This window comes from Scyliorhinus torazame, chromosome 15 (genome assembly GCF_047496885.1).
Source record: "Scyliorhinus torazame isolate Kashiwa2021f chromosome 15, sScyTor2.1, whole genome shotgun sequence".
Classification (NCBI taxonomy): domain Eukaryota; kingdom Metazoa; phylum Chordata; class Chondrichthyes; order Carcharhiniformes; family Scyliorhinidae; genus Scyliorhinus; species Scyliorhinus torazame.
In genome coordinates, this window is record NC_092721.1 from 188,160,697 (window position 1) to 188,232,605 (window position 71,909).

A 71,909-nucleotide genomic window follows, 5' to 3' on the forward strand; every position below is an offset into this window, starting at 1 on the left:
ACTGGTGGAGCGCTCATGAAGCTGCCTGCAAGTCCATACACTTTTTTGTTAACTGAGTGACCTGGTGTTTAGTCTCCTCTCTTACCAAGACTGCGTGCTGTGTGTCTTGATGGGCCTTGTCGTACTGGGTTTGGAAGCTGCTAAGGTGTACTATGCAAGGCTAGTGGGCGCGTTTAACTTCGGCGATTTCCCTGTCTTTAGCGGCTAACTTCTCCCGAAGTTCCTCAATAATTTTCTCGCTTTCCTTTCTGTTTCCCTCATTCTCCTCTTCCTTCTCGCCTAACTGTCTGCGGAGCGTCTCGACGACCTCCTCGGTGCCTCGCAGCTGTGCCAAGCAGCACACTATTGGCATTGGCCTTCTGAACTTTACTGTGTTTTTCTTATAGACTTCACATAAATTCTCCCACCAAGTTTGTCCTATCTTTCCTGGACCTGACTCAATATTTGCACAAAAATTCGACCAAAGGAGCCATCCTTTCCCCTTGAAATACTTCCTCAATACTTCCTCCCACATGGGGCACTGCTCTGATTTGTCGACTACTGCGACCTTGGGCTGCTGCTGTGGATTCATCATTTTCTCTCACATTTGCACTGCCATCTCTTCTCTACTTATAATTTGGAACAGGGGGAATAAGGAGTTGATCTAACAACGGGTACGGATTGTTGCTATATTCCGGTTAACAATCCGTCTAGATTTGCATGCAAGTCTGACGAGTTTACCTTACCCTTCCCTGTTGGTTACGCAAGCAGTTAGTGCACACTTCCGAAATTCGGTCAATATGAAACTTACTCTTGTGGTTCTTTTTTCTTTTCCCAATTCAATTCAAAGCTGTGGGTTCTCTCTCGGAGTAACAAAGTCACTTCTAATCGAGGTCCCGCCAGAGTCGCCAATAAATGTTGACATCTTTATTTCTATGTGAACCACAAGCTGTTTCTTATATTTACCGAATGACCACACAACCAGTATATTAGTTCAAAAGACAGTTTATTAACAAACAACTTGTTTTATATGCAATGATTCCCATGGCTACGCACTAAACTAAACCTAATAACTAAGATGACCTTTACCTAATTTCGGGGTGACTGACTCTGTGCGGGAGATAAAGCCTTTATCTGTGTCCACGTGGGTCGGTTGGAAGTCTCCATGGTCTCCCCCCCTGTTGCCCTCAGCTCCCCCCTGCCCACGCGTCCCGATCATACCCTTTCCCTATTGGCCACCATAGTGGGGGAGCTGAGGGCAACGGGGGTGGGGGTACAGCCTGGCCCACTATCCGGAATAACGTGACAGAGTCTTCACATGTATCAGGTGCAACACGTTTTAATTGTGAACATCCAAAACTCTAACTGTCTCTCGTCATCAATGGTGTCCCCCTCAACCCCCGCAGTGCCCACTCAGTGGGCCCTCAATCTTCTTAAGCTTCCGTGCTGTGACATCCAGTCTAGGTTCATTTCCAGAGGTGGAGACAACCTGCTGCTTTTCACCCCCTGTGGTTTTTGATGCTTGTGGCGGGTGTCCTCTGGAGGGCCTGGGGCTAGTGGGCCTCGGCCGCCTTACTCGTGACACTGGTGTCGTTTTTCCACCTTGTTCTGCCCAGTGACTCTGTGCGGGAGATAAAGCCTTTATCTGTGTCCAAGTGGGTCAGTTGGAAGTCTCCAGGTTCGTCTCGGCTGGGCTCGTCCTTCAGGTAGCGATCGCGGGTCCTTGAACCTGGCTGGTTGATATGCTGCAATTGGTCGCACACAGGCCGGTCCAATAGAAGCCAATCCCTAGTGCGCAGGCCTTCTTATCTTTCTTCTCTTTCGTGCCCTTTAGGGCGGTTCTAACTCCAGATCCAATGGATCGATAGGGTTTCGACCACCCTCATTGATCCTGGCCAATTAGGGGGCGGATACCTCAGTGGCTGGGTGGGTGCCAGCTGTCATTGTCCCAGGCACGTAGGCCTTTCCAAATAAAGGGAAGTGGAGCCGGTTAGTCTGCTACTGTTGCCGTTCCTTGATTCAAGTTCTATTGTCCTGGGGGAAATTGTGATTGGCTATTAATGGGTGCAAGTTTCGGTCAGGTCTGGCTTCTTTGCACAATACACAGAGGCTGTGTACTTGTCTGTGTCCAAGTTGACCACAATTCCCATGGTCCTTTGCAGGTGACCATTTTAGATGGCTACAAGTGTTAATGAGGTCAGTCCATAAGAGGGTTGTTTAGGAGCCTGGTTACACCGGGGAAGAAGCTGCTTTTCAGTCTGTTCGTGCGTGTTCTCAGACTTTTGTATCTCCTGCCCAACGGGAGAAGTTGGAACAGTGAGTAAGCCGGGTGGGAGGGGTCTTTGATAATGCTGCCTGCTTTCCCCAGCAGCGGGAGGTGTAGATGGATTCAATGGATGGGAGGCAGGTTTGTGTGATGGACTGGGCTGTGTTCACGACTCTGTCGTTTCTTGCGGTCTTGGGCCGAGTAGTTGCCATACCAGGCTGTGATGCAGCCAGATAGGATGGTTTCGATGGTGCATCTGTAAAAGTTGGACGTTCAACTGCACCTTGAGCACCAATGGGGTAAGGTGGATGCCAGGATTTGGTCCCGGTCAGATTGGGCCGTGTGGGATGGCCTGCACAGCTGTGGCTCCTGGATGTAGAATGGCAATGATACATTGAATAAGTAATACATTGATGGACAGATCATTTCTACGACAAAGTTCTGGTCATGATAACACATTCTCAGGCTTCTCTTCCGATTCTGTTGAGGAACATGTGAGGGGTGATACCGTGTGGTTTTGCTTTGTGAAAATGAGCTGGTATATTGGTACCAGCATGGAGCGGTGATGTTTCCTTGTTGTTTACTGGTGAGTGTGATATGTGGGAAGTTAAGTAGTTTATTTTCAAATCTTTGTCATTGTTGACCTTTTAATGAACAGAATATTCTCAAGTGCATCCCCATGGGTACAACAGCCACAAATAGTCTCAAATAGTTTGTGGGAGAATGCCGAGTATCCCAGTCAAACTGCAAGGCCTGAATCCTGGAGGCATCAGCGCTACAGAGGCAGCAGCCAACAACCAAACACTCGAGAGCTGGGCGCAGCACTGGGGATAGTCCCACGACCAGAGGGTGAGTGTGTGTGGACCAGGGGAGGATACCTGGACTTGGTCCCCCTAATATTCCCGGTAGGAATGTAACAGATAGAACAATATGGATAGAACATAGAACATAGAACATTGCAGCGCAGTACAGGCCCTTCGGCCCTCGATGTTGCGCCGACCTGTGAAACCACTCTAAAGCCCATCTACACTATTCCCTTATAGTCCATATGTCTATCCAATGACCATTTGAATGCCCTTAGTGTTGGCTAGTCCACTACTGATGCAGGCAGGGCATTCCACGCCCTTACTACTCTCTGAGTAAAGAACCTACCTCTGACATCTGTCTTATATCTATCTCCCCTCAATTTAAAGCTATGTCCCCTCATGCTAGACATCACCATCCAATGGTGTTTACCCCGCAGCGGCAGCCCTGGCGGCCAGACACCTGGTAAGGCGGCAGCAGCGTCGACGCAGGCTCGGGGTGGCACTCCATGTGCAGGGGACCGCCGCACACTCTGCGGACTGCGTCACCCATAGGTTGGGGAGAGATGCAGAGCAGGAGGCCGGCGATGGCCCAAGGTGTACAGGTGGCATTAGACATTTGAGAATATGCCGGGCAGCATGTGCCACAAAGCGACCATGTGGCACCTGTGCCATGTCCTTGAGGACTTGGCACCCCTTGGAGGAGGAGGATACCCACTTCCGGTGACCATGGAGGTCACCGCAGCCGTGAACCTTTATGCCACCGGCTCATTCCAGGGGAGACTTGTGCGGCATATCACAATCTGCAGCCCACAAGTGCATCCATAAGGTCACAGGTGCCCTGTATGCCCGGGCAGCTGACTGTATAAACATCAAGCTGGACCAGCCCATTAAGGTGCCCAGACAGCAGGATTTTCCGCCATCACCGGGTTGCCCCAGGTCCAGGTGGTAATAGATGGCACACATGCCACCTTGCTCACACTGAGGCATCAGGGTGCGCCCTTCATTAATAGGAAGGAGTTTCACTTCTTGAATTTTCAACTTGCGTGTAACCACCACCTTCGGATCATGCACGTGTGTGCATGCTTCCCAGGCAGCTTGCATGACAGCTAGATCCTGGGACACTCAGAGATCCCAGGATGATATGTTGGCTTTTAGGGGATAAAGAATACCACTGAGTTCCTGGCCGATGATGCCAGTGCAGAGGTCAGAGACCGAGGCGGAGGTCCGCTACAACGAGGCCCATTTTGCCACTCGTGCTGTCATTGAGCGGTGCATCGGACTGCTCAAAATGCGGCCCTGATGCCCAGAATGCTCTGGTGGTGCCCTGCAGTACACTTGCCAGAGGGTCTCCCGCTTTGTGGTGGTCTGCTGTGCCCTCCACAACCTGACACAGCAGCGGAGCAACATGTTGAATGAGGAGGAGGGACATGCGGCCTCATCTGATGACTAGGAGGGGCCTGACAGGAGGGGCTGGAGGACAAGCCCGGAGTGGAGCTGTGGTAGCAGCCAGGGAAGGAGGACAGGGGGTGGCAGGTGTCCAGCATGTCCAGAGGGCCAGGGAGGCTCTCATCCTTGCCAGCTTCTCACAGGTTGAGGCTTTGTCCGTCACCTCAAACCCCCCAACCCACCACACAGCCCCCCCCCCAGTACCCCATTCATCCCCCCTCTCCCCCCTATCCACGTGTCCCGATCATGCCCTTTCCCTATTGGCCACTATAGTGGGGAGAGCTGAGGGCAAGTGGGGTGGGGGTACAGGCTGGCCCATTATCCGGAATAACTTGCCAGAGGCTTCACATGTATCAGGTGCAACACGTTTTAATTGTGAACATCCAAAACTCTAACTGTCTCCCGTCATCGATGGTGTCCCCTCAACCCCCGCAGTGCCCACTCAGTGGGCCCTCAATCTTCTTAAGCTTCCGTGCTGTGCCGTCCAGTCTGGGTTCATTTCCAGAGGTGGAGACAACCTGCTGTTTTTCACCCCCTGTGGTTTTTGATGCCTGTGGCGGGTGTCCTCTGGATTATCATAGATTATCGTAGAATTTACAGTGCAGAAGGAGGCCATTCGGCCCATCGAGTCTGCACCGGCTCTTGGAAAGAGCATCCTACCCAAGGTCAACACCTCCACCCTATCCCCATAACCCAGTAACCCCACCCAACACTAAGGGCAATTTTGGACACTAAGGACAATTTATCATGGCCAATCCACCTAACCTGCACATCTTTGGACTGTGGGAGGAAACCGGAGCACCCGGAGGAAACCCACGCACACACGGAGGATGTGCAGACTCCGCACAGACAGTGACCCAAGCCGGGAATCAAACCTGGGACCCTGGAGCTGTGAAGCAATTGTGCTGTCCACAATATTACCGGGCCAGGGGCTAGTGGGCCTCGGCCACCTTACTCGTGACACTGGTGTCGCCATGCCACCTTGTTCTGCCCGCTGACTCCAAGATGTGGGGGTAAGGAGGGGGTACTCGGTAAAACTTGAGACCACCATCGTCTCCCTGGTGGGAGGTTCCAGATCGGTGTCCAGTGCACCTTCCTCCCCGGCGATGCCCATGCGGCCTTGGGGGACTCCGTGGGATGGTGTGGCAATTGGAGTGAGCTCCAGAGGCCTCTGCATCAACCGATCCTGCCGGTCCTGGCGCCTTCCCATTGTCTGCATCATGATGTCGACACCTTTAGCGATGCTCCTCAGTGACTGGGACATGCTCCGGAGAGCCTCGGCAATGTTCACCTGCATCTGGTACACGACCCCCAGCGACTGGGACATGCTGTCGAGGCCCTCAGCCATGGCCGTCACTGACTGAGCCGTGCGTTGGACACCAGCATTCATGGCTGACACTGTGCTCCAGGTTTTCCACTGTGGTTGCCACCCCAGCCGTGTTGGCCTTGCATTCCCTGCACCATCCCCTGAGCCTTTAGTCTTTGGGACTCCTCAAAATGGCTATACACTCACCAGAGTGTCGCTGGCATCCCCTCCTGAACCTCATGGCATTGTCCCAGAATTTGCAGCAGCACCAGGTTAACCGTGTCTAGAACCTCGGCATCTGACTGGGACCCAGCTGGGTCCCGGGATCCACTGCTGAGTCCCTCGATGCTCCTGCCTCCACCCGATGCGCATCAGCAACTGTGCGGCGCTCAGCAAATTATGCCCCAGAAGCCTGCCCACTAATGTCACCCACCGATGTGAATGTCTCTGAGCTGGTGGAAGGTGAGTACGAAAGCTGTGATGCATCGATGGTGGTGTCCTCGGAGTTCTCCTCTGAGGTGTTCTCTTGGAAGGTAAGACGAGGGTGGGGGGGGGGGGGGATCCCAGATGGCCCATCCTCATCCAATGGAGATCGTGTGAGAGAAGGGAGATGTGGTGAGTGAGGGAGAAGGATTATTTTGTCTGACATGAGCAACTCACTTGAAGCGGGTCATAGAACATTGAACATTACAGCGCAGTACAGGCCCTTCGGTCCTCGATGTTGCGCCAACCTGTGAAACCACTCTAAAGCCCATCTACACTATTCCTTTATCGTCCATATGTCTATCCAATGACCATTTGAATGCCCCTAGAGTTGGCGAGTCCACTACTGTTGCAGGCACGGCATTCCACGCCCCAACTACTCTCTGAGTAAAGAACCTACCTCTGACATCTATCTTCCCTCAATTTAAAGCTATGTCCCCTCGTGCTAGACATCACCATCCGAGGAAAAAGGCTCTCACTGTCCACCCTATCCAATCCTCTGATCATCTTGCATGCCTCAATTAAGTCACCTCTCAACCTTCTTCTCTCTAACGAAAATAGCCTCAAGTCCCTCAGCCTTTCCTCATAAGATCTTCCCTCCATACCAGGCTACCTGGGTGAAGGAGCAATGGATCCTCACCTCTGTGGCGCTGGCCACGCTCACTGCTCCATCCTTGCTTAACTCACGATCTCCAGGACCCATTCTTTTATAAAAATAAATTTAGAGTATCAAATTCACTTTTTCCAATTAAGGGGCAATTCAGCGTGGCCAATCCACCTACCCTGCACATCTTTGGGTTGTGGGGCGAAACCCACGCAAACTCCACCCAGACAGTGACCCAAAGCCAGGATCGAACCTGGGACCACGGCGCTGTAAGGTAGCTGTGCTAACCACTGGGCTACTGTGATGCCCTCCAGGACCCATTCTTCAAAGGGGGTGAAGACTCTGATGCCTGGAACCCTTCCCGCCGTCTGAGCCCTTTCCCGCCTATTATATGCCAACTTCTCCTGTGAGGACAAAGAGGGGGCATCGTGTACCGTACGCCTCACGCATCAGTGGTGTGTCTCTGGCAGAAGGAATGCATGGGCACCACTGCTGGTCATGGGTGTATGTACTATGCTGGGGGGGGAGAGGTGCTGTGAGGTGCCAGCTGCCTACCTGCGGTGGGTGGGTGGCATGGGGAGGTCAGGAAGGTGGCAGGCGAGACTGATGCCAGGGGGCCAGTCTGAACTTACCCATGCAACAAGGTGAAGGTCATTTGTCTTTTTCCTACACTGGACTGAGGTCCTCCTGGTCACAATGCCCAAATTGACAGCCACTGCCACTGCCTCCCATTGGCAGCCCTGTGGCTGACCATCCGAACCCCCGGAGGAGCAGAGTTATCCGCCTCGCCTCCACGGCATCCAGCAGCCTGGCCAGGTCAGCATCACCGAAATGTGGAGCAGGTCTCCGTGGTGTCACGGCTGTGTGCTGACTGGTGCGTGCTCGGTGGGAGCATTTATGTGCTGCTCCCTCTTGTTAGCGGACAGCTGCTGGGCGCGCGGTCCAGGAGAATCAGCTGGCGGGATGGTCATTGCCTCCATGAAGCCCGTGGGGGATCATTTCCAACACTAATTGTCCGTTAGGCTGCGGGTCTCGCCGGGTTGGTCGTCGTAACGTACCCGGGAAGTCCTGCCCGTTACTGCACGGTAACACAGGGGGCAGCACGGTAGCATAGTGGTTAGCACAGTTGCTACACAGCTCCAGGGTCCCAGGTTCGATTCCCGGCTGGGTCACTGTCTGTGTGGAGTCTGCACATTCTCCCTGTGCCTGCGTGGGTTTCCTCCGGGTGCTCCGGTTTCCTCCCACAGTCCAAAGATGTTTCAGGTTAGGTGGATTGGCCATGTTAAATTGCCCATAATGTCAAAAAAAAAGGTTCGGCGGGGTTACTGGGTTACGGGGTTAGGGTGGAGGTGTGGGCTTAAGTGAGGTGCTCTTTGCAAGGGCTGGTGCAGACTCGTTGAGCCGAATGGCCTCCTTCTGCACTGTAAATTCTATGATTCTATGATCAGTAGATAGTGCTCCATGTCTCAAATTAACTACTCTCCAGGGATCTTCAGCAATCATGACAAAATTCCATTCAGTCTGTCTTTGTAAACAAATACCTGGTTGAAATGAATGATGATCCCCTTTCTACATCAGATACCATTCCACTCTGATCTGCTCCTGTGTGTGCTCCCTCCCTTCCATTCTCTTCATTAAGATTTCCCCCCACCCAGTCCATAACTGCCCTCACCTTCCCACTCCACCATGAGAATTCAGCCCCTCCCCCCCCTCATCTCCACTGCCACCATTTACCCAGCCTGCTTTGACACTTGGCGGCCCGTGTGTCCACCTCCAATTTGTTTCCAGGTCAGCAGGCCCGTCTCCGTTTCACAACCGGCCACCTCCTCCCCACCGAGAGAAGATTGCACCTTTTGGGGCACTGTCTATTGCTTTCAATCGAGGCAGTGGCGGTGACCCAGGATAGATCCCAACTCGAGCTATACTTGAGCAAAAATCTCGGCCTACTTTTTGTACTGCAAAAGACTGTTACATGGAACAGTACAGCACAGAACAGGCCCTTCGGCCCTCGATGTTGTGCCGAGTTACATATTGCCTTCAGATGACCGCTGCTTGAAATTAATCCGGTAGTTTCATATTTATTTTTGTTTAAGCTTCCTCTTCCTCTCTTATGTGATAAACCACTTATCAGTGTGGTTTAGTGGGTGGCATTCTCACCTCTGAGTCACCGAGATGAGCTGATAATCTAGGCTAAGGCGCCCGTGCAATACTGATCTGCACTGTCGCAAATGCCATCAACATCAGTTTACTGCGCTTAATAATTACATGCTAATAGTGAGTTAAAGTTTTGTCAATCGCAGTAAAAATAGATTTCAAGTGTATTTACAAATGTTCTTGAATTTTTATAACATGATATTGTTTTCATTTCTTTTTTTCCAGAGAGTTTTATTATCTGGCATCTGAGTTTATTTCAGAGTAGGCCGTATTTCTGCTGAAGGTTTCCACGATGTTGCTGCTGGCACCTTGCTTTGCGATCTCCTTTGTGTTACCCATTGTGTTAAGTGATGGAAATCTCGGGTTCCGAGCAAACCTGAGTAAGTAACGAGCTTTCACCAGCTAGAGCCTGTTTTTCCATTTCCTTTTAACAATAATAGCTCCAATTTCTCAATCCCATTGCCACATTCCTTAATGCCCTTCCTTCCCAAGTTAGTTCTCACTTTTAAAAGTTTCTCTTTACACTTTTGGGGCTGGATTCTCTGATTCTGAGACTAAGTGCTGACGTGAGAACCCTGGTATTTTACAACAGGAAAAATGGTGCAACAGCTGCTCCGATTCAGCCACTTTAAATGGGACAAATAAGTGAGATTTAAGGAGATATTCTTTACTTTACAGAAACAGTTTATCCCAGAAACAATTCAAGGTCAAAATAGACATGGGTGGTGTGGGAAGTCATGGAAATATAAAGAAGAAAGTTGATGCCAACAAATTGGATGGACGTTTTCCTGCCTTGCTATGTTACAAAGAGCTGTACATACATTTTCTCTCATTACCTGCGAATGTTGAACAGGAGCCAGAGTGTGAATTAAACTTATTCATTTACAGCTTTTTGTTTTGCTCATTTATGTTTTGTTTCTTATCTTTTAAGCAGCCAAACTTAATCCACCGACCAACATCACGATTGTAGACAGACAGCTCGGAGAATTGACAATTACTTGGAAAGATAACCTCAGTGAAGATATGAAGAAGTGGAGTGACGTTAGATATCTATTTGAGTTTAAGTACTTTGATTCTGATGATTGGCAAGAAGTACGATTTAGCTTTTTTTCCCTCTTGATTCTGTTGAAACCTAATTTCAGTATGTTGTCAATCATTTTAAATCGGTGTCCTCTGATTAGAACATAGAACATACAGTGCAGAAGGAGGCCATTCGGCCCATCGAGTCTGCATCGACCCACTTAAGCCCTCACTTCCACCCTATCCCTGTAGCCCAATAACCCCTCCTAACTTTCTTGGTCACTAATGGCAATTTATCATGGCCAATCCACCTAACCTACACATCTTTGGACTGTGGGAGGAAACCAGAGCACCCGGAGGAAACCCACGCAGACAACGTGCAGACTCCGCACAGACAGTGACCCAGCAGGGAATCGAACCTGGGACCCTGGCGCTGTGAAGCCACAGTGCTATCCACTTGTGCTACCGTGCTGCCCTAATGTAAGCATGGTTCTCCATGCTTACAATATTGGGAACAGTTTCTCTCTCCCTACCCTGTCCTACCCTCTCATAATTTGAACACCTCCATCTGGAGGTCTTGTGGTGGTGGGCAGCGTCCCTGCCTTTAAGCCAGCTATGGGTTTGTGTCCGTCTCTGGGATTTGATGGCCAAGGAAGGTCCATTTATAACGCAGTCAAACAGGTTGAATGTCGACCTGCAAATCCTTCCAACATGCCAATGACTACCCACTGTGACACGTCTGACTCACATAGGGATGGACTTTACACGGCCAGCCAACAGGTTTGAAGGCATGGGGACATGTAAAATCCAGTGGTTGGCTGCTCCTGTCATCTATCCACCTGCCCCCTACCTGTCCACCTGAAATTCAGGGGTGTACAGTGCTGGGTTCAAAACATTGGAAGTTGAAGAGGAATATAGAAAGGGCAAGGAGTGCTTAAAAATGAAATTAGGAGACTTAAGAGGAGGCATGAAAAACACTGGCAAGCAAAATACTGGCAAACAAAATAAAGGAAAATACCAAAGGTGTTTTCTGTTTATTAAGAGGGTAACTAGGGAAAGAACAGGGCCCATTAGAGACCAAAGTGGCAATCTGTGTGTGGAGCCGTAAAATGCAGGTGAGGTTTTAAATTAATTTTTTGCACCTGTGTTCACCATTGAGAAGGATGATGTAGGTATGGAAAGAAGGGAGGGGGACTGTGATATAATTGAACAGATTAGCATTGAGAGGGAGCAGGAATTAGCGGTTTTAGCGGGTTTAAAAGTGGGTAAACTCCCTGGCCCAGACAAGATGTATCCCAGGCGGCTGTTTGAGGCAAGAGAGGAGATTGCTGGGGATAATTTTCAAATCTTCTCTGACCACAGGGGAGGAGCCAGAGATCTGGAGGGGAGCTAATGTGGTACCATTATTCAAGAAGCGAAGTAGAAAAAAACAGATATTATAATAATCTTTAAGAATAATCTTTATTGTCACAAGTAGGCTTACATTAACACTGCACTAAAGTTACTGTGAAAAGCCCCAGTTGCCACATTCCAGCTCCTGTTCGGGTACACTGAGGGAGAATTCAGAATGTCCAAATTACCTAACAGCCTGGAATCGAACCTGGGACACTGGCATTGTGAAGCAACAGTGCTAACCACTTTACAACCGTATGATGGGAAATAATGTGTTATCTTCCAAAGTTAACATGATTCAAATTTTCTCTTCACTTTAGAGTTTGTAAAGTTGCCTTAGTCCCAGATGATCATTGGTGGTGATTTAACCTGAGGATCACCACACCTCAGGTGAGAGGCAAGGTGGAGAAGGCAGGGCCTTTCTGAATAACCTCAGCCGGTACAGAAATTGAGCCCATGCTGTTGGCCTTGTTCTGCATCAGGAACCTGGGGCGAGATTCTCCGACCCCCCACCGGGTCGGAGAATCACCGTAGGCCGTCGTAAATTCCGCCCCCGCCGCCCGCCAAATTCTCCGAAGGGAGAAAAGTCGGCGGGGCGTCAATCGCGCCGCACGCCTCGGAGAATGGCACAGGTGGGCGCGAGGCAATGGATTTCGGGGCTGCCAATATTCTCCCGTCCGGATCACGTCGGCATAAATCAAAACACCTTTAAATCGGCGCCAACCAGTGCTCAAGATTGACGCCGACCAGCGTGGAGGTGGGCGACGGCCTGGGGGGTTGGCCGCTGGAGAGGAGATGGCGTGGCCGCAGTCTGAATGTCTGGGGGAGAGGTGTGTGTAGGGTTGTGTGTGTGCGCGTGTGGCGGGGGGGGGTTTAGAGGGGGATGGGTGCCAGGGACAGGATGATGACTGCCGGGGAGGCGGACGGGGGGACAGGAGTCCGTGCCGGGGAGGGGGACGGGGAGGTGCGTGCCGGGGAGGGGGATGGGGAGGTGCATGCCGGGGAGGGGGGTGGGGGGTGGGGGTCCGTGCCGGGGAGGGGGATGGGGAGGTGCGTGCTGGGGAGGGGGGCGGGGGGGGGTCCATGCTGGGGAGGGGGATGGGGAGGTGCGTGCCGGGGAGGGGGACGGGGAGGTGCGTGCCGGGGAGGGGGATGGGGTGGTGCGTGTCGGGGAGGGGGACGGGGAGGTGCGTGCAGGGGGGGGGGGGGGTCCGTGCCGGGGAGGTCCGTGCTGGGGAGGGGGATGGGGAGGTGCGTGCCGGGGAGGGGGAGGGGGGGTTCGTGCCGGGGAGGGGGGGGGGGTCCGTGCCCGTGAGGGGGGGGAGGATGTGCGTGCCGGGCAGGGGGGTGGGGAGGTGCGTGCCGGGGAGGGGGACGGGGAGGTGCGTGCCGGGGAGGGGGACGGGGAGGTGCGTGCAGGGGAGGGGGGAGGGGGTCTGTGCCGGGGTGGGGGACGGGGAGGTGCGTGCCGGGGAGGGGGACGGGAGGGGTCCGTGCCAGGGAGGGGGACGGGTGGGGTCCGTGCCGGGGAGGGGGACGGGGGGGTCCGTGCCGGGGAGGGGGACGGGGAGGTGCGTGCCGGGGAGGGGGACGGGGAGGTCCGTGCCGGGGAGGGGGATGGGGAGGTGCGTGCCGGGGAGGGGGGATGCGAGGGCAAGTGAGTTGGTCCACCTGGCCAGGTGCCAGCCTCCAACATTCGGACCCATGCGGTCCAAGCCACCTGGCTGGGGGGGAGGACGGGGTATTGGCAATGATGACATGTTGTCCCCCCCCCCCCCCCCCCCACCCCCCGCCCCCCCCCCCCCCCCCCACCCCACTCACTGGCCGTCATGTTTTCCGATCATCCAGCGATGTTGGCCGCCGTGGCGGCAGCCGCTAATGTCTATGTTGCCCTTGATGAGGAGGAGGAGGAGCGTGACAGAGAGGCGGCGCAGGCTGCCGCAGAGGGGCAGGCGGCAGCTGACCAGGCTGGAGGGACACCCGCCCGACAGGACGAGGAGGGGGAGGAGGACGTCGCGGCCCCACGGCAACGGAGGCACCCGAGGACTCCCCGTGTGTACCGGCCCCGGCTGTCGTACCAGGACCTCACGGACCGGGAATGCAGGAGGAGACTGCGGATGAGCCGGGAAACCGTGGCACACATCTGCCACCTGCTGGCACACCTGTCACTGCGTGGCACTGGCGGGGGACACTCTCTCCCCGTGTCCGTCAAGGTTAGGGTGGCCCTGAACCTTTATGCAACGGGGTCATTCCAGGCACCGAGTGGAGACCTGTCCGGCATATCGCAGACATCGGTGCACCAGTGCATCTGGGCAGTGACAGACGCCCTATATGCCATTGCGCACCGCTACATCCGCTTCCCTGTGGACCGGGCCAGCCAAGATGCCTGGGTCGTGGGCTTCTCTGCCGTGGCCGGGTTCCCCATGGTCCAGGGCGTGATTGATGGGATGCACCTCGCCGTGCGGCCACCTGCAGATAACAGGGCCGTGTTCACCAATAGGAAGGGGACCTATTCGATGAACATACAGGTGGTCTGCAACCACCGCATGATGATCCTGCACGTCTGCGCCCGTTACCCGGGCAGTGTACACGACTCATACGTGCTGTCGCGGTCATCCATCACCGGCATGTACGAGGGACGCCATCCCCTGCTGAGGGGCTGGTTGCTGGGCGACAGGGGCTACCCATTGCGATCGTGGCTGATGGCGCCAATACGGAGGCCACGCAATGAGGCGGAGAACCGCTACAATGATGCCCATGTAGCGACAAGGGGAGTGATAGAGAGGTGCTTTGGCGTGCTGAAGATGCGTTTCAGGTGCCTGGACCTCTCTGGGGGCGCCCTCCAGTATCGGTCAGATAGGGTCGGCCGCATCATTGTGGTGTGCTGCGTCCTGCACAACATAGCCCAGCAGAGGGGCGATGTGCCGCAGACAGAGGAGGGCGGAGTGGAGGAGCAGCAGGAAGAGGCGCAGTCCTCCCCAGATGAAGGGGATGGGGGCAATGGTCAGGGCAGACGGGGTAGACACAGGCGGGTGGCTGTCCACCGTTACCGGCTGGCCTAGCGGGCACGGGACAGGCTGATAGCCGCCCGCTTCACTGACTACATGGGCGTGGGAATCGGGTAGAATGGCCACAGACCGCACACCATGGCAACAGCCGACCACCCACACCCCCCACCCATCCACCCACCCAGCACCCTCACCCCCCTCCCCAACCACACCCACCCCACCCGCATGCACACCACCACCCCCCCATTGCCGATCCACCTGCGGCACAACGGGCCGGGCTCACACAGTTGCGGGTGGATGCGTGTCTATTGCAGGCCATGGAGGATGATGACAACCCGCCCTGCGATGAGTTCCTGGCTCCACATCGTTGGACGATGTCTGACCCATGGCCACAGTACCACCATCCACCCGGACCATCCCTGCATGCGGCTGTGACACTGCAACGCACGGTCCCGTCCTCTGCCCGGGGGGATGTTGATGGCTGCCCAGGGGGAAGGGGGCAGACTCACCTGGGGCTGAGGTAAGACCATCCCTCACACACACACTGGCGCTCAACGTACATGACAACCCCGCACGCTTTGCACAGAGCACAAAGGCAGCTTCTGTAGGTGTAACATTGACTTTAATAACCAAAGGAGTTCCTGTACGTGCCCTAGCCCCTAAAACTCATCTGTGCCCTGCACCCGTGCCAACTTATTCAGTGTCTAATTGTTTGGCCTTACGGGCCCTTTGACTACGCCTAGGTGGTTCCCCAGACGGTACAGCAGAACTGGAGGTGGACTCCTGTGATTCCTGCCCTCTGACACGGGATCCCTTTGGCGGCCGTTTCCTGGGGCGTCCTGGCCTAGATGGGCCAGGCTGCGGCCCGGGCGACTGGGATGGCGAGCTGCCAGCCATTCCTGCCCGTTACCCACCCAATGCACCTGGGACGGAAGGGGGGGAGCCCGAGGTGTTGAGGTGTTCCGGGACCACCCACACAATGGGACCCGGAAGGGGCCCCAGCACCTCCTCCTCCCTCGGGGTACCCGATGACCCTCAGGCCTCGCGATGGGTGGGGGTGCGAACAGACTGGCCATCCGACGCCCCCCCGACATCTGGGGCTGCCAGTCCTGGAGGCCCATGCTGGTATCGACAGGGGTCTGCAGGTTTGCAGCCATGGAACTCAGGGGGTTGGCAATCCCTGTCTGTGACTGTGCAACGCCGGCTCGCACATGGGCAATGGCGCCGATGCCCTCAGCGATGGCCTGCAGAGACTGGGCCATGGCCTGCTGAGACTGGGCCATGACCTTCAGAGACTGTGCCACGGAGTTGAGCCCCTCTGCCATCTTCCGCTGGCGCTGGCTCATGGCCTCCTGTGAGAGGGCAGCCATGTCCTGGGCCACAGACGCCGCCTGCACGGAAAGCCCCAGGACTCGCAAACCGCTCCCCATGTCTGACACCGTCACACCCATTGTCTCCACCGCGGACGCCACCCGTGCGGTGTCGGCCTGGGTGGCACGCATGACCGGCACCACTGCAAGCTCCTGGACGCGGGTGGACCCCTCCACCTGCAACTGCAGCCGCCGCAAGCTGGCCGTCACCCTCTTCGCTCGTCCCAGGTTCGGTGGTTGCATCGGACCTATGGGTGGGTGTGGTAACTCCAGGAACCCGGGATCCATCTGGGCGGCAGATGTTCGCATGCGACGGGCTGCCCGCCGACCACCCGGCCCTCTGCTGCTCCTACCTCCACCTGCTGTACCGGGACAGCTGTGTTGTGCGCACCAGTGAGTGTACCCGATGCCTCATCACTAAAGTGCCCAACCGAGGTGAGCGTCTCTGTGATGGTGGAGGGTGTTGGTGACAGCAGTGGCGTTGTGTCGTGCGCATCGTCCGACTCTGAGTCCATGGTACTTCGGTGTGGCGGTTCATCTCCACCCATCCAATCTGTGTCACTGTCCTGTATTTCGGTTTCCTGGGTAGGGGTGTCCTGGGTAAGGGTGTCCTGGGTTGTGGTTTCGTGGCTTAGCTGTGACGGGGACCTGTGGCTGCCCCTCTCGTCGCTGGGTGGCACACGCCTGCGTCGCCGCACCCGCATGAGACGGGGGCGCCGTCTCCCTGTTGCTCCAGGTCTCTCCGTCTCCCGTGGTCTCCAAGGGGCATCGTGCGGGCGTCGCATGCCAGAGGGTCCGGGTCTCTCCGTCTCCCGTGGTCTCCGAGGGGCATTGTGCTGGCGTCGCATGCCAGAGGATCCGGGTCTCACCGTCTCCCGTGGTCTCCGAGGGGCAGCGTGCGGGCGTCACATGCCAGAGGGTCCGGGCCTCTCCGTCCCCTGTGGTCACCGAGGTGCATCGTGCGGGCGTCGCATGCCGGAGGGTCCGGGTCTCTCCGTCTCCCGTGGTCTCCGAGGGACATCATGCGGGCGGTGTGTATCTGCGGGGATGGGTGCCTCGACGTTTGCTCCTGCGATACACAATGAAGCATGCATGGTTAGACACGCAGGCAGTGATCAGGTGATATGGGGGAGGGGGGATATGGTGAGGGGGGATATGGGGGATATTGGGGATATGGGGGAGAGGGGATATCGGGGAGGGGGGATATGGGGGAGTGGGGATATGGGGGAGGGGGGATATGGGGATGGGCTGTCGGTGGCTCACTTGCTGGTGGGCCCTCGACCTCTGCATCAGCAACCTCCCGGTCCTCAGGTCCGCCAGCCAGTTCCAGGGCCCTTTCCTCATGTTCGGTCAGTGACCTCTCATCAGCTGGGCCTCCTGCAGTCCTCACATGCTCCCTGGTGTTGGGTGCGCGCTTCTCCTGTGGGTGGTGGTGGCAGGGGTAAAAGGCAACAGTGTTAGGCAGGTATATGAATGCACGCCATCGGTTGCGCGTGCATTGCAGAGGTTAAGGTTAGGGCTGGATTCACTTGGGGATATGTGGGAGGGGGGATATGGGGGAGGGGGGATATGGGGGATATGGGGGAGGGGGTATATGGATACCGGGCAGGGGGGGGGAGTCTCACCCTGGCTGCACTGACGAGGTCGTTCACCTTCTTGTGGCACTGGGTGCCTGTCCGTGGTGTCGGGGCCACAGCGGTTACGGCCTCTGCCACCTCCCTCCACAGACGCCGGCTGTGGCGTGGGGCGACTCTGCGGCCGTGTCCGGGATACAGGGCCTCCCTCCTCTGCTCCACTGCGTCCAGGAGCGCCTCAATATCGCGGGACTGGAACCTCGGGGCTGAGCGGCGGGCGGCCATCCGGTCGGGTCTTCTGGTCGGGTGGGGGGAGCAGCGCGTCTTATGAACCACGTGAGCCAGCGCGGATAGCCTCACGTCGCTGCTAGCCCATTCCGGGCCAGAGACGTTTGGGGCGGCGCGATGCAGGTGGGGTTTGCGCCGTTTGGGGCGCCGGTCGGCGGACATCGCGCCGATACCGGAGAATTTCGCCCAAGCTGAGCAGCCAACTGGGCTACCAGCCCGATAATTGCAGGCCAGCGAATCAAACACCAGTGGTAGGGAAATTATCAGAAAAGATTCTGCAGGACAGAATTAGTCTCCATTTGGAGAGGCAAGGGTTAATCAGGGATAGTCGACATGGCTTTGTAAGGGAGAGACCATGGGCTGAATTCTCCTACCCCCGGCCGGGGCGGAGAATCGGTGCCGTGCCACGCGAATAGTGCCACGCCGCCCCGACGCTGGGAAGCAATTCTCCGCAGAGTGGAGAATTGGCGCCGGCGTGGTCGGCGCAGCGCCAGGCGGGGTATGCGCCGACTCTCCGGTCTGGGCCGGCAGGGGCCGGCGTGCCGATTCTCCGGCCCAAATCCATTTGCGGTATGTGGGCATTGCTGGTTAGCCAGCATTTATTGCCCATCCCTCGATTCAAAACTAGCAATCCTATGGTGAGTCACTCACCTCCTGACCTCCCAAAACCTACAAGTCAGGAGTGTGATGGAATACTCTCCACTTGCCTGAATGAGTGCAGCTCCATCAACACTCAAGAAGTTCCACACCATCCAGGACAAAGCAGCTATCACTTCCACAAACATTCAATTCCTTCACCACCGATGAACACCAGCAGCCGTGTGGACCATCTACAAGATGCACTGCAGGAGCTCACCAGGGTTCCTTAGGCAACACCTTCCAAACCCACAAGCGCTACCACGTAGAAGGACAAGAGCAGCAGATACCTGGGAACCCTTCCACCTGGAAGTTCCCCTCCAAGTCACTCACCACCCCGACTTGGAAATATAGCGCCGTTCCTTCGCTGTCACTGGGACAAAATCCCGGAACTCCCTCCATAACAGCACAGTGGGTGTACCTACACCTGAAGGACTGCAGCGGTTCAAGAAGACAACTCACCAGCACCTTCTGAAGGGCAACTAGGGATGGGCAATAAATGCCTAACCAGCGACGCCCACATCACGGAAATTAATTTTAGAAAATCCCTCTCGACTGTATACCACTGTGCCTCTGCTGGGTCTGTCTTGCTGGTGAGTCAGGACATACCCAGAAATGATGATAGTGGTGTCTGGGATATTGTCTGTAAGGTATGATATTGTGAGTGTGACTATGTCAGGCTGTTGCATGACTATTCTGTGAGACAGCCCTCTCAACTTCGGCACAAGCCCCCAGATGTGAGTAAGAAGGACTTTGCAGGGTGACAGGGCTGGGTTTGCTGTTGTCATCTCCCGTGCCTGGATCGATGCCAGTCCGATTTCATTCCTTTTTCGTGTTTTTGGCGCTGTTGAATACAACTGAGTGGCTTGCTCGGCCATTTCAGAGGGCAATGCTGTGAGTCTGGAGTCATATGGAGCCCAGACCAGGTGAGGGTGGTAGATTTCCTTCCCTACAGGACATTAGTGAAGCAAATGGGTTTTTACGACAATCAATTCAAGGTCATCGTTAGATTTTTAAGGGCGGCACGGTGACGCAGTGGTTAGCACTGCTGCCTCACGCCGCCAAGGACCTGGGCTCAATCCTGGCCCCGGGTCACTGTTCCTGTGCAATTTGCACATTCTCTCCATGTCTGCTTGCGCCTCATCCCCATAACCCAAAGATATGCAGGGTAGGTAGATTGGCTGTGCTAAATTTCCCCTTAATTGGAAATTAACAAAAAAAAAATTATTAGCCATTTAATTCCAGATATTTTCTTGAGTTTTTAAATTCCACCAGCTGCCATGGTGGGATTAGAACCCAGGACCCCAGAACATTATTTTGAGTCGCTGGATTACTAACCCCACGACAATACCACTACACCACTGCTTCCTTCAGTGGTAACCATGCTGTGGAGATGCTGGAGTTGGACTGGGGTGAGCACAGTAAGAAGTCTCACAGCACCAGGTTAAAGTCCAACAGGTTTCACCTGAGGAAAGAGCTGCGCTCCGAAAGCTAGTGATTCAAAGCACACCTGTTGGACTTTAACCTGTTGTTGTAAGACTTCTTACTGTCCTTTAATGGTGCTGTGGGGACGACAGAGCTGCTGGCCAACGGAATTGGCTCTCCAAGGTGGGACATCCTCCCATGAAAGGGGCGAACGTCTAACCTGAAAGCAATTAACGCTGCTCCCAGCATTAAATTGCCGCTGGGCAGCAAGCGGCAAGGTGTGTTTGTGTCCCCTTCACTGGCCTTTCAGCTGGGGTTAGTCAGCAAATGCGCCGGCCTACAAAATCCAACCCGTAGTATCTTCTCATTATTTAGCAAGATGGAAAAACACATAAAAGACACTATAAAAATGATACTGAATGGATGATCTTGAAGGACACTAATTGCAGCAAATGTTTTACCATGTAATACAGGATTCGAGGCATCAGGTCCCAGAATATATGAGAACATTTGAATTACACAGAGGTGTTTCCCTACGAGTTAAAAATATTCTCCTTGATAAACAACGGTCAATAGTAATAAACAAAAGTAACTGGACTGTAAAGAATATCCAGCCACCGCCAGGTACAACAGCTGTATATATGAATATAATTAATGTGTGAGTGTTCGTAAGTGCCTATTTATGATATATATTGGTTATAAATATATGTATATGTTATGTAATATGTTTTCAGATATTGACATTTATTGCATCGTCGGCTTCTGTCTTTAATGGTTGGGCCGAATGGACTTTTCACTGTGCCATGCTTTCCAATGTATCGTTAATGCAGGGCACCTATGTACACCAGGTGGAACATTCCTGTTCCACCCACCGGGAATCTGTGGTGGCGGGACGGTAAATTTGACGGACGAGCAAAAGGCCCTTCGACTTCAGGCAGGGGTTTTGAGTCCCGCCCAAAATCCCGGCCATAGTGAACTTTTTAATGCAGTGAATCTAAATGATGCATACAGGGTTGCTGGAAGCAGACAGTTTACCATTGAAAAAAAGGACGTTGTATGGACAGTTGAGGGAAATTCACTTTGAAGGTTGCGGTGTTAGAGGAGAACGGGGCGAGCGTAGATTGTTCAATGGAGAAATGGCACAGACCTAATGGGTCGACGGGGCTCTTTCTGTGACTCTATGCTCTGGATTTTCATGGGGTGGGAACAACTGTTGCGGGATTTATAAATGGTGGACGCGATCAGATTACAGGAGTGCCAACGCATTCTCCGGCAGCTCCCCAATTTTCACCATTGTGGGATAAGGACACAAGTCGCGAACCTGCATCCTGCACTCCCAACCAGGGTTCTCTCCACCCCCCATCCCCCCCCAGAAACTTCCAGGGAGTGAAGCCAGCATCTGGTTGACTTGTGGTCTGTTACTCTCTAGAGGAGTCATAGATCATAGAATTTACAGTGCAGAAAGAAGCCATTTGGCCCATCACTTATGCACCGGCCCTTGGAAAGAGCACCCTACTTAAGCCCACGCCTCCACCATAGTCCCGTAACCCAGTGACCCAACCGAACCTTTTTGACACCAAGAGCCAATTGATCATGGCCAATCCACCTAACCTGCACATCTTTGGACTGTGGGAGGAAACCGAAGCACCCGGAGGAAACCCACGCACACACGGGGAGAAAGTGCTAACTCCACACTGATCGTCACCCTAGGGCAGAATCGAATCCAGATCCCTGGAGTTTGGAGGCAGCACTGTGCCACGGTGCTACTCCAAATTTATTTATTTATGTTTGGTCGTGAACCGTAGTCTGCTCTTGACAACCTTTCGAAAGGTAAGGTCGAAAAGTTTTACACATGCCTCTTCCAAAACACATGCCCCACTATGTCCACTCCATGCCAAACCATACCAACGCATGGACCCCACCCACCTCATGGCACTTCATGGGCGGGATTCTCCACTCCCACGCCGAAGTGGCCGCGCCGTCGTGAACGCCGTCGAGGTTCACGACGGCGCGGAACGGCCCCGGTCCCGACCGATTCAGGCCCTGACAATGGGCCAGTATCGGGGCCGCGTCATCTACATGCGCCAGGCCTTGTCACCCGCGTAAAAGCGGCGCCGCATAGATGACGTGGCCAGCGCCACATAACGGACGTCATCCGCGCATGCGTGGTTGCCGTCCGCTCTAAGTCCGCCTCGCAAGAAGATGGGGGACGGATCTTGCGGGGCCGCGGAGGGAAGGAGGTCCTCCTTCAGAGAGGACGGCCCGACGATCAGTGGGCACCGATCGCGGGCCACCCCACATTCCAGGTGAAGCCCGGTGCAAGATCCACCCTCGCCCCCCCACAGGCCGCCCCCCCAGCGTTCACGCACCGCCCACGACTGCAGCAACCAGGTGTGGACGGCGCCGGGGGGAACCCGCTGTTTTGGCCTGGCCGCTCGGCCCATCCGGGCCTCAGAATAGCGGGGGTGCCGGAGAATCGCCATTTTGGGTGTCTCCGGCGATTCTCCGGCCTGTGGCCCGCGAAACTCGACCGGGCCGTTCCCGCCGCTTGGGAGAATCGCGGGAGGGCGTCGGACCAGCTTCCCCGGAAATTTTGGCGGCCCAGGCGATTCTCCCAACCGGCGTGGGAGTGGAGAATCGCGCCCCATATCCTCCATGCCAACTCATTTGCCTTCCACCAGTTAAGTATTAAAGCAGAGGTTTCAAACACTTCACACTTCTTAATCTTTTGCAAACAAACATTGAGACATTAACATCACAGTCGGAACAATTTATTACAACCATATAAAGATGCCAATCAAGCAAAGTCAACAGTGATCTCCAGCTCTCCAACAGAAGCCCCTTTTGAGAAAAACCTTTCATGTGTCAGGTCACTCAGACAAGCATTCATAGTGAGAACAGGTGTTAGAACTCTTTCAGTATGAAACATTTATACACACATCTCCCTTAAACATTTCCCCTCTCAACTTTAACCTGTGCCCCCTTGTAATTGACACTTCCACCTTTGAAAAAAGCCTCTGACTATCCACCCTGTCAATGCCTCTCCTGATTTCGTATGATGTGGAGATGCCGGCGTTGGACTGGGGTGGGCACAGTAAGAAGTCTCACAACACCAGGTTAAAGTCCAGCAGGTTTGTTTGAAATCACAAGCTATCAGAGCGCTGCTCCTTCATCAGGTGAAGTGGAGGCAGGTTCGCAAACACAAATACAAAAGTATATATAGGTAGAGACACAATTGCAACATAATTACAGACTGGAATGTGAAGAAAGGTTGGAATGCGAGTCTTTACAGGTCAACAAACCTTTCCATGTACAAACAGTGTGAGTGGAATGGGGGATAACCACAGGTAATCGAGGTGAGTATTGTCTTAAGCCAGGACAGTTAGTAGGATTCTGCAAACTCAGGCAGTATGGCGGGGGTTACATGTAATGTGATATGACCTGAGATCCCGGTTGAGGCTGTCCTCTTGCGTGCGGAACTTGGCTACCAGTTTCTACTTGGTGGTTCTAAGTTGTTGTGTGTCTTGAAAGCCGCCTTGGAGAATGTTTACCCGAAGATCGGAGGCTGAATGCCCTTGACTGCTCAAGTATTCCCCAACTGGAAGGGAACACTCCTGCCTCCTGATTGTTGCACGGTGTCCGTTCATCCATTGTCGCTGCATCTGCATGGTCTCGCCGATGTACCACGCTTCGGGACATCCTTTCCTGCAGCGTATGAGGTCGACAGCACTGGCCGAGTCCCATGAGTATGTACCGTGCACCTGGTGGGTGGTGTTCTCACGTATGATAGTAGTATCCATGTCGATGATCCGGCATGTCTTGCAGAGGTTGCCATGGCAGGGTTGTGCGGTGTCGTGGTCACTATTCTCCTGAAGGCTGGGTAGTTTGCTGCGAACAATGGTCTGTTGAAGTTAGGCGATTATTTGAAGACAAGGAGTGGAGGTGTGGAGATGGCCTTGTTGAGACGTTCGTCGTCGTTGATAACATGTTGAAGGCTCCGAAGAAGATGTTGTAGTTTCTCCGCTCCAGGGAAGTACTGGACGATGAAGTGTACTCTTGTCCCATGTTCCATGTTCGTCTTCTTAGGAGATCAGTGTGGTTTTTCACTGTGGCATGTCGGAACTGTTGATCGATGAGTCGAGCGCTATATCCCATTCTTACGAGGGCGTCTTTCAGCGTCTGTAAGTGTCTGTAGATTTCCTCCTCCTCCGAGCAGATACTGTGTATACGGAGGGCTTGTCTGTAAGAGATGGCTTATTTAATGTACTTAGGGTGGAAGCTCGAGAAGTGGAGCATCGTGAGATTACCCATGGGCTTGATGTAGAGTGAAATGTTGAGGTGTCCGTCCATGATGGAGATGCGTGTGTCCTGGAATGCAACCGATTCTGAAGAGTAGTCCATGGTGAGTCTGATGGTGAGATAGAACTTGTTGATGTCATTGTGCAGTTGTTTCAGTGATTCTTCGCTGTGCGCCCAAAGGAATAAAATGTCTTCACTGTATCCAGTGTATGGCGTGGGTTGAAGATCCCGTGCAGTAAAGAGGTCTTGCTCGAACTTGGGCATGAAGGTGTTGGAGTATTGAGGTGCAAACCTTTCCCCATGATTGTTCCATGTGCCTGGATGAAGAACTGGCTGTCGAAGGTGAAGACGTTGTGGTCCAGGATGAAATGAATGAGTTGGAGGATTGCATCGTGATTTGGCAGTTGTCGGTGTTGAGTACTGAGGCTGTTGCAGTAATGCCATCGTCGTGGGGGACGCTGTTCTATCTGTATTTCATCTGGGTAAATTGCCAAGGGGCACGATTCAACATACAAAAGTTAAAATCCGCTTTTGGGTGCGTTTGGCGGGTGTTTCACGGCGGCTGCTAGTGTCGAGAATCACCCCACTACTCAACCGCACTTTGCCTTTTTTTTTGGCCTCAGTGTGTTTCTCCCCACCGAGGCCACACTTTAGCCGATTCCCTCCTGGCGAGCTGATCTCCATTTTGAACGGTAGCCCCGATCATCCCCCACTGCAGGTCCTCTCCCGCTTTATTGTCACCCCCCACTTTACTCCCACCTATCTTGTTGAGGCCACTGGACTCCCCTCCCTTAAATGGAGCCACTGGGTCCGAGGCCTGACAGTGCCAACCTGGCACCTGGGTGCCTGGCTGGCAGTGCCAAGGTGCCCAGCTTCCAGAGGGAGTGCCAGGGTACTACCCTGTTGTGTCCCCAACTACCTGGGTGTCTCTAATGGTCTGCAAGATCCCCCCCCCCCCCCAAGGTGCTGTCTTGCAATTGGTGCATGAGGACACCCAGATCTTGTTACACATCCCGCTCTCTCAATTTGTAGCCATTCAGATAATAATCTGCCTTCCTGTTTTTGCTACCAAAGTGCATAACCTCACATTTAGCCACATTATATATTGCATCTGCCATGCATTTGCCCACTCAGTCAGTTGGTCCAAATCACACTGAAGCATCTCGGCATCCTCCACACAGCTCACACTTCCACACAACATTGCATTATCTGGAAATTTGGAGATTTGGGCGGTATTCTCCCCCCACCCCCCCCGCCGGGTGGGAGAATCGCCGGGGCGACGCGCGAATCGCGCCATGCCGCCCCGATCCCCGTATACGATTCTCCCCCCCCGAAACCAGCGGCGAGCGAATCGCGCCGGGCCACTTGGAGAATCGCCGGAAACGGCAAACGACGATTCTCCAGCCTGGATGGGCCGAGCGGCTGCGCGTAAATGGCCTAGTCCTGCCGGCGCCATCCACACCTGGTCGCTACCGGCGGGTACCTGTCGCAAAGGCATGGCGGGCGGCCTGTGGGGGGGGGGGGGGGGTCGGGGTGCTCCGTTCCCGGGGGGCCTCCGTAGTGGCCTGGTACGTGATCAGGACCAACCGATCGGCGAGCCGGCCTCTCTGTCGGCGAGCCTCCTTTCTTCCGCCGGTGAGCCTGGATCCATCCGCCATGTTTGTGCAGGGCGGCCTGCAGGAGGACGGCCATTGCGCATGCGCTAGTTGGCGCCGGCCCAACTGCGCACGCGCGGGTCCCAAGGCGCCGCGTCTTTTACGTGCCGCCGGGTCTCTGACACCGTGCCGAGGCCCCGTCCCTGTAAATCATGCGACGCCCCTGCAAGCCCCATGGAGGGGGAAGAATAGGGGTCTGGGAACGGGCGCTGATGCCGGAGTAAAACACTCCGGTTTTTATTCCAGCGTCAGCACTTCGACTCCCGTTGGGGGAATCCCGCCCATTACATTTAATTCCCTCATCTAAATCATTAATATATGTTGTGACTAGCTGGGGTCCCAGCGATAGTGTGGTACCCCACAAGTCACTGCCTGCCATTCGGTAAAAGAACCGTGTCATGCGAGAGTGCCTTTAAGAACTGGATGTTTAAGCCCCCAATTGTTATGGGCGAGGCGTTTTCAGAACCCCAAAATATATCATGGAGTTCAACCAACCTCTCCCTTTAATGTATTTGCTGCTTTTCCTAGCACATAACTTTTTCCCTAGGTGTGGGATTACAATCATGGACACATGGGTTTTTAAACACAAAACAATGTTTATTCCATGAACTCAACTTAACATCTTAAATAAACATTGGATCTCTTAACGCCCCTTACTTCAAAGATAACTCAGAAAATATTGCAACAGTAAATAATTCCCTAAAATGTTCCTTCAAACTTCCAAGAGACTTAACACCTTTAAACAAAATCACATCAGGTTAAAGGTTTTACTATTATGAGTTTAAATCACCCAAATGATCCAGAGATAGTCTTTTATGACAGAGGCACAGCAACTCCAGCTCACTGCAAAACAAGCTGCTTTTCAAACTGCAAAATTGCTGAACTGAGCTGAGCTCCACCCACTCTCTGACATCACTGTTTTCTTAAAGGTACATTGCTTAAACATCCATTTCTTAAACCTTTGCTCTCGAGTCGCCAGGTATCTTTATGATACCGGCACGAGGTTCAAGTTCGAGTAATGACCAATAACTCAATACACCGATTAGAAAGATTTAAATTAAAGCACATTTATTATACACAGTAATCGCTACTCATGCACAAATTCTACGTCTAAGCTACTTCTACGACTAACAGGCCTGTACTTAGCTTCGGACTGGCCCACCAGGTCAGGGGAACAAATGGCCTTTCGTTCGGGTTCTGAGTCTGCGGGATTTGATGTTGGTACGGATTGGTAGCTAGGAGCGCCTATCTCGTAGCGAGCGTTGACTTAAGACTTATGATCTCTCGGCGGCCACTGGACCGGTCGCAGTCAATGTTGGTTCGCGTTGCTGGGTGACCCGGTCAGGAAGAAAAGGGGCGATTTGAACTTGGGGCTTAACTTTATAGAGCCCAGGGGCTTTCCGCCTTTCAGGGCGGACCCTGTACCTGGTTCTAGGTGATTGGACTTTGTTCCAATCGCTTGGTTCGATTTCTCCAATACTGGAGCGGTTCCCTGATCGATGGGCGGTCTTGAGGTGTCCGTTAACCTCTTTTGTGTTGGCTCCTGCTGGCGCCGGGGAGTCTGGCTCAGTTTTGTTTGTCCCAAATGTTGCTATTGTTCCCGGGGATTGCTCATTAGTATGTAGATGGCTGTTACATTATTATGCTGATGATTGCTGGTATCGATGCTGTCTGGGCTTTTGCAGAGTTAAATACACAGCAAAACTGCACCTGCTGGTTTCTGCCTGTGTTGGCTGAATTTCCCTTCAGCCTTTGCCGTTCGCCATTTTAAATCGGGACTTGGCAAACTCAGGTGGCCACAGTACTTCCCAATTTATCTCTACAAATTTGCCCATGTGATATCAATAACTCTTTCAGGTCAGTTTGTTTTTCCTCTGGAAGGTAACTTAACAATTCATCCCCAATTTTTAAGATCATCCTCATTTTCCAATTTAATTTGAGGTACGTCAAATTCACAGTCATCTGGATTTGGTTCGTCACTTTGTGTTAGAAACATTAAAAGCTCCTTTTTTTCTCCTTCCCTTTCAAAGTACCTTTTAAGCATATTCACATGACACACTCGGTGAGTCTTCCTTCTATCTGGTGTTTTTACCACATAATTCACCTCACTTAATTTCCTTTCAATCTGATACGGTCCACAAAACCTAGCTTTTAAAGGCTCACCTACCACTGGTAACAACACTAAAACTTTATCCCCACTGGCAAAACTACGAACTTTGGATTTCTTGTCCGCTACCCGTTTCATCACATTTTGTGCAACTTTCAAATGTTGTCTGGCCAATTCACCTGCTCGATTTAATCATTCCCTAAAATTTGACATGTAATCCAAAAGGGTAATTTCCGATTTCTCATCCACCAATTTTTCCTTAATCAATTTAAGTGGTCCTCTTACCTCATGACCAAAAATTAGTTCAAAAGGACTAAATTTGGTAGACTCAATAGGTGCATCCCTAATTGCAAACAATATGAATGGGATTCTTTTATCCCAATCTTCTGGATAATCTTGATAATACGCCCTCAACATTGTCTTTATTGTCTCATGCCACCTTTCTAACGCTCCCTGCGATTCTGGATGGTACGCAGTTGATTTAAATTGTTTTATTCCTAAGCTATCCATAACTCCTCCACAATCCTTTTAGCTGTAATATTACGTACTGGAATGGCCTCTGGAAATCTAGTGGACACATCCATTACAATCAAAGATATTGATTCCCACTTTTTGTTTTAGGAAGCGGTCCTACACAATCGATTAGGGCCCTTGTAAAAGGTTCCTCAAATGCTGGAATGGGTATTAAGGGCACTGGTTTTATCACTATTTGAAGTTTCCCTATCACTTGACATGTGTGACATGATTGACAAAATTTAACTACATCTTTATGTAGTCCAGGCCAATGAAAATGTTTCTGGATTTTAGCTTGAGTTTTCCTGATTCCCAAATGACCTCCCACTGGTACCTCATGTGCAACTCGCAACACCTCCTTTCTACACCCTACCGGCAATTCTACTTGATGAACTTCTGCCCACTTTTCATCCGCCTGCATATGTACAGGTCTCCATTTTCTCATCAAGACATAATTTTTATGGTAATAACACTCTGGTATACTCTCAGATTCCTCTTCCGTATATGCTTTCTGATATATCAGTTTTATTTCTACATCTTTCTGTGGTAACTTCGCCAATTTTCCTGAACTAAAAATATCTGCCTCATCCTCCACCTGTTCTTGTTCTTTTTCAACCATCTGATTAAAAATCGTTTCTGATAATTGCACTTCAACTTCATCTTCACTCTTTGATTTCTCCTCTTGTCTTAACCTGTGACTTTGCGATCTTGTTACGACACAATCCAGAAAAATGCCAGGATATTCGTCCTTCAACACTTCAGTTGACTGATTTTCCACTGGCTTATCAACCACAGTAGGCATCACTCCCACCTGCGATCCAGCTATATCACTACCCAAGATAAACTGTATTCCTGGACAAGATAGTTTATCTATTACTCCTACTACCACTTCACCACTCTTCACTGGACTTTCCAACCTTACCTTATATAATGGAACGCTACTCCTCTCACCCTGAATTCCACATATCATCACCTTTTCTGGCAACATTCTTCCCAAACTACATAATTCCTCATCTCTTACCATTAAAAATTGACTAGCCCCTGTATCTCTTAAAATTGTGACTTCTTTACCTACTCATAGATTTCATAGAATATACTCCTCCTGATATACATGAGTAAACTTCACCCACACAAGTAAATTCTTTAAAGACATCTGGCACCTTCTTAACAATGACTTCTTGAACAGGCTGTACAATCGTTTGCACCTCCTTTGCTTCCCTTGGGCTTTCCTTTTCCACTCTAACAAACCCCACTGTCTTATCCTGTTTTACCACATCAGCCTTCCCAGTGCTTTTCTTCAACCACCAACACTGTGACTTTACATGGCCTAGTTTATTGCAGTGAAAACATCTGAAACTTTTCATTTCTTTTCCACCCTCCTGGATTTCTTTTCAAATCTGAGGTACACTCTCTTTATTGTCTCCCATCAGATCACCTTTACCTTTACCACTTGAGTATTTCTCATGTCCCCAGTTTCTATCCCTCACCGGCTGAAACTGATGTCGGAAACCAATCGTTAATTTATGAACTAATTCATAATCATCTGCCATTTCCGCTGCTAGTCTCTCAGTTTTAACCCTCTGTTCTTCCACATGAGTTCTCACTACATCAGGAATTGAATTTTTAAACTCCTCCAAAAGTATAATTTCTCTGAGAGCTTAATTCATTTGGTCTATTTTCAAAGTCCTTATCCACCTATCAAAATTACTCTGTTTGAGCATTTCAAACTCCATGTATGTTTGACCAAATTATTTCCTTAAATTTCTAAACATTTGTCTGTAAGCTTCAGGCACTAGCTCATATGGACTTAAGATGGATCTCTTCACCTCCTCATACGTTCCAGATACCTCCTCCGGTAGTGATGCAAACACTTCACTAGCTCTACCTACCAGCTTTGTTTGAATCAGTAACACCCACATGTCCTGTGGCCATTTCATTTGTTTAGCTACCTTCTCAAATGAAATGAAAAAGATTTCCACTTCCTTCTTGTCAAACCTTGGCAATGCTGGGACATATTTAAATAGATTCCCACCAAGCCTTTGACTATGACGCTCCTTCTCGCTATCCTCATCACTATCATCCAACTGTACGTTTCCCTTTACGTCTGCCAATTTTAACTGATTGTCATGTTTCATGGCCATTTTCTGAAGTTCAAACTCCCTCCCTTTATCTTTTTCCCTGATCTGTATCTCCCTTTCTTTTTCTTTTTGTTCTGCGAGGGTTATTCTTTCTTTTCTCTCCTTTTCTTTTTCCTCTCTCTCTCTTTCTCTTTCCTCTCTCTCTCTTTCTTTTTACTCTCTCGTATGCAAGCCACTTTAATTCTTTCTCATGTTCCATTTGTTTAATTTGCAACTGAATTTTTGCCATTTCCAATGAGTCAAACTCTATCTCAGGCAACTTTAAATGCTTAACCACCACCATAATTACCTCATCTTTTCGCATTTTGTCAGGTAATGTTAACTGCAATGTTCTTGCCAAATCTAACAGTCTGCTTTTCGTTTCTGTCCGTAAAGTACTACATGTGACATTCTCCACCCCCAAAAACTTCTGAGCCTCTGAAAGAGCCATTGTTCACAACACTCTCCCCACTTAAACTAAAATGCCACACGGGAAAAGCAACAATCCTTCACTGTCTTTAAGTTCACCAAAGCCAATCCAATAGATAGACTTTTATCCCGGACGAGTCCCCAATTGTTATGGGTGAGGCATTTTCAGAACCCCAAAATGTAGCATGGGGTTCAACCAACCTCTCCCTTTAATGGATTTGTTGCTTTTCCTAGCACACAGCTTTTTCCCTAGGTGTGGGATTACAATTATGGACACGTGGGTTTTTAAACACAAAACAATGTTTGTTCCATGATCTCAACTTAACATCTTAAATAAACATTGGATCTCTTAACACCCCTTACTTCAAAGATAACTCAGAAAATATTGCACCAGTAAATAACTCCTTAAAATGTTCCTTCAAACTTCCAAGAGACTTAACATAAGAACATAAGAACTAGGAACAGGAGTAGGCCATCTGGCCCCTTGAGCCTGCTCTGCCATTTAATGAGATCATGGCTGATCTTTGTGGACTCAGCTCCACTCTCCGGCCCGTACACCATATCCTCGAATCCCTTTATTCTTTAGAAAGGCATCTATCTTTTTCTTAAAAATGTTTAAAGAAGGAGCCTCAACTGCTTCACTGGGCAAGGAATTCCAGAGATTCACAACCCTTTGGGTGAAGAAGTTCCTCCTACACTCCGTCCTAAATCTACCTCCCCTTATTTTGAGGCTATGCCCCCTAGTTCTGCTTTCCCCGACCAGTGGAAAACAACCTGCCCGCATCTATCCTATCTATTCCCTTCATAATTTTATATGTCTCAATAAGATCCCCCCGCATCCTTCTAAACTCCAATGAGTACAGTCCCAGTCTACTCAACTTCTCGTCATAATCTAATCCCCTCAACTCTGGGATCAACCTAGTGAATCTCCTCTGCAGTCCCTCCAGTGCCAATATGTCCTTTCTCAGGTAAGGAGACCAAAACTGAACACAATACTCCAGATGCGGCCTCACCAACACCCTATACAATTGCAGCATAACCTCACTAGTCTTGAACTCCATCCCTCTATAGCAATGAAAGACAAAACTCGATTTGCCTTCTTAATCACCTGTTGCACCTGCACACCATCTTTTTGCGACTCGTGCACCAGCACACCCAGGTCCTGCTTCACTGGGCAAAGAATTCCAGAGATTCACAACCCTTTGGGTTAACACCTTTAAAATAATCACATCAGGTTAAAGGTTTTACTATTATGAGTTTAAATCACCCAAATGATCCAGAGATAGTATTTTATGGCAGAGGTCACAGCAACTCCAGCTCACTGCAGAACAAGCTGCTTTTCAAACTGCCAAACTACTGCAAAATGGCTGAACTGAGCTGAGCTCCACCCACTCTCTGACATCACTGTTTTCTTAAAGGTACATTGCTTAAACATCCATTCCTTAAAGGTAACCTCACATGACAACCTACTCTTTGTTTCCTTTTTTTATAAATGTATTTTATTACAAACATGTATCAAAACAGGTTACAACAAATAAACACCCCGGGAAATATACTTCCCAACAATCAACGATACAGTCTGTACAGATTTTTCACCTCTTTGTTTCCTGTCTGCCACCCTGTTCTCAATACACTGCCCCCAATCCCATGCACTATAATTTTACATGCTAATCTATTGTGTGGGACTTTGTCAAAAGACTTCTGAAAGTCCAAATAAAATAGATCCAATGTCTCCCCCTCATCAGCTCTGCTGCTTACATCCTCAAATAATTCCAGTAGATTTGTCAAGCATGATTTCCTTTTCGTAAATCTATGCTGACTCTGTCTGATCCTGCCACTCTTTTCCAAGGGGCTGGTTTAGCACAGTGGGCTAAACAGCTGACTTGTAATGCAGAACAAGGCCAGCAGAGCGGGTTCAATTCCCGTACCGGCCTCAACAAACAGGCGCTGGAATGTGGCAACTGGGGGCATTTCACAGTAACTTCATTGAAGCCTATTGGTGACAATAAGCGAGTATTATTATTATTTTAAGTGCTCTGCTTTTTAGTCTTTTATAATGGACTCGAGTATTTTCCCCGCTATCGATGTCAGGCTGACTGGCCCATAATTTCCCGTTTTCTCTCTACCTCCATTTTTAAATAGAGAGGGTACATTCGCTACCCTCCAATCTGTAGTTGTTCCGGAGTCTACAGATTCTTGGAAGATATGGGGTGGGATTCTCCCTCACCCGGCGGGGCGTTGGGTCCCAGCAGGATGGAGTGGCGGGAACCATTCCGGCATCGGGCCGCCCCAAAGGTGCGGATTTCTCCGCACCTTTAGGTGTCAAGCCCTCACCTTGAGGGGCTAGCCCTGCGCCAGAGTGGTTGGCGTGCCGCCGACCGGCGGGAAAGGCCTTTGGCGCCACGCCAGCCGGGGCCGAAAGGACTTTGTCGATCAGCGGAAGTCCACGCATGCGCGGGAGCGTCAGCGGCTGCTGGCGACAACACCGCGCATGCGCCGTGGGGGGGTCACCTCCACATCGGCCATCGCGGCGGCTGTGGCCGAGGCAGAAGGAAAAGAGTGCCCCCACGGCACAGGCCCACCTGCGGATCGGTGGGCCCCGATCGCGGGCCAGGCCACCGTGGGGGCACCCCCTGGGGCTAGATCGCCCCGCGTCACCCCCCCCAGGACCCCGGAGCCCGCCCGCGCCGCCAGTCCCGCCAATAAGGTAGGTGGTTTGATTCACGCCGGCTGGACTGGCATGACAGCAGCGGGACTTCGGCCCATCGCGGGCCGGAGAATCGCCGGGGGCGGGGGGGGGGGGGGGGCACGCCGGCCGGCGCGCGTGATTCCCGTCCCCGCCGAATTTTCGGTGCCGGAGAATTCGGCGGCCGGCGGGGGCGGGATTCACGCCGCCCCCCCCCGGCGATTCTCCGACCCGGCGGGGGGTCAGAGAAAGACGCCCATGATTACCAATGCATCCACTATTTCGCGGGCCACTTCCTTAAGCACTTCCTTAAGTACAAGTGTTTGGCTTAACTGCCCTGCTTTTAGAATCATAGAATCATAGAAGTTTACAGCATGGAAACAGGCCCTTCGGCCCAACCAGTCCATGCCGCCCAGTTTTTACCATTAAGCTAGTCCCAGTTGCCCGCACTTGGCCCATAACCCTCTATACCCATCTTACCCATGTAACCATCTAAATGCTTTTTGAAAGACACAATTGTACCCGCTTCTACTACTACCTCTGGCAGCCCATTCCAGACACTCACTACCCTCTGAGTGAAGAAATTGCCCCTCTGGGCCCTTCTGAATCTCTCCCCTCTCACCTTAAACCTATGCCCTCTAGTTTTAGACTCCCCTACCTTTGGGAAAAGATGTTGACTATCTACCTTATCTATGCCCCTCATTATTTTATAGACCTCTATAAGATCACCCCTAAGCCTCCTACGCTCCAGGGAAAAAAGTCCCAGTCTATCCAGCCTCTCCTTATAACTCAAACCATCAAGTCCCGGCAACATCCTAGTAAATCTTTTCTGCACTCTTTCTAGTTTAATAATATCCTTTCTATAATAGGGTGACCAGAACTGCACACAGTATTCCAAGTGTGGCCGTACCAATGTCTTGTACAACTTCAACAAGACGTCCCAACTCCTATATTCAATGTTCTGACCAATGAAACCAAGCATGCCGAATGCCTTCTTCACCACCCTGTCCACCTGCGACTCCACCTTCAAGGAGCTATGAGCCTGTACTCCTAGATCTCTTTGTTCTATAACTCTCCCCAACGCCATACCATTAACTGAGTAGGTCCTGGCCTGATTCGATCTGCCAAAATGCATCACCTCACATTTATCTAAATTAAACTCCATCTGCCATTCGTCGGCCCACTGGCCTAATTGATCAAGATCCCGTTGCAATCCTAGATAACCTTCTTCACTATCCACTGTGCCACCAATCTTGGTGTCATCTGCAAACTTACTAACCATGCCTCCTAAATTCTCATCCAAATCATTAATATAAATCACAAATAACAGTGGACCCAGCACCGATCCCTGAGGCACACCACTGGTCACAGGCCTCCAGTTTGAAAAACAACCCTCTACAACCACCCTCTGCCTTCTGTTGTCCAGCCAATTTTGAATCCAATTGGCAACCTCACCCTGGATCCCGTGAGCTTTAACCTTCTGCAACAACCTACCATGCGGTACCTTGTCAAAGGCTTTGCTAAAGTCCATGTAGACAACGTCTACTGCACTGCCCTCATCTACCTTCTTGGTCACTCCCTCAAAAAACTCAATCAAATTTGTGAGACATGATTTTCCACGCACAAAGCCATGCTGACTGCCCCGAATCAGTCCTTGCCTCTCTAAATGCTTGTAGATCCTGTCTCTCAGAATACCTTCTAGCAACTTACCTACTACAGACGTTAGGCTCACCGGTCTGTAGTTCCCAGGCTTTTCCCTGCTGCCCTTCTTAAACAAGGGCACAACATTCGCCACTCTCCAATCTTCAGGCACCTCACCTGTGGCTGCCGATGATTCAAATATCTCGGTTAGGGGACCCGCAATTTCCTCCCTAGCCTCCCACAACATCCTGGGATACATTTCATCAGGTCCCGGGGATTTATCTACCTTGATGCGCTTTAAGACTTCCAGCACCTCCTCCTCTGTAATATGCACACTTCTCAAGACATCACTATTTATTTCCCTTAGTTTCCTAACCTCCATGCCTTTCTCCACCGTGAATACCGATGAGAAATATTCATTCAGGATCTCACCCAACTCTTGTGGCTCTGCACATAGATGCCCTTGTTGATCCTTAAGAGGCCCTACTCTGTCCCTAGTTACTCTTTTCCCCTTTATGTATCTGTAGAATCTCTTTGGATTCTCCCTTGCATTATTTGCCAAAGCAATTTCATGTCCCCTTTTTGCCCTCCTGATTTCCCTCTTAACTCTATTTCGACAATCTCTATACTCTTCAAGGGATCTACTTGATCCCAGTTGCTTATGTACGTCATATGCCTCCTTCTTCTTTTTGACCAGAGTCTCAATATCTCGAGTCATCCAGGGTTCCCTACTTCTACCAGCCTTGCCCTTCACTCTAAAGGGAATGTGCTTACCCTGCACCCTGGTTAACACATTTTTAAAAGCCTCCCATTTACCAGCCGTCCCTTTGTCTGCCAATAGTCTCCCCCAATCTACCTCTGCAAGTTCCTGTCTGATACCATCAAAATTGGCCTTGCCCCAATTAAGAATTTTAACTCTTGGGCCAGACCTATCATTCTCCATAGCTATCTTAAAACTAATGGAGTTATGGTCACTTGTCACAAAGTGATCCCTCACTAACACTTCTGTCACTTGCCCTTCCTTATTTCCCAAGACGAGGTCAAGTTTTGCCCCCTCTCTAGTCGGTCCATCCACATACTGAATGAGAAATTCCTCCTGAATACACTCAACAAATTTCCCTCCATCCAAGCCCCTAATGCTATGGCTGTCCCAGTCAATGTTGGGAAAGTTAAAGTCCCCTACTACTACCACCCTATTATACTTGCAGCTATCTGTAATCTCCTTACATATTTGCTCCTCAATTTCCCGCTGACTATTTGGGGGCCTGTAGTACAGTCCTACCAAGGTGATCTCTCCCTTCTTATTTTTCAGTTCCACCCATATAGACTCAGTGGGCGAACCCTCGGATATATCCCCTCTAAGTACTGCCGTGATGTTCTCCCTAATCAAAAACGCCACTCCCCCTCCTCTCTTACCTCCTGTTCTATCCTTTCTATAGCATCTGTACCCCGGAACATTGAGCTGCCAGTCCTGCCCCTCCCTTAGCCATGTTGCAGTCATAGCTATAATATCCCAGTCCCATGTGCCCGTCCATGCCCTGAGTTCATCCGCTTTGCCCGTCAGGCCCCTTGCATTGAAATAAATGCAGTTTAATGTAGACCTTCCTTGCTCTCTTCCCTGCTTTCTCTGGTCATGCTTTACACACTCTCCCTTCCTGCCTTTTGTTTCTGTCCCCACTGACTTCCTACATCGGTTCCCATCCCCCTGGCACATTAGTTTAAACCCTCCCCAACTGCACTAGCAAACATCCCCCCGAGAACATTGGTTCCGGTCCCACCCAGATGCAGACCGTCCGATTTGTACAGGTCCCACCTCCCCCAGAATCGGTCCCAATGTCCCAGGAATTTGAAACCCTCCCTCTTGCACCATCTCTCAAGCCACGTATTCATCCTAGCTATCCTGTCATTCCTACTCTGACTATCACGTGGCACTGGTAGCAATCCTGAGATTACTACCTTTGAGGTCCTACTTTTTAGTTTAACTCCTAACTCCATAAATTCAGCTTGTAGGACCTCATCCCGTTTTTTACCTATATCGTTGGTGCCTATATGCACCACGACAGCTGGCTGTTCACCCTCCCCCTCCAGAATGCCCTGCAGCCGCTCCGAGACATCCTTGACCCTTGCACCAGGGAGGCAACATACCAACCTGGATTCTCGTTTGCGTCCGCAGAAACGCCTGTCTATTCCCCTTACAATTGAATCCCCTATCACTATAGCTCTGCCACTCTTTTTCCCGCCCTTCTGTGCAGCAGAGCCAGCCACGGTGCCATGAGCCTGGCTGCTGCCACCTTCCCCTGGTGAGCCATCTCCCCCAACAGTTTCCAAAACGGTAAATCTGTTTTGGAGGGAGATGACCGCAGGGGATCCCTGCACTGCCTTCCTACTCTTCCTCTGTCTGTTGGTCACCCTTTCCCTATCTGCCTCAGTAACTTTAATCTGCGGTGTGACCAACTCACTGAATGTGCTTTCCACAACTTCCTCAGCATCGCGGATGCTCCAAAGTGAGTCCATCCGCAGCTCCAGAGCCGTCAAGCGGTCTAACAGGAGCTGCAGTTGGACACACTTCTTGCAGATGAAGGAGTCAGGGACACCAGAAGGGTCCCTGACTTGCCACATCTCACAAGAGGAGCATGACACGGGTCTGAGCTCTCCTGCCATGACTTAAACCTGAAGTTAAATTTGAACTACACTACACAGCTAAGAGAAAGTCAAAGAGAGAGAGAAATCACTTATCAGTTACAAGCCAATCACTTACCTGCTGGCTGTGATGCAATTGCTCCAGAGACTCCCTCACAGGTCTGCTTCTCTGCACCTCCTTCAGGTGAGCACCAAATTCCCTTAACTAGTTAATTAATTTACTTAATTAACTTGATTTTTTTTTGTCACTCCCCTCTTACCCGAACTCAGCCTTACCCAAACTCAGATACACTCTGTTTGCCTTCAGCACTCAGCCTTACCCAAACTCAGATACACTCTGTTTGCCTTCAGCACTCAGCCTTACCCAAACTCAGATACACTCTGTTTGCCTTCAGCACTCAGCCTTACCCAAACTCAGATACACTCTGTTTGCCTTCAGCACTCCGTTTCTATAGGCACTTCAGCCACACCCTTTGTATCCTTCCTGATTTACAGTCAGCCAATAGGCCTGCTCCCAAAACTGATCTCTCTCCCGAACAGCTGGCCTGCAAGGTAAGGAAGTGGTTAATCAGTACTTACCTCACCCACAGCGCGCCCTTTTAAACTGTCCCCTCTGCCTCGCAGCTCCCGCGCTTTTTGAAACTCCCGCGCTGTTTCCAAGGTCCTGGCTCCCTCTCTCTCCCGAACAGCTGACCTGCAAGGTAAGGAAGTGGTTAAGCAGTACTTACCTCACCCACAGCGCGCCCTTTTAAACTGTCCCCTCTGCCTCGCAGCTCCCGCGCTTTTTGAAACTCCCGCGCTGTTTCCAAGGTCCTGGCTCCCTCTCTCTCCCGAACAGCTGACCTGCAAGGTAAGGAAGTGGTTAAGCAGTACTTACCTCACCCACAGCGCGCCCTTTTAAACTGTCCCCTCTGCCTCGCAGCTCCCGCGCTTTTTGAAACTCCCGAGCTGTTTCCAAGGTCCTGGCTCCCTCTCTCTCCCGAACAGCTGACCTGCAAGGTAAGGAAGTGGTTCTCAACATCTCACTCACGGGGCTGGATTCTTCCGTCCTGCCCACTGCAAGAACACCACAGGCGAGACGTCGGCAATAGAGACCTCGGGCGGGATTCGCTGGTCGCCGGGCGGACACGGCCAGAGAATCCCGTCCAAGATGTCATACACCTTCAAAGATCTTTACACCTACACACAGACTGCACTTGTTTAAGAAGAAGGCTCACCACAACCTTCTCAAAGGCCTAGCCATGGCAGCAACATCCCATGAATCATATTAAAGAAAAATATGCATTGTAAAAGCAAGAACCTGGGGAAATATCTATTAATTCCCCCACACTACTTAGAAATTTGGACTAGCACTTTTCATTCTATATTGAAGTTTATTTTCTGATATAATTTCTTTGCAAAATTCATGTGGACTAAAATTATTGTTAGCATGCCACATATATTACAATGTATTTTAATTAAAAACCTGTTTCATTTATGAGCGCAGGTGATCAAGAAACATTAGTTTCCAACTTTTCATGTATTATATATAATCATTCATCCATGAATTGTACATGGAGAAAAGGCAGTAAAGCACCTACCGATACCGAATATGTCATGTATTACAGGTAAGTGCCAAAATGTGGGCCCATAATAAGTTAAAATACCTCTAAATTTTCTGTTTTTTATATCAATTACAAATGTTTTCCCTTTAAGACAGAGTGAGACCACCAGACGATGTATCCATTATTTTACAAAGAATGGGAGATCTGGCTGCCAAGTTGATCAAGGCATATATGATGCCGAGGAGAATATTCTAATATGTGTCAATGGATCAAATAATACTGGAACGATTCGATCATATTACGCAGAGCTTGACCCACAGGAATATGGTACGATATAGCTCCTTTCAAAATGCATTGTTTATATAGTTTGGATTGTTGTGTTTCTCATTGCATTAAATGTTCACTTAAATGTGAAAGTTTTTTGTGTCCTTAACTTTCAGAAATATACAACCCGCCAGTAAACCTCAAGGTTTTACCAAATCTGACTGTGAAGTGGGACATGCCACCAGGTTATGTCACTAATATTAACTGCTTTGCATTTGAATTGGAAGTCACAGATTTGGATGAGGGTAGCACTGAGGTAAGCTTTATGCATTCCTCCTTCACTTGCGAGTTGCTAACAGTTGATACATTCTTTAATCCACCATTGTGTTTGTAGACTAGTTAGAACATAGAACATACAGTGCAGAAGGAGGCCATTCAGCCCATCGAGTCTGCACCGACCGACTCAAGCCCTCACTTCCACCCTATCCCGGTAACCCAATAACCCCTCCTAACATTTTTGGTCCCTGGGGGAAATTTATCATGGCCAATCCACCTAACCTGAAACATCTTTGGACTGTGGGAGGAAACCGGAGCACCCGGAGGAAACCCACGCAGGCACGGGGAGAACGTTCAGACTCTGCACAGATAGTGACCCAGCGGGGAATCGAACCTGGGACCCTGGCGCTGTGAAGCCACAGTGCTAGCCACTTGTGCTACCGTGCTGCCCTTTAAGTAGAGATTAAAATCCTATTGTATGAAGGAAATGCTGTATTCATAACAACAGTGCCAAGAATTATGGTCTGGGTTCTCTGATTTTGAGGCTATGTCCGTAGGAAGTGTCTAATTTTACGATGAAAAAGTTGGCGCCGCCTCTGTACCGATGCTCCGCCCGGTGGGGGGCTGGTGGACACAGTCCGCAGCCGCCACACAAGGTTGACGAAAACTCAGAGCACAAGTGATCCACGCCATCGGGAAGACTGCCCACTGGGGGCGGAGCATAGGGGGAGGGCCTTCAGGTGACGTCCTGTGCCGCCCCAGCGGTGTATTCACTGATGATGCCATTTTGGAGGGGCGGAGCATCCGAAAACAGGCACCGCCCCCGATTTAGCTGTCAAAAGGGATTCTTTGCCCGATCGCCGAATGCGATTTTGGCAAGCGGAGAATCCTGGCCTATGGCCGTGATTTACCAGCCGTGTCCCGCCGGAACCGGCCACTCCTGGGAATCCCGACGATTGTTACATCTCGCGAGATCTTATTGACTACAGCTCCGCCTTCAACACCATAATCCCAGCCAAGCTCATATCAAAGCTCCAAAACCTAGGACTTGGCTCCCCACTCTGCAACTGGATCCTCGGTTTTCTGACCAACAGACCACAATCAGTAAGAATAAACAACAACACCTCCTCCACAATAGTCCTCAACACCGGCGCCCCACAAGGCTGCGTACTTAGCCCCCTACTCTACTCCCCGTACACACATGACTGTGTGGCAAAATTTGGTTCCAACTCCATCTGCAAGTTTGCTGATGATATGACCATAGTGGGCCGGATCTCGAATAACTATGAGTCTGAATACAGGAGGGAGATGGAGAACCTAGTGGAGTGGTGCAGCAACAACAATCTCTCCCTCAATGCCAGCAAAACTAAAAAGCTGGTAATTGACTTCAGGAAGCAAAGTACTGTACACACCCCTGTCAGCATCAACGGGGCCGAGGTGGAGATGGTTAGCAGTTTCAAATTCCTAGGGGTGCACATCTCCAAAAATCTGTCCTGGTCCACCCACGTCGACGCTACCACCAAGAAAGCACAACAGCGCCTATACTTCTTCAGGAAACTAAGGAAATTTGGCATGTCCACATTGACTCTTACCAACTTTTACAGATGCACCATAGAAAGCATCCTATCAGGTTGCATCACAGCCTGGTATGGCAACTGCTCGGCCCAGGACCGCAAGAAACTTCAGAGAGTCGTGAACACCGCCCAGTCCATCACACAAACCTGCCTCCCATCCATTGACTCCATCTACACCTCCCGCTGCCTGGGGAAAGCGGGCAGTATAATCAAAGATCCCTCCCACCCGGCTTACTCACTCTTCCAACTTCTTCCATCGGGCAGGAGATACAGAAGTCTGAGAACACGCACGAACAGACTCAAAAACAGCTTCTTCCCCACTGTCACCAGACTCCTAAATGACCCTGTTATGGACTGATTTCATTAACACTACACCCTGTATGCTTCATCCGATGCCAGTGCTTATGTAGTTACATTGTATATGTTGTGTTGCCCTATTATGTATTTTCTTTTATTCCCTTTTCTTCTCATGTACTTAATGATCTGTTGAGCTGCTCGCAGAAAAATACTTTTCACTGTACCTCGGTACACGTGACAATAAACAAATCCAATCCAATCCAATCCAATCTAATGAGATCTCGTGACACATTGCGATCTGAATCCCACCCACAATGGGCAGGATCCAGGCTCACAGAGTTAACCCTCTGATGCCAGATCTAACCGGCCCCTGGGATCTATCGGCCTCGCAGAAGAGAACCCTGCTGGAACGCCACTTGGGCGGGTGTCTCAAGCGATCAGGATTTCAGAGTCAATTAATCACCGCCCTTAAGTAAGAATCAGGGAAGGCATAGGCAACAGAGATTCTGCTGTAGAATCACACAGCACAGTGCAAAGCCATTCGGCCCACCGTGGCTGTGCTGGCCCTTTGAATAAGCCACCCAATTGGTCCAATTCCCCCGCTCTTGCCCCAAAGCCCTGCAAAGTTTTTCTTGTCCAATTGTACCCCCAGTTCCCTTTTGAAAGTTTCTGTTGAATTTGCTTCCATGACTCCTTTCACGCAGAACATTCCAGATCATCATCACTCGCTGCATCAAATAGGAAAATGCTTCTCAACTCCCATCTGCTTTCTTTATCGGGTATTTCATTCCTCAAAGTTTGCGTCACCATTTGTTTTGTTTTAGCTTTTGGGTCTCCATGGTGAAACAGAGTATGTCCTTGTGAACATCAACCCAACAAAACGTTACTCAGCGAAAGTAAGGCTGAAATTAAAACATTGCAAAGAGACTAAGTTCTGGAGTGACTGGAGCAATGAGGATTTTATTGGTAAGGTCACTGTGTTTTTCTTTTCTTGAATATTTTGCTCATTTTCATGCCCGTTGGGAGCTTCTCATAGTTTTGTAGCACGGATTGAATATTTATGAAACCTGTCAAATTTTCACCATTGACGACAGAATGCGAGCTGATTTTTATTTGTTTCTCTACCATTATTTGTTTCTCAGCTTGAATTGGTGAGACAAAAATTACAATCAATAAACTTCCTGTTGATTTTCCCATCAGCCCTCCCACCCTTGAAAACTGCCTGGAGTGATTTGTGAGAAGGCCTGGGTGTAGCTAGCCAATGTCCCCGCAGGGAACAGACAGGAACCACATCATTCTGCACAAAATGGGGTCCTGTGATGTGATGCCGCTTTTCCTCAGCCTTCTGATTTTCATACCCCTGCGCCAAGACAGTGTGGCATTATTATACATGCCAGTAAAGTAAGGGTTAATAAAATGTACACAGACAGCCACTAGAGGGAACTAGTCTCAGAAGTATATAAGGGATGATGCAGAGCCTTGTGGGACAGAAGGTTGGAGTCAGTGCTAGAGCAGGAGCTGACTAGAAGGACTGAAGATAGTGAGAGAGCAAGAGAGTAGTTTATTATGTTAGTGCATTCGATGTAGATGAGTATAGTGAGTATAGTTTATGGGTGATTAGTCAACTGGTGGAGGGTGTTGGAGACAGCAGTGACGGAAAGTCAGTGTCCTCCTCCGACCCGAACTCCGGGGTCTTCTGAGTTTTGAGCAGAGGGCTGGTGTTCAGACTACTCTCCCTGTCAGTGCTCGGCCATCTGGGGGGGCACCGGCTTTATCACTGGCTGGGGGCGGGGGGCTCCGGGTGGACCGGCCCCATCTCCGGCAGGTCCTGTAAGACACAAGACGACATGTGTGGTTAGACGGTGGGCCGGGGGTAGCGTATAGTGGGGGGGCAAGGGTGGAGGGGGTGTGGGTCGAGGGGGTTGAAGGGTGTGGGATGAGGGGGGGTGTGGGCTGAGGGGGGGGTGGGGGGGTGGGCTGAGGAGGGTGAGTTGGGTGTGGGGGTGTGGGTGCCCACACGTGTCATGGGGATCTGCAACTGAGCAGGGTATCACTTGCTCACCCGCCTCCGACCTCCTCATCGGCGAACCTCCCTTTCCTCTGGGCCACCGACCACAACCATGCCCTCTGCTCGGGCATGGTGAGGGGCCGCAGGTCTGGTGATCTCCCTTTCTGTTTTCTCCTCGCTCCCGGCGGTTGTGCACGGCCTTCTCCTGGGAGGGAACACACAAACTACGACAGTGTTAGACATTCCGACGCATGCAGTCCAAGGGTTGGGTTGGTGACGACATCACTGGCCAGGGAACCCAGCATGGGTGCTGGAATGTGGGGCAGGGTGGGGGTTCGGCTGTCCCCTGGGGAAGAGGGGCCGGGTTGCGAGTGTGTAGGGAGGGGTTAGTGCCATGGGCACAGCGCTGCCTACTCACCCTGGACGCCCTGAGGAGGTCGTGCAGTTTCTTCCTGCACTGGGTGCCAGTCCTGACGACGTTGCCCACGGCGTTGACCGCCTCTGCCACCTGCGCCCAGGCACGGCTAACGGCGGCGCCTGGTGGCTTTCCTCTCTGGCCGGGGTACAGGGTCAGCCGCCTCTCCTCCACGGTCCAGGAGGGTGTCCAGCTCAGCCTCCCTGAACCGTGGCACTGCTCTCATTCCAGCCATCTTGTTGGCTGGGACGGTGTGCGGCGGGGGGTGGGGGGGATGGATCGTTTTAGTGCGGCTGCGGCATGTGAGCCTCATGTGCACCAATCAGGGACCTGGCGAATCCGCCGCCGTTTCACTTGGAACCAGCTGTGTTCCACATGGCGATGGTGCTGGCCCCTGTGGACTTGCTGAATCGGTGCAGCTGTTCTGCCGTTTTTGCTGTCATAAAACGCCACTGTTTCCACGCTGGCGTCGGCACCTAGTCTCCGAATCGGAGAATCCAGCCCACAGAATTCACCCCTGTATCTTTGAATGTGCTCAAGCTAATAAATTTTACTATATGTCACTTTGCATTGCAAGTCCTTTGAAAGCAACTTTCACATTTTTTGAATATCATTTATGATCTGTAATAACTGACTTGTTTATTTACAGAAAATGTCCATTTGTTTAATGCATATTGGATGTTGCTTATGTTGGCCATCATCACAGCGATGACAGGGATGCTTCTACTGTTTGCATTTAGAAGGTAATTCTCCATCCAGAGGTTCATTGAGTTATAATTCGTATCAGGGGCGAGATTCTCCGACCCCCCCGCCAGGTCGGAGAATCGCCGGGGGCTGGCGTGAATCCCGCCCCCGCAGGTTGCCGAATTCTCCGGCACCGAATATTTGGCGGGGGCGGGAGTCGCGCCGGTTGGCGGGCCCCTCACCCCCCGCTATTCTCCGGCCCGGATGGGCCGAAGTCCCGCCACTAAAATGCCTGTCCCGCCGGCGTAGATTAAACCACCTACCTTACCGGTGGGACAAGGCGGCGCGAGCAGGCTCCGGGGTCCTGGGGGGGGGCGCGGGGCGATCTGGCCCCGGGGGGGTGCCCCCACGGTGGCCTGGCCCGCGATCGGGGCCCACCGATCCGCGGGATGGCCTGTGCCGTGGGGGCACTCTTTCCTTCCGCCTTCACCACGGTCTCCACCATGGCGGAGGCGGAAGAGACTCCCTCCACTGCGCATGCGTGGGAATGCCGTCAGCGGCCGCTAACGTTCCCGCGCATGCGCCGCCTGGAGATGTCATTTCCACGCCAGCTGGCGGGGCACCAAAGGCCTTTTCCGCCAGCTGGCGGGGCAGAAATTCGTCCGGCGCGGGCCTAGCCCCTTAAGGTTGCGGCTCAGCCCCCAAAGATGTGGAGCATTCTGCACCTTTGGGGCAGCGCGATGCCCGACTGATTTGCGCCATTTTGGGCGCCAGTCGGCGGACATCGTGCCGATACCAGAGAATTTCGCCCCTGGTTTCTCCCGGCTCCTGTCCTGATGGCACTGACTGGCATCAGGGTTCAGCTCCAAATGGCTTCAGCTCCCTGCGGTGCCTTGTTACAAATCAAGACTCCTGAAATTCTGCGTGGTCTCTCCCAATCTCCTGCCGCAGCTTTGATGTGAGACTGGTAGAATCCTCTGAGAGTCAGTTTAACTGGAAGCTTGTGCTCTTCATCGCTGGGCGTTGGAATGGATGGCGCTCACTACTCTCCTGGCAAATCATAGTGGGAAATTCATTCATTAGCCACACATATACAAGGCCATGCCGGTGCCAAGGTAGGTGGATGAAGCAAGGGCACAGCTCACCCATGATCTAATTAAATGGTGGAACAGGCTTGACAGGCTGAATGGATCCCTCCTGTCTAATTCCAGGCACCCCCCGCCCCCCTCTCTCTCTCTCTTCTGAATATATGCATTTGGTGCCAGGACTAAGTGACCATAAACAAGACAGTGGGTTTCTGCAAACCACTGTGTTATAATCAAATGATGCTATATGATGGAGGAATAATACAGCAAGCTTGTCTTTACCTTCAGCAATTTTATTCTACCTACAGCTCAGTAGAGGTACAAACTCTTCCTCGTCCCCCCACCCTTACTATTCCAACGCTCTCAATTTATGCTCCTTTGGAGATTAAGTCAATAACCACCGCTTGTCTTTAGCAAGGCAATTAGCTTAACAATGTAATTGCCAAAGTATGCACTCGCTATTACAGTGACATGCTGCACCGTGAAGCATATAACACCGGAGCACAGCCAACGTTTCACATGTGCAATTTGCAGAATCGACCATTGCCTTGCTGCCAAATGTGATAATCCTGGCTAGCATTCCATTTCCTAACCAGGGTCACCGAGCCTAATCATGGCGACAGAGCAAAATAGTCTGAACTAAACCCTCCCATTTAGAAAATTCTGCTCTTGTTTGAAAGAACACTATGGAAATCATAGTGGTTAAGCTAATCTAAAGTCAATTCCCATCAGGTTGGTAATGTCAAAAATATTAACTTGTATTTAAGATATATTTGAACATGCCAAAAAATAGATTTGTGTGATAGTATAAAATGGGTGATAATAGTTGGCAGCTTAATTTAAAGCTTTTCCATTTACAATGGAAATAGTAATGAGGAGAGATCTTCGCCAGGCTGATGATCTGATGTCACATGTCCTCCACTATCACACAAAGTCATGATCGACCCCAAATGCACTTCTGTATTTATATGCAAAATAAGGTCAAGTTATGTGGTTTTAATTAATGTGTTTAACATTACTTAGGTGCAAAGTGTTAGAAACAGTATTCGAACCAATCCCTGATCCTCAAAAGAAGTTCAAAGCGTTGTTTGAGGAATACAATGGCGACTTTCAGGTAGGCAGACAGTAATGAAATTCCACATGCTTCATGGTCAGAAATTCAACAGTCATTACCTGATTATTTCTATCTTATGTAGCATTTTATGTTTACCATGGATTAGGAAACTTAATTTTATAAATAATTTCTCTCAGCCAGCAATATTACTTGTCAAAAACAGATTCATTTTACAAGTAATACATGTTAATTTTGAGTGCCCTCGCCTGGAAGTGGAAGGTGCTATATAAACACTCATTCATTCTCATTCTCAGCGTTTCAGCTGAGAATGAATACTGATCCTGTCCGATGATCCAAGTCTCAGATAGCCTCAGAGTTCAAACACTTTATTGCTCAAGTTCAAGAAATCAGAAATAAAACAACTGGGGAAGCAGAGTCATTGGGGTAAATGTTTGTCTTTGTTGTATGGGTGGTAATCTGCAGCGGGTCAGCCTCTGGTTATAGACCCTGCCCAGTTTAAATCCCATTAATCGGTTGTTGGGGTGCATTGATAATCAAGGAGGGTCGCAGAATTAGACCACATGGACGAGATGCGAGATAAAGTGCAGAGATCACTCAAACCATGGGCGTCATTCTCCGACACCCCAGTGGGTCGGAGAATGGCCGTTGGCCGCAGTGAATCCCGCCCCCGCCGGTTGCCGAAGTCACCGAAGGGAGAAAAGTCAGCGGGGCGTTATTGGCGCCGCAGACATCGGAGAATGGCACGGGTGGGTGCAAGGCAGCCGATTTTGGGCCTGCCGATATTCTCCCATCCGGATGGGCAGAAGTCCCGTCGACGTGATGACGGGTCACGTCGACGTAAATCAAACCTCCTTTTAACCGGCGTCAACATGTGCTCCAGGTTCACGCCGACCAGCGTGGAGGTGAGTGACGGCCTGGGGGGTTGGCCGCTGGGCAGGCGATGGCGTGGCCGCAATCTGAATGTGTGGGGAGAGGTGTGTCTAGGGGTGTGTGTGTGTGTGTGCGGCGGAGGGGGGGGTTAGAGTGGGCTGGGCTCCGGGGGAGTGCCGGGAGGGGGGTCAGTGCCGGGGAGGAGGATGGGGGGGTCCGTGCCGGGGAGGGTGATTGGGGGGGGGGTCCGTGCCGGGGAGGAGGATGGGGGGCCCGTGCCGGGGAGGAGGATGGGGTCCGTGCCGGGGAGGAGGATGGGGGGCCCGTGCCGGGGAGGAGGATGGGTGCCGTGCCGGGGAGGAGGATGGGGGGCCCGTGCCGGGGAGGAAGATGGGGGGCCCGTGCCGGGGAGGAGGATGGGTGCCGTGCCGGGGAGGAGGATGGGGGGCCCGTGCCGGGGAGGAGGATGGGGGGTCCGTGCCGGGGAGGAGGATGTGGGGCCCGTGCCGGGGAGGAGGATGGGGGGGGCCGTGCCGGGGAGGAGGATGGGGGGCCCGTGCCGGGGAGGAGGATGGGGGGCCCGTGCCGGGGAGGAGGATGGGGTCCGTGCCGGGGAGGAGGATGGGGTCCGTGCCGGGGAGGGGGATGGGGGGGGGAGGGGGTCCGTGCCGGGGGTCCGTGCCGGGGAGGAGGATGGGGTCCGTGCCGGGGAGGGGGATGGGGGGGGGGGAGGGGGTCCGTGCCGGGGAGGAGGATGGGGGGCCCGTGCCGGGGAGGAGGATGGTGGGCCCGTGCCGGGGAGGAGGATGGGGGGCCCGTGCCGGGGAGGAGGATGGTGGGCCCGTGCCGGGGAGGAGGATGGGGGGCCCGAACCGGGGAGGGGGGGGTGCGAGGGCAAGTGAGTTGGTCCATCTGGCCAGGTGCCAGCCTCCAACAGTTGGACCCATGCGGTCAATGCCACCTGGCTGGGGGGAGGAGGGGATATAGGCAATGATGACATGTCATCGTTTCCCCCCCGCCCCCCCCCCCCCCCAACCAGGCCGTCATGTTTTCCGATCATCCAGCGATGTTGGCCGCCATGGCGGCAGCCGCTAATGTCTATGTTGCTCTGGATGAGGAGGAGGAGGAGAAGGAGGAGGAGGAGCGTGCCAGAGAGGCAGCGCAGGCTGCCGCAGAGGGGCAGGCGGCAGCCGCCCAGGCTGGAGGGACACCTGACCGACAGGACGAGGAGGGGGAGGAGGGCGTCGCGGCCCGACGGCAACTGAGGCACCCGATGGCGCCCCGTGTGTACTGGCCCCGGCAGTCATACCAGGACCTCACGGACCGGGAATGCAGGAGGAGACTCCGGATGAGGCGGGAAACCGTGGCACACATCTGCCACCTGCTGGCACACCTGTCACCGCGTGGCACTGGCGGGGGACACCCTCTCCCCGTGTCCGTCAAGGTTACGGTGGCCCTGAACTTTTATGCAACGGGGTCATTCCAGGCACCGAGTGGGGACCTGTCCGGCATATCGCAGACATCGGTGCATCGGTGCATCCGGGCAGTGACAGATGCCCTATATGCCATGGCGCACCGCTACATCCGCTTCCCCGTGGACCGGGCCAGCCAAGATGCCCGGGCCGTGGGCTTCTCTGCCGTGGCCGGGTTCCCCATGGTCCAGGGCGCGATTAACGGGATGCACGTCGCCGTGCAGCCACCTGCAGATAACAGGGCCGTGTTCACCAATAGGAAGGGGACCTATTCGATGAACATACAGGTGGTCTGCGACCACCGCATGATGATCCTGCACGTCTGCGCCCGTTACCCAGGCAGTGTACACGACTCATACGTGTTGTCGCGATCATCCATCACCGGCATGTACGAGGGACGCCATCCCCGGCTGAGGGGCTAGTTGCTGGGCGACAGGGGCTACCCATTGCGATCGTGGCTGATGACGCCTATACGGAGGCCACGCAATGAGGCGGAGAACCGCTACAATGATGCCCATGTAGCGACAAGGGGAGTGATAGAGAGGTGCTTTGGCGTGCTGAAGATGCGTTTCAGGTGCCTGGACCTCTCTGGGGGCGCCCTCCAGTATCGGTCAGATAGGGTCGGCCGCATCATTGTGGTGTGCTGCGTCCTGCACAATATAGCCCAGCAAAGGGGCGATGTGCCGCAGGCAGAGGAGGGCGGAGTGCAGGAGCAGCAGGAAGAGGCACAGTCCTCCCCAGATGAGGGGGATGGGGGCACTGGTCAGGGCAGACGGGCTAGACACAGGCGGGTGGCTGTCCACCATTACCGGCTGGCCTAGCGGGCACGGGACAGACTGATAGCCGCCCGCTTCACTGACTAGATGGGCGTGGGAATCGGGTAGTCCGGCCACAGACCGCACACCATGGCAACAGCCAACCACTCACACCCCCCACCCATCCACCCACCCAGCACCCTCACCCCCCTCCCCAACCCCACCCACCCCACCCGCATGCACACCACCACCCCCATTGCCGATCCACCGGCGGCACAACGGGCCGGGCTCACACAGTTGCGGGTGGACGCGTGTCTATTGCAGGCCATGGAGGATGATGACAACCCACCCTGCGATGAGCTCCTGGCTCCACATCGTTGGACTATGTCTGACCCATGGCCACAGTACCACCATCCACCCGGACCATCCCTGCATGCGGCTGTGACACTGCAGCGCACGGTCCCGTCCTCTGCCCGGGGGGATGTTGATGGCGGCCCAGGGGGAAGGGGCAGACTCACCTGGGGCTGAGGTAAGAACACCCCTCACACACACACTTGCGCTCAACGTACATGACACCCCCGCACGCTTTGGACAGAGCACAAAGGCAGCTTCTGTAGGTGTAACATTGACTTTAATAACCAAAGGAGTTCATGCACGTGCACAAGCCCCTAAAACTCATCTGTGCCCTGCACCCGTGCCAACCTACTCAGTGTCGAATTGTTTGGCCTTACGGGCCCTTTGACTACGTCTACGTGGTTCCCCAGACGGTACAGCAGAACTGGAGGTGGACTCCTGTGATTCCTGCCCTCTGATACGCGATCCCTTTGGCGGCCGTTTCCTGGGGCGTCCTGGCCTAGATGGGCCAGGCTGCGGCCCGGGCGACTGGGATGGTGAGCTGCCAGCCTGTCCTGCCCGTTGCCCACCCGATGCACCTGGGACGGAAGGGGGGGGGGTCCGAGGTGTTGCGGTGTACCGGGACCTCCCCTACAGGGGGACCCGGGACGGACCACACCACCTCCTCCTCCCTCGGGGTGCCCGATGGCCCCCAGGCCTCTACATGGGTGGGGGATGCAAACGGACTGGCCATCCGACGCCCCCCCGACATCTGGCGTTGCCAGTCCTGGAGGCCCGTGCTGCTATCGACAGGGGTCTGCAGGTTTGCAGGCATGGAGCCCAGGGGATTGGCAAACCCTGTCTGTGACTGTGCGACGCCGGCTCGCACATGGCCAATGGCGCCGATGCCCTCAGCGATGGCCTGCAGAGACTGGTCTATGGCCTGCTGAGACTGGGCCATGGCCTGCAGAGACTGGGCCATGGCGTTGAGCGCCTCTGCCATCTGGCGCTGGCACTGGCTCATGGCCTCCTGTGAGAGGGCAGCCATGTCCTGGGCCACAGACGCCGCCTGCACGGAAAGCCCCAGGCCTCGCAAACCGTTCCCCATGTCTGACACCGTCGCCTCCAACGCGAACGCCACCCGTGGGGTGTCGGCCTGGGTGGCACGTATGACCGGCACCACTCCCAGCTCCTGGACGCGGGTGGACTCCTCCACCTGCGGCTGCAGCCGCCGCAAGCCGGCCGTCACCCTCTTCGCTTGTCTCCGGGTCGGTGGTTTCATCGGATTTGTGCGCACCAGTGAGTGTACCAGACGCCTCATCACTAAAGTGCCCAACCGAGGTAAGTGTTTCTGCGATGGTGGAGGCTGTTGGTGACAGCAGTGGCGTTGTGTCGTGCACTTCGTCCCACTCTGACTCCATGGCACTTTGGGGTGGGGGTTCGTCTCCACCCATCCACTCTGAGTCACTGTCCGGTATTTCGTCTTCCTGGGTAGTCCTGTCCCGGGTAGGGGTGTCCCGGGTAAGGGTGTCCTGGGTAGGGGTGTCCTGGGTAGTGGTGTCCTGGCTCGGCTGTGACGGGGGCCTGTGGCTGCCCCTCTCGTCGCTGGGTGACACACGACTGCGTCGTCGCACCCGCATGTGACGGGGGCGTCGTCTCCCTGTTGCTCCAGGTCTCTCCGTCTCCCTTGGTCTCCAAGGGACATCCTGCGGGCGTCACATGCCGGAGGGTCCGGGTCTCTCCGTCTCCCGTGGTGTGCGAGGGGCATCCTGCGGGCGTCGCATGCTGGAGGGTCCGGGTCTCTCCTACTCCCGTGGTCTCCGAGGGGCATCATGCGGGCGTCGCATGCCGGAGGGTCCGGGTCTCTCCGTCTCCCATGGTCTCCGAGGGGCATCCTGCGGGCGGTCTGCATCTGCGGGGATGGGTGCCTGGACGTTTGGTCCTGCGATACACAATGAAGCATGCATGGTTAGACACGCAGGCAGTGATCAGGTGATATGGGGAGGGGGATATAGGAGAGGGAGGATATGGGGACGGGCTGTGGGTGGCTCACTTGCTAGTATGCCCCCGACCTCTGCATCAGCAACCTCCCGGTCCTCAGGTCCGCCAGCCAGTTCCAGGGCCCTTTCCTCGTGTTCGGTCAGTGGCCTCTCATCAGCGGGGCCTCCTCCAGTCCTCACATGCTCCCTGGTGTTGTGTGCGCGTTTCTCCTGTGGCGGGGGTGGGGGGGTGGTGGCAGGGGTAAAAGGCCAAACTGTTAGACAGGTATACGAATGCATGCCATCGGTTGCGCGTGTATTGCAGAGGTTAAGGTTAGGGCTGGATTCACTTGGGGATATGGGGGATATGGGGGAGGGGGGATATGGGGAGGGGGATATGGGGGAGGGGGGATATGGGGGAGGTGGGATATGGGGGATATGAGGGAGGGGGATATGGGGGAGGGGGGATATGGGGAGGAGGGTTTTGGGGATATGGGGAGGGGGGATATGGGGAGGGGGATATGGGGGATATGGGGGAGGGGGGATATGGGAGATATGGGGGAGGGGGGGATATGGGGGAGGGGGGATATGGGGGATATAGGGGAGGGGGGATATGGGGGAGGGGGATATGGGGGAGGGGGATATGGAGGCGGGGGATATGGAGGCGGGGGATATGGGGGATATGGGGGAGGGGGGTTATGGGGGATATGGGGGAGGGTGGATATGGGGGAGGGGGGATATGGGGGATATGGGGATGGGGGATATGGGGAGGGGGGATATGGGGGAGGGGGGATATGGGGATATGGGGGAGGGGGGATATGGGGGATATGGGGGAGGGGGGATATGGGGGAGGGGGATATGGGGAGGGGGGATATGGGGATATGGGGGAGGGTGGATATGGGGAGGGGGATATGGGGGATATGGGGGAGGGGGGATATGGGGGATATGGGGGAGGGGGAATATGGGGGATATTGGGGAGGGGTATATGGGGATATGGGGAGGGGGGATATGGGGGATATGGGAGGGGGGATATGGGGGAGAGGGGATATGGGGAGGGGGATATGGGGAGGGGAGATATGGGGGAGGGGGGATATGGGGGATATGGGGAGGGGGAATATGGGGAATATTGGGGAGGGGTATATGGGGATATGGGGAGGGGGGATATGGGGGATATGGGGAGGGGGGATATGGGGGAGAAGGGATATGGGGAGGGGGATATGGGGGAGGGGCGATATGGGGGAGGGGGGATATGGGGGATATGGGGGAGAGGGGATATGGTTATCGGGCAGGGGGGGGGAGGCTCACCCTGCCTGCTCTGACGAGGTCGTTCACCTTCTTGTGGCACTGGGTGCCTGTCTGTGGTGTCAGGGCCGCAGCGGTGACGGCCTCTGCCACCTCCCTCCACAGACGCCGGCTGTGGCATGGGGCAACTCTGCGGCCGTGCCCGGGATACAGGGCGTCCCTCCTCTGCTCCACTGCGTCCAGGAGCGCCTCCACATCGCGTGACTCGAACCTCGGGGCTGAGCGACGGCCAGCCATCCGGTCGGGTGTTGCGGTCGGGTGTTCCGGTCGGGTGGGGGGGAGCAGCGCGGCCTTATGAGCCGTCACGCCGTGCGGCGTGTATGACGCTGCACGGCGTGAACCACGTGAGCAAGCGCGGATCCCGTCACGTTGCTGCTAGCCCATTTCGGGCCGGAGACTTCGCGACGATTTTTGCGGTGTGACGCAGGTCGGATTTGCGCCGTTTTTTGCGCCGTTCGGCGGACTTTGCGCCGATAACGGAGAATTTCGCCCCAGATTTCAAGTTACTCCACGGAGAAACCTTGGGTGGAATCGCCCCAGATTGCGCTGGGTTTCTGGATTACTAGTCCAATGACAGTACCGCCGTGCCACCACCTTGACATCAGCTGCTCTGCCCTTCTCTGCTCTTCTCCCCCTCCCCCAAGCAAGCCCTAGCCGAGCAGTCCGCTGAAAAACCATTGACAGCTTACTGCTGGTCTGGTAGGCAGACACTTGCCTGTGAGGCTCCCTAAAAGCAATGTGGTGCCACCTGGGAAGCCGAGCACTAATGACTGTGGGTGTTGCCCTAAGCAAGATGGGCAGGCGAACTAAGTCCCGAGCGAAGTGCAGGTGGCCAGGTGCACGTCGCTGATGTACCTTTGTGAAACAAATCAGTGTGGTGAGCTCCTGATCTAGCATGGGGGGATGATCCTGGTGTGCAGTGTTATATTTTAAATAATGACTTATCTAAAATATATATATTACTCTTGAATCCACTAGGATGATAAAATGACCAACAGTCTTCTTGTTGAAAGATGAACTATTTAATGAGTAATAACATAATAAACTGTGAGTCCTTTTACTCAATACTAAACTAACAATAAAGAATTAAAGTACAATACAGACAACTACATAACTATACACTATTAGAACAAACTGGTTCTAACTTCTCTCACTCTAGTTATTCTATGTCTTGCTTGTTCACTATTCTGAATCACATCATCATGTCATCTGACTTAGAAAAGGCGGGAAATCAGTTCTCAGAGTATCTGACTGTGAGCCATCTAGCGTTGAAATGACTGTACTACATTTACATACATTGATCATAGAACATAGAACGATACAGTGCAGTATAAGCCCTTCGGCCCACGATGTTGCACCGACATGGGAAGTCAAAAAACAAAAGCCATCTAACCTACACTATGCCATTATCATCCATATGCTTATCCAATAAACTTTTAAATGCCCTCAATGTTGGCGAGTTCACTACTGTTGCAGGTAGGGCATTCCACGGCCTCACCACTCTTGGCGTAAAGAACCTACCTCTGACCTCTGTCCTATATCTATTACCCCTCAGTTTAAGGCTATGTCCCCTCGTGCTAGCCATTTCCATCCGCGGGAGAAGGCTCTCACTGTCCACCCTATCTAACCCCCTGATCATTTTGTGTATATTGTGTCCACAGGTTAGGTCGGGTTACGGGGATAGGGCAGGGCCTGGCTCGGGTGCTCATTTGGAGGATCGGTGCAGACTATTTGGACATAGACATAGACATAGAATTTACAGTGCAGAAAGAGGCCATTCGGCCCATCAAGTCTGCACCGGCTCTTGGAAAGAGTACCCTACCTAAGCCCACACCTCCACCCTATCCCCATAACCCAGTAGCCCCACCCAACACTTAAGGGCAATTTTGGACGCTAAGGGCATTTTAGCATGTCCAATCCATCTAATCTGCACATCTTTGGACTGAGGGAGGAAACCGGAGCACCCAGAGGAAACCCACGCAGACACAGGGAGAACCTGCAAACTCCACACAGACAGTCATCTGAAGTCGGAATTGAACCCGGATCCCTGGCGCTAACCACGGTGCCACCTGTATAACTAGGGATAAAAAGGTAGTTTGACAATTCTGTTCTTTTGCCAATGCTGATGTTAAATAATGTATGAAGTGTGTAGGAACTGGCCAGGATTAGTCACCCAACAATTTTCCCTCCCCTCACTGTTCTCCTCTCAGCACCTCATCCTTGCAACAGAGCTAAGATCAACAACATTGCAGTGTACTGAATGCTAAAATCTCTCAAGGATTACACCACTTACATATTTCATTTTATCATGAAATATTCAGCAAATTTATATTTTGATCATTTTAACTGGACAGTAAAAAAATTACTTGAAGGTACGAGTTGGATGAAGAAAAGGACAATTCCACCAAGGAAAAGTATGCCTGAAAGGCTTAACCTTCGGGGAAATCTCTGGAGAAAAAGCCAAGCTGATAAATAGGCCGGAACTTCGATAGCAACAGAGAAGAAACAATTCAAGTAGTCATCACCATGGAGATTGGGAGTGCTCAAGGACAGGCCAAAGTATTCAGCAGTTAGAATCATCCAAACTAGAAGGTTCATGTATATTGATATCTGACGATTACTACAGACAGGGCTTATAATAAGATTTAAATGTATTGAAATCAGCTCTCCGATGTGCGGTAGCGGGAAACACGACCCTCCATTGACGGTGGAGCGGACGATTGCAAACTGGTTTCACAACAGCATAAAACCTATTTTCGGTCTTCCTGCCATATTTTCCTTTCGTGCTGCCAAACAAGCCCGCCGCCAGCTTGAGCAGACAATTCCATCCCTTCTTTCTGATGAACAAGGATAGAGGGTGGAACTTTCCATTCTCTGCATAGAGTACTGGCGCCGAGGTCCCAGGTTCAATCCCGGCTCTGGGTCACTGTCCGTGTGGAGTTTGCACATTCTCCTCGTGTTTGCGTGGGTTCCGCCCCCACAACCCCAAAAAAGAAAAGATGCGCAGGGTAGGTGGATTGGCCACGCTAAATTGCCCCTGAATTGGAAAAAATGAATTGGGTACTCTAAATTTAATAAATAAATAAAGAGAAATGGTCTCCATTTGTGGAAATGTCAGTAATCAAAAGACACACAGTTTTAAGGTTATTGGAAAAATAATCACAGCCAACATGAGGGAACGTTTATTTTACAAACCGAGTTGTAATGGTCTCAGATGTACACCCTGAAAGGATCTTGAAAACAGATTCAATAATACCATTCAAAGGATCATTGGCTAAATAGTTGAAGGAATAAAATTATGGATAGAATTTTCTCATTTTTCAGCAGAGTGGCACAGCGGGCAGCAAAAACATGGTGGTAGCTGCTGGCCATATTTGTAGAAACATTGAAAAAAAAAGTTAAGTGGCGGGACCCAATAAACGATGCTGGCGACTTAGGTGTTTAAATTATAAGACCCCTTTTTTAAAAGATGCCCCAGCACAAATAATTAAAAAGGGAATCGCACCATCACCACCCACCCCAGCCCCCCCCCCCCCCCCCCGGACCTCCCCCACCACGGAACACTGCCTGCCCCACACTGCCGCCCCCTCCCACCCCCGGCACTGCCCCCAGTACTGTGCCCGCTTCAGCAACGTATTGTTTTAAGGTTCTATGATAACTGAAGCAAACCAAATGAATTAATATTAAATTGAGTTTTTCCTTCCTCAACAGAATTGGATCAACTATCAGATACCAATCTCAAAAGCCGACGAATGCCATCCAGTTGTCGTCGAAGAAAGTTCCACCTCTGAAGCATGAACCTGTCATCAGGACAAATCTTTGCATTTGGCAACCACCTGTGTATAAACTGGAATTCAGAATGCTTAGTTTCTCCCACGTCTTTTCTATTAGAAACTGCTAGTTGTTGGCAGTCAATGTTTCTACATGACTCAGGATCAGTAAGACCTGCAGGTGGGAGCATTAGACTGAATTTACCTGGCTCCCAAGGTCATGGACTTGGAGGCTGGCGTACCAGGGAAATAGTTAGAAGCTGGTGTCAGCATGTTTCCCTGACATAATCTCATCACTGGCGAGGTTTCCTGGGGTGACGTGGGAAATAGATTGTTGATATCTACCAGAGATTTGGACAGCCAATTTGGATATTTAAGGCTGCAATTATGGGGAAATTTTGAAGATTCGGCAGCATTTTGTGGATTGTGGAACAGCCCCACCACCTGGTGCAAAGGCCGCCAACTTATTGGACTGGCCACCCTGTCGCAGTCCAGGGAGGTCATTGAAACAAGAGGTTGCATTCTGATTATATGCACGAAAGACCACAACTGAGGTTGAGAGAGATGCAGTGGATGGTTTGCCCCCTACATGACGACCATCAGTATAGATTTAATGCTTCATACGTAGGTCAATGAGGGCAAGTCCATGTTGTGATGCCCTTGCAGTCAATGATCTGCATTAGCTGCACTCAAACCTCCCATTGGGGCTGCTGTACTTGTAGAGCCTCCAACCCTTTGATTGGGCCGGCAGCACCTAAATCCTGGCTACAATCCTGAATAAGATGGCGAGCTTGGACACAACCAATTTGTCCATAGCAAAATGCTGTCCATTAACTCTGTCTCTCCACAGGTGCTGCCAGGCTTGCTGAGTATTCCCAGCATTTGTTGTATAATTCCAATCTATTCTGTTATGTTTAAAGATCCTCACATCTTATCTTAAATATGAAGCTTTTTCAAACAATGAGTGTACATTTATCAAAATTTTGCTTGTTCAGCTATAATATTTATATTTGTTCCACTTTGTTGTGTCTCGACAGATGGTTCTTGCTACTGGAGCAATGGGTGACCAGCTTTGCACACAAATAAATAACAAAGGATACTTCCGTTTAATATGCATTGCCTTGCTTCAAAAGGTGAAAGGGATACTATAAATAACTCAAACGGCTAAGGGGAAGCCAGGGGATTACTAGAGTAGACAGAGAGAAAGCATTTCACTGATTGGGGAATCTCGAACCAGGTATCTTAGTGTAAAATGCTAGGCTAAAAGCCACAAAAACCGAAACAGCTGTGTACATTTCATTTCCACGTACAGAACATATATTGTTTTCTTGTAGTTGGGTAAATAAACAATTGAGGCTGGAGTTCTCCGTTCCCCAGGTTGGGAATCCCGATTGGGCGGAGAATCCTCTGGCGGGGCACGGAGATTCGTGACGGGCGGCAAATGGGTCACGAGTCTCCATGCCCACCCCGCCGACCATAGCTGGTTTCCCGACAGCCCAGTCGGGCTTCCTGCCCCAACTTGCAAATAGCTCATTAGATCGATTTTACATGTCATAGCCACGCAGGACACGCCATTCACAAGCCAGGTGAGCTGCTCCAACCCCAGCAGCCAGGAGTCCCGCTGACGTGAATTGGTGCAATTCACCAATGGCGGCTTTTAGTTGGAAGGTGGCAATTACCCTCCCAACAATTGTTGCCAGGGTGCCGAGGGTGGCCCTTCCTGGGACGTGGGGGGTCAGGGGGCTTTTGCTGGGCTGGTGGGGCTCATCTTCCTTGGGATGGGATCCCTTTGGCTGCTCCCCCCACCTGCAGCCATTAAACCCATTAAGGAGTCAGTTTTTGTTCTGGAGTGCATCATGGAAAGTGAAGGGGCAGCCCCCACAGCTGTTCCTTCCCCGAGATCAAAGAGGCAGACTCATTAAAAAATTACCGTTGGAGAAACAGCTTTTACCATGACTTAAGGGATCCCAGCAGAGCTATAAAACTAAATAATCTGATTCTACCCTTTGATGTTCCAACGAGTAGTCATCATGATGCTTTTAGTAGGCAATGGAGTATGAAATTCAATGTTAACAATCTAGTTCAAAGCAGTCAGCCTCCAAGCCATACACACTGACTTCAATACTTCAAAGGTAATGAAACTGACTGTGAAGACCACTCCGAAGGTCTCTACCACTTTAAAGGGATTACTTTTACCTTCATCTCACAGACCTTTAAACTTGGCATACTGACAGACTTTTTAAAGGATTTAGGGGTACAAATGGTATCACTATCACTTTATTACAAGAACACTTACATCCTCCCTTTCTGGGCTGGAATCGCCGGTCCCCCAGTTGTGTGTTTCTTGCTGGCGATGGCATTCTATACTCCCACTGCTTGCCGATGGAATTTCCCATTGACGCCAGCCCATGCCACTGGGAAACCCGCGGGCGGGGGTATGCTGCCGGCGGAAAACGTGAATCGTAGCGGTTGGAAAATTCTGGCCATTGTTTGAAGGGTGCAGATAAGAACGCCTACACTTTATTATTAGGGATCTGTATTTTTGAGAGTGACTGTCTAAATGGCTCAGGGGTACAGAGGAGTACACTTTCACTTTATAAGACCATAAGACATTGGAGCAGAATTAGGTCACTCGGTCCGTTGAGTCTGCCCCGATTCAATCGTGGCGGATATTTCCCTCATCCCCATTCTCCTGCCTTTTTCCCAGAACCTCTGATCTCCTTATTATGGGGAAACTTTACCGTTTACATACAGATTGACTCCTTAATGGTTTAAAGGTTTGCAGATGGGAAGAGCAGTCAAAGGTGCTCCATCCCAAGGAATACCCACTACCCGAGCTCCTCCAGTCCAGCACAAGACCCCCTGCCACCCTCTTCCCAGGAAGGACCCCTCTTGGCACCCTGTGAACTATTCTTGGGAGGGTACTTACCAGCTTGCCACCCCTCAGACTGCAAGGTGCCAGATTAGCTTTGCCAAGGGGCAGGCCTTGAAGGGAGGAATGAGGTGGGGTCTGGGGGTTGCTGAATGGGGAGGGGGCATGGGGGGGTTGAGGGGGTGTTCTGAGGGGGGTGAGTCTTGCCAGCGATTAGGGTGGGGTGGTGCTCTGCTTGTGCTCCGATCAAAGGAGAGAGACCTGTTTGAGATATTAGGTTCGCCCATCTCAGTACCCTGATGTACCAAGAAACTAATTCCCAAAACTTTATTTTTTTCAGAATGGCATGCTCCTAGCGCCAATGGGAACCAATCCCTATTCTCCGCTGGCAGGAGCACTTAAACCTTGGCACTGCACGGCGGGCGGCCATTTTGACGCGTCGTCGGGGGAGGGGGGGGGCGTCTTTTGTGCTGCGATGCGGGGGGGGGGGTGGCCGTCCTTTGTGATGCAACGCCGCATGGCGTCACTGACGCGCGCGTGTCCGTGACGGGTGACGCCATCGCGAATGGCATCACGCCGCTGCTAGCCCATTCCGGGCCGGAGAATTCATGACATTTCGGGGGGCCCGACGGCGGAGTGATTCGCGCTTTTTTTGGCGCTGGGTTCGGGCCACTGCGCCGATTCACAGAATGTGGAATCCCAGCCTAAAACTCTTAATCATTAAAATTAGAGCCAGACCAATCGTGAAAGGAGAATTTAATACCTTCCTGCGAGTCAGATTTTGCGGGGGGGGATGGCATTTAATTGGGTCGGGAGGTTGCGGGTAGGGACTCTACCGTTTTCCCCGATTTAGTGAAGGGCAGGGAGCCCATGGACGGTCTTCCCACTGCGCCGCAAAAGGATGGGAGAGGTTTGGAAATCTCTTCTGAAAATGAGAGTTGATACCCAGTTAATTAATAATTGTAAGTCTAAAATTGATTTTGTTAACCAAACCTTTTCAGGAATATGAGCAAATAATATGAAGTTGGGTCACAGACCAGCCATGACCTCATGAACGTTGGAACAGACTCAAGAGGTTAAATGGCCGACTCTTTTCCTCGGGTACGAGCAGTGTCAATGCTCAAACACACACTATTTTCCAATGTAGTTATCAATTATGGAATGACGCAGCACAGAAGGAGGTCATTCAACCTGTAATGTCTTTGCCTGATGTATTGGAAAAATTGCAGCTGGCATCGAGGGGTATGGTGGGTATAAAAACAACTTTAACCTTTGGGGATTCTGTTCAAATCCAGCCTCATTGGAGACAAATAGGGGGCGGGATTCCCTCCCCCCCCCCCCCCCCCCCCCCCCGCCGGGTGGGAGACTCACCGGGGCGCCGTGCGAATCGCGCCACGCCGCCCCGACCCCCGCACGCGATTCTCCCACCCCTCCGAAACCAGCGCCGTGCGAATCGGGCCGGGCCGCTCGGAGAATCGCCGCGAACGGTGAGCGGCGATTCTCCGGCCCAGGTGGGCCGAGCGGCCGCACGTAAACGGCCTAGTCCCGCCGGTGCCGTCCACACCTGGTCGCTGCCGGCGGGTTCTCGTCGCGAAGGCTTGTGTGGGGGGGGGGCTCCGTTCCCGGGGGGGGCGGGCCTCCGATAGGGTCTGGCCCATGCTCGGGGCTCAACGGTCGGCGGGCTGGCCTCTCCCGCCGTGGGCCTACGTCCTTGCGCGACCGGCCCCAGAACACCAGCGCATGTTGGTGAGCGGCCGGAGTGCTCCGCGAGGTTACCGTGCATGCGTCATTTACGCGCCTTGTCTCTGACGCCATGCCGAGGACCCGTCCCCGTAAATCGCACGACGCCCCTGCTAGTCCCATGGAGGGCGGAGAATAGGGGTCTGAGAATGGGCGTCGACGCCAGAGTAAAACACTCCGGTTTTTACTCTGGCGTCTGCACTCAAAACAACCTCAAAACAACCATTGTTTGCAGCAAACTACCCAGCCTTCAGAACAGTGACCACGACACCACAGAACCCTGCCATGGCAATCTCTGCAAGACGTGCCAGATCATCGACATGGATACCACCATTACACGTGAGAACACCACCCACCAGGTACGCGGTACATACTCGTGCGACTCGGCCAACGTTGTCTACCTCATATGCTGCAGGAGAGGATGTCCCGAAGCGTGGTACATTGGCGAGACCATGCAGATGCTGCGACAACGAACGAACGGACATCGTGCGGCAATCACCAGGCAGGAATGTTCCCTTCCAGTCGGGGAACACTTCAGCAGTCAAGGGCATTCAGCCTCTGATCTCCGGGTAAGCGTTCTCCAAGGCGGCCTTCAGGACGCGCGACAACGCAGAATCGCCGAGCAGAAGTTTATAGCCAAGTTCCGCACACATGAGTGCGGCCTCAACCGGGACCTGGGATTCATGTCGCATTACATTCATCCCCCACCATCTGGCCTGCGAAATCCTACCAACTGTCCTGGCTTGATACAATTCACACCTCTTTAACCTGAGGTTACCCCATCTCTGGATCTGTGAAGATTTAATCACCTGCTAATGCTCGCATTCCAAGCATTGTCTGGCATCTTTGAATCTCTCTATATATATGTTTCTGGAACATACCTCTGCATTCACCTGAGGAAGGAGCAGCGCTCCGAAAGCTAGTGACATCGAAACAAACCAGTCGGACTTTAACCTGGTGTTGTAAAACTTCTTACTGTGCTATTTTAATGGAAGTGTTAATTTTCATTGACGTACTGCGGTTGTTGAAATCAAGGATACAATAATGTCAAACAAAACATTTAAGTGTTTCCCTGGTAATGCTATCGCCGATGTCTGCACTTGGACCACAGAGGTTGACTTGGACTTCCCTTTTGTAGCATTTTTCACACCAAGAGAGAAAATGTTGGTGCAACAGCTGTTTCTGTGTCAACGTTTTCAAGAGATGTGGCAATGCATCAGCATGTGTCAAAACAACAAGTCGTTTTTTAAACTTAATACTCTGATGGAAGTTATCTATTCCATCCTGTCTTGAACATAATTGCTATTTTTAATTCATGTTTTTTAAAACAACAATACAGCTTACAGGCAGAGAAGTCGGTGGTACAGAGGTTAGCACTGCTGCTTCACAGCGCCAGGGTCCCAGGTTCGATTCCCACTTGGGTCACTGTCTGTGCGGAGTCTGCACGTTCTCCCCGTGTCTGCGTGGGTTTCCTCCGGGTGCTCCAGTTCCCTCCCACAAGTCCCGAAAGACGTGCTTGTTAGGTGAATTGGACATTCTGAATTCTCCCTCTGTGTACCCGAACAGGTGCCGGAGTGTGGCAACTTGGGGATTTTCACAGCAACTTCATTGCAGTGTTAATGTAAGCCTACTTGTGACACTAATAAAGATTATTACTATTACTAAATGTGCAAAAAATTCAGGGACGTATGTTGTTTTAAAGGTTACACTGGGTGATTTGTGAGAATTTCACAGTATATTAAAGATATTGGGTGGGATTATCTGGTCCGCCAGCCGCATTTTGTGGCGGGCCCCCTCGGACAGCGGGATTCTCCGTTCCCACAGCCGGCCAATGAATGGGGTTTCCCGTTGCGGCCACCTCACGCAGTTGGGAAACTCACGGGGGTGGGTGTGCTACCGGGGTCCAGAGCAACCCGACGGGGAATACCGCTTTGTTTGAAAGCTTAAACTGACCTGTGGGTCTTTTAATTTCTTACGTCAGGCAAGTAGTCATGTGGTAATAGTATCTAAGTGAGGATTAATGTACAATGGAAAGAGATTCCATTGGGCAGCACGGTAGCATTGTGGATCGCACAATTGCTTCACAGCTCCAGGGTCCCAGGTTCGATTCCCGGCTTGGGTCACTGTCTGTGCGGAGTCTGCACATCCTCCCCGTGTGTGCGTGGGTTTCCTCCGGGTGCTCCGGTTTCCTCCCACAGTCCAAAGATGTGCAGGTTAGGTGGATTGGCCATGTTAAATTGCCTTTAGTGTCCAAAATTGCCCTTAGTGTTGGGTGGGGTTACTGGGTTATGGGGATGGGGTGGAGGTGTTGATCTTGGGTAGGGTGCTCTTTCCAAGAGCCGGTGCAGACTCGATGGGCCAAATGGCCTCCTTCTGCGCTGTGAATTCTATGGAAAGATTCAAGATATTGATTTGTGGTAAATTTACTCATGTTCCCTAATAATAATTAATAATAATAATCGCTTATTGTCGCAAGTAGGCTTCAATGAAGCTACTGTGAAAAGCCCCTAGTCGCCACATTCCGGCGCCCGTTCGGGAGGCCGCTACGGGAACTTCCGCCTCTGCCCTGATGCCTATCATTAAAGTTATGGGGGGTAACTGTGATTTTGCAGTTCTCCTGAGCCCACATGTGTTTTGAGGGAAACAAGAGATTCCCATATGTTAGAGGAGGACAATTCACCTGGCCTGAGGGTGTTGCTCCGGTCCCTCTTCCGGCTACTGCAGTGCTGTGCATGGTAGGGCTGGTGAGCTGCAGAGTAGGAGCAGATGTACCGCTTTATGCCAATCAACACTCGTTAGTGTGTAAAATGGCATCAGGGCTTCTAGAGTCAGCGGGGTGTGTTTCCTGTCAAGCCTTCGGCATCCTTCAGATTCAGGGGCAAAATTCTCCATAAGCGGCACGATGTCCGCCGACCAGCGCCAAAAACGGCGCAAATCAGTCCGGCATCGCGCCGTCCCAAAGGTGCGGAATCCTCCGCATCTTGAGCGGCCGAGCCCTAACCTTGAGGGGCTAGGCCCGCGCCGGACTGATTTCCGCCCCGCCAGCTGGCGGGAAAGGCCTTTGGTGCCCCGCCAGCTGGCGCATGCGCGGGAGCGTCAGCGGCCGCTCACGGCTTCCCCGCGCATGCGCAGTGGAGGGAGTCTCTTCCGCCTCCGCCACGGTGGAGACCGTGGCGAAGGCGGAAGGAAAAGAGTGCCGCCACGGCACAGGCCCGCCCGCGGATCGGTGGGCCCCGATCGCAGGCCAGGCCACCGTGGGGGCACCCCCCGGGGCCAGATCGCCCTGCGCCCCCCCAGGACCCCGGAGCCCGCCCACGCCACCTTGTCCCGCCGGTAAGAGAGGTGGTTTAATCCATGCCGGCGGGGCAGGCATTCTAGCAGCGGGACTTCGGCTCATCCGGGCCGGAGAATCGCCCGGGGGGGGGGGGGGCGCCAACCGGCGCGGCGCGATTCCCGCCCCCGCTGAATATCCGGTGCCGGAGAATTCGGCGGGGGCGGGATTCACGCCAGCCCCCGACGATTCTCCGACCCGGCGGGGGGTCGGAGAATCTCGCCCCAGGCCTCTACGTTTTAAGTGCGAAATATTAGTACCGGTCGGCACTTATTTCAAACCATGTGGTATTTTGAATCATTAGTCTTTAGCATAGCCGGAATTTCATTGGGCAGCAGTTTAATTAATCAGACTGGATTAAATGAAAACATGAATGACAGAAGAATTTACTCACCTCTGACAGAGGAAGGTATATGGAGAGATCACTGGTTTTCTTGATTTATATTTACAGCACAGACCTGGTTGTACAGGGCACAACTTCAAAATTTGAAGGTCATGAAAAAATTAAATGAAAATCGCTTATCGTCACGAGTAGGCTTCAATGAAGTTACTGTGAAAAGCCCCTAGTCGCCACATTCCGGCACCTGTTCGGGGAGACTTGTCACGCGAGACTTGGAAGTATTGTGAACTGTGAGAAGGGTAGTGAAAGATCTCAAGAGGACATGGACAGGCTGCTGGAATGGGCAGGCACGTGGCAGATAACTTTGAATGCAGAGAAGTGTGAAGTATTACATTTTGGGCGGAAGAACCAGGAGAGGAACAAAACAAGGGGTACAATTGTAAAGCAAATGCAGAAGCAGAGGAAACTGGGTGTATATGTGCATAAATCACTGAAGGTGGCTCGGTAGTTTGAGAAAGCAGTGATTCTGGCTGCGATGGAATGGCCATGGAAAGCGTGGCGGAAATCGAACGCGATCCCGCGGGACGTTGCGATGTAAATCCCGCCCATTGTGGTCAGGATCACTTTTGGAAAATCTGCATATTAGAGACAGCTAATCCCACTTTAATATGCAGATTCGAGAGGAACCTGAGACTTTGGGACGTAGCCCCTTCGCCTCGGAGACCTCGGGCGAGTGCCGTTCAGTATTGGTCTCCACAGACGGGGACCAGATGGAATGGCACTCATGGGGGTCAACCAGGTGATTGGAGGACCCGAGGTGTATGCTCTTTGGGCACTGCTGGTGCCAACCGGGTACCCTGGCACTGCCAGTCTGCCACCATGGCAGTGCCACCTGGGTGCCCTGGCACTGCCATCCTGCCACCATGACAGTGCCACCTGGGTACCCTGGCATTGCCAACCTGCCACCATGGTAGTGCCACCTGGGTGCCAGCCTGGCACTGCCAAGGTGCGAAGGTGCCTGTTCTTAGTTTTGTGGGGGAGCGTCTGCCAAGACTGAGAGAGTGGCGAGGGGTGGCCAGAGGATAGGCCGTGGAGTTGGGATGACTCTGGGATTAGGGTTGCTAGGCATGGACCACCATTGCCGTGACCTGCAAGGCAGCCATCTTGCTGCACACACCACTGACCGTCCACCTTGGCCCGTAGTTGTGTAGAGCGCCATGGGCCATGTTGGTGCCCCCCCACACACACACAAGGCCGCCCCCTGAGGAGCCCACAGACCCCTCCCTTCCACCCACAATCAGGCAGCACCCTGCTGGCAGGCCACCACATGGCCCACAGTATATCCCATGGCAGGGTGCAGGATAGGGGGCGACAGAGCATACCGCTGGCATGGGTAGCGCCAGCCACTGGTGCCTCTGCCAGCTGGGAAAGGTACCAGGGCCAGAGGCCAGCTCTGGTGCCAGGCAACAATGGGGCCAGGTGCGGACGGCGACGTGTCTAGGGGACAGACCGGGGTGGGGTTGGGAGGGGAGGGGCGGAGGGGGACATGCGTGGGCAGAGGCTGCAGTGCAGAACAGGACCACCGTGTAGCCCGTTGGATCTGGATGGGCACAGGGGGAGCCGCCATGCTAATATGGCTGCCTTTCACTCCGTACCAACCAGAAATGGTTTACTGCATTCCACCTCAGCCCTGGCGGATGCCATGAGGCTGTACTGACAGGATCTGTGGTGGGAGCACCCTGCAGGACAGAAGCCTCCTCAGAGGAGCAGGGACCAGCCGGTGTGTTGCCGAAGACTCCGGCTGAGCAGGGAGACTGTGCAACATCTCTGCCACATCATGGAACCGCGGGGGTATGGAGGAGGACAACTGCTCCCGGTGGCCATCAAGGTGACAGTTGCCACAGGTCCTCAAGGGTCATAATCTCCGGATTACTGCCCGAGCCACGTGCAAATTGGCATAGGGAGGCAAGAATAAGGGAAGTTAACACGTGGCTGAAAGAGTGGTGTGGGAAAGAGGGGTTCCTTTTCATGGGACACTGGCATCAGTTTTGGGACAGGGGGGACCTATACCGCTGGGATGGTCTCCACCTGAACCGAGCTGGGACCAGTGTTCTGGCGAAAAGAGTAAATAGGGTGGTCAATAGGACTAGAGATTGGGGGGGAAGGGAAAGTCAGGGAACCAAGAGGTGAAGTAATCAGTGGGAAGCGTAGCTGCTTAGGAATACAAAGAAGCACAAAAAGACAGAACTCAGGAGAGGTTACGGTAGTCCCCATCCCACAAAATATGACACAGTGTATGGAAAGGCTCAGTAAACCAAGGTCCACCACACTCAGAAAACAAAAAGGGATGGTCAATAGAGAATTAAAGGTGCTATATTTAAATGCGCGCAGTGTACGGAACAAGGTAGATGGGCTTGTGGCCCAGATTGTGACTGGCAGGTATGATGTGGTAGGCATCACAGAGACGTGGTTGCAGGGGGTTCAGGACTGGCATTTAAACATCCAGGGATTCACAATCTATTGAAAAGACAGAGAGGTGGGCAGAGGGGGTGGGGTTGCCTTGTTAATTAGGAATGAAATTAAATCAATAGCACAAAACGACATAGGGTCAGATGATGTGGAGTCTGTGTGGGTAGAGTTGAGGAACCACAAAGGCAAAAAAACCATAATGGGAGTTATATACAGGCCTCCTAACAGTGGTCAGGACCAGGGGCACAAAATGCACCACAAAATTGAAAGTGCATGTCAGAAAGGCAAGGTCACAGTGATCATGGGGGACTTCAATATGCAGGTGGACTGGGTAAATAATGCTGCCAGTGGACCCAAGGAAAGGGAATTCATTGAATGTTCACAGGAGGGCTTTTTGGAACAGCTTGTGATGGAGCCCACGAGGGAACAGGCCATTCTGGACTTAGTGTTATGTAATGAGCCAGACTTGATTAAAGATCTTAAAGTAAGGGAACACTTGGGAGGCAGTGATCATAATATGGTAGAATTCAATCTGCAATTTGAAAGAAAGAAGGTCGAATCAGATGTAAAGGTGTTACAGTTAAATAAAGGTAACTACAGGGGCATGATGGAGGAACTGACGAAAATCGACTGGGAGCAGAGTCTAGTGGGAAAGACAGTAGAACAGCAATGGCAGAGGTTTCTGGGAGTAATTGAGGACACAGTACAGAGGTTCATCCCAAAGAAAAGAAAGGTTATCAGAGAGGTGATTAGGCAGCCATGGCTGACAAAGGAAGTTAGGGAATGCATCAAAGCAAAAGAGAAAGCCTACAATGTGGCAAAGAGTAGTGGGAAGACAGAAGATTGGGAAGGCTACAAAAACAAACAGAGGATAACAAAGAGAGAAATAAGGAAAGAGAGGATCAAATATGAAGGTAGGTTAGCCAGTAACATTAGGAATGATAGTAAAAGTTTCTTTAAATACATTAAAAACAAATGGGAGGCAAAAGTAGACATTGGGCCGCTCCAAAATGACGCTGGTAATCTAGTGATGGGAGACAAGGAAATAGCTGAGGAACTAAATAAGTACTTTGCATCAGTCTTCACAGTAGAAGACATGAGTAATAGCCCAACAATTCAGGAGAGTCAGGGGGCAGAGTTGAATATGGTAGCCATCACAAAGGAGAGAGTGCTAGAGAAACTAAGAGGTCGAAAAATTGATAAATCTCCGGGCCCAGATGGGCTACATCCTAGACTTCTAAAGGAGATAGCTGAAGAAATAGTGGAGGCGTTAGTTATGATCTTTCAAAAGTCACTGGAGTCAGGGAAAGTCCCAGAGGATTGGAAAATCGCTGTTGTAACCCCCCTGTTCAAGAAGGGAACAAGGAAAAAGATGGAAAATTATAGGCCAAGTAGCCTAACCTCGGTTGTTGGCAAGATTCTAGAATCCATTGTTAAGGATGAGATTTCTAAATTCTTGGAAGTGCAGGGTCGGATTAGGACAAGTCAGAATGGATTTAGTAAGGGGAGGTTGTGCCTGAAAAACCTGTTAAGAGTACTTTGAAGAGATAACAAATAGGTTAGACCAAGGAGAGCCAATGGATGTTATCTATCTTGACTTCCAAAAGGCCTTTGATAAGGTGCGTCACGGGAGACTGCTGAGTAAAATAAGGGCCCATGGTATTCGAGGCAAGGTACTAAGATGGATTGATGATTGGCTGTCAGGCAGAAGGCAGAGAGTTGGGATAAAAGGTTATTTTTCGGAATGGCAACCGGTGACGAGTGGTGTCCCGTAGGGTTCAGTGTTGGGCGACAGCTGTTCTCTTTATATATTAACGATCCAAATGACGGGACTGGGGGCATTCTGGCTAAGTTTGCCGATGATACAAAGATAGGTGGAGGGGCAGGTAGTATTGAGGAGGTGGGGAGGCTGCAGAAAGATTTAGACAGTTTAGGAGAGTGGTCCAAGAAATGGCTGATGAAATTCAACGTGGGCAAGTGCGAGGTCTTGCACTTTGCAAAAAAGAATAGAGGCATGGACTATTTTCTAAACGGTGACAAAATTCATAATGCTGAAGTGCAAAGGGACTTGGGAGTCCTAGTCCAGGATTCTCTGAAGGTAAACTTGCAGGTTGAGTCCGTAATTAAGAAAGCAAATGCAATGTTGTCATTTATCTCAAGAGGCTTGGAATATAAAAGCAGGGATGTACTTCTGAAGCTTTATAAAGCATTAGTTAGGCCCCATTTAGAATACTGTGAGCAATTTTGGGCCCCACACCTCAGGAAGGACATACTGGCACTGGAGCGGGTCCAGCGGAGATTCACACGGATGATCCCAGGAATGGTAGGCCTAACATACGATGAACGTCTGAGGATCCTGGGATTATGTTCATTGGAGTTTAGAAGGTTGAGGGGAGATCTAATAGAAACTTACAAGATAATGAATGGCTTAGATAGGGTGGACGTAGGGAAGTTGTTTCCATTAGCAGGGGAGACTAGGATCCGGGGGCACAGCCTTAGAATAAAAGGGAGTCACTTTAGAACAGAGATGAGGAGAAATTTCTTCAGCCAGAGAGTGGTGGGTCTGTGGAATTCATTGCCACAGAGGGCGGTGGAGGCCGGGACGTTGAGTGTCTTTCAGGCAGAAGTTGATAAATTCTTGATTTCTCGAGGAATTAAGGGCTATGGAGAGAAAGCGGGTAAATGGAGTTGAAATCAGCCATGATTGAATGGTGGAGTGGGCTCGATGGACCGAGTGGCCTTACTTCCGCTCCTATGTCTTATGGTCTTATGGTCTTATGCCCTGAACCTCTATGCGACGGGGTCCTTGCGGGCGCTGAGTGGGGCCCTGTCAGGATCTCACAGACAGGTACGTAGGTGCCATTCCAGAGGCCATGTATGCCGCAATACATTAAGCTGAATGTGGACCAAGTCCACCAGGTTGCCTGGGCAGCGGGATTCGCCGTCATCATCAGGATGCCCCAGGTCCAGGGAGTGATCGATGGGGTGCATGTTCCCCTACGAGCACAGCCGCATGAATGGGGTACCCTTCACAAAGCAAAAGGGGTTCCACTGGATGAACATGCAGCTGGTGAGTGTCCACCAGCTGCTCATCGTGCACGTCTGCGCCCGATACCTGGGCAGCATGCACGGTGCCTTCATCCTGGTGCACTTGACGATGCTCAACATATTTGAGATGCACACCGAGGTGAAGGGTTAGTTCCTGTGCGACAGGGGTTATCCGCTGAGGTCGTGGCTGATGAAGCCTATCCAGAGGCCTCAGACCGACACGGAGAACTACTTCAACAATGCCCATGCCGCCACCCAGGCCATGATTGAGCGGGGAGTTCAGGTGACTTGGCCACTCTGGAGTGCCCGCCAGTATAGCGCTGTGAGGGTTTCCCACATCGTGGTGCATTGCTGCGTCCTGCGTAACATTGCGCAGAAGAGGTGCAACGTGCTGGAGGAGGAACAGGAACTCCAAGCCGCAGGTCCAGTGGGCCTCCTCTGGTCTTCTCTCTCTCCCTACGATTGTGGACCGCCTTCTCCTGTGGGCGGTGGGGGGCTGCGGGATGACAGACCCGGCACAGTGTGAGACACTGGGGCACGGGCAACACAGGGGGTCCGTGGC

At 52.1% G+C, this 71,909-nt stretch overlaps 1 protein-coding gene across 1 annotated transcript; it reads left to right on the top strand.

Moving 5' to 3' along the window:
- The first annotated feature begins 9,321 nt into the window (after positions 1-9,321).
- On the top strand, positions 9,322-58,646 carry LOC140391466 (interleukin-5 receptor subunit alpha-like). Its single transcript, XM_072475974.1, has 10 exons — positions 9,322-9,424; positions 9,976-10,136; positions 20,231-20,381; positions 39,331-39,451; positions 39,540-39,715; positions 39,829-39,968; positions 42,624-42,765; positions 44,872-44,965; positions 47,015-47,105; positions 57,489-58,646. Exons 1-10 carry the CDS (start codon positions 9,337-9,339, stop codon positions 57,573-57,575), a joined length of 1,251 nt encoding a protein of 416 aa, XP_072332075.1. The 5' UTR covers positions 9,322-9,336; the 3' UTR covers positions 57,576-58,646.
- The last annotated feature ends 13,263 nt before the right edge of the window (positions 58,647-71,909 follow it).

What these genes read in the sequence shown, in the direction of transcription:
- LOC140391466 (XM_072475974.1), top strand. Translation starts at nt 9,337, where the DNA reads ATGTTGCTGCTGGCACCTTGCTTTGCGATCTCCTTTGTGTTACCCATT. An exon ending in GAATATCCAGCCACCGCCAG is followed by an intron (nt 20,382 to 39,330) that starts GTACAACAGCTG and finishes TTATGAGCGCAG; the next exon opens with GTGATCAAGAAACATTAGTT. An exon ending in GAATATGTCATGTATTACAG is followed by an intron (nt 39,452 to 39,539) that starts GTAAGTGCCAAA and finishes TTTCCCTTTAAG; the next exon opens with ACAGAGTGAGACCACCAGAC.